The sequence below is a fragment of the Manacus candei genome, unplaced genomic scaffold, assembly GCF_025592945.1.
Source record: "Manacus candei isolate 608988 ecotype Guabito, Panama unplaced genomic scaffold, ASM2559294v1 h1tg000182l, whole genome shotgun sequence".
Lineage (NCBI taxonomy): Eukaryota > Metazoa > Chordata > Aves > Passeriformes > Pipridae > Manacus > Manacus candei.
Window position 1 is genome coordinate 329,868 of NW_026138230.1, and position 67,948 is coordinate 397,815.

General features: G+C 52.9%; 1 protein-coding gene and 2 long non-coding RNA genes across 4 annotated transcripts; all 3 read left to right on the forward strand.

Moving 5' to 3' along the window:
- Window positions 1-11,925: 11,925 nt before the first annotated feature.
- On the forward strand, window positions 11,926-29,172 carry LOC127463941 (basic proline-rich protein-like). 2 transcript variants are annotated; one of them, XM_051773969.1, is made up of 3 exons: window positions 11,926-12,552; window positions 12,630-13,020; window positions 13,534-13,808. In XM_051773969.1, exons 2-3 carry the CDS (start codon window positions 12,665-12,667, stop codon window positions 13,535-13,537), a joined length of 360 nt encoding a protein of 119 aa, XP_051629929.1. In that variant the 5' UTR covers window positions 11,926-12,552; window positions 12,630-12,664; the 3' UTR covers window positions 13,538-13,808. The 2 variants fall into 2 exon arrangements, 1 of the variants encoding a protein (XP_051629929.1); XR_007901096.1 differs by lacking the exons at window positions 11,926-12,552; window positions 12,630-13,020; window positions 13,534-13,808 and adding exons at window positions 27,525-28,153; window positions 28,231-29,172.
- Window positions 15,468-16,484, forward strand: LOC127463946 (uncharacterized). The gene is made up of 2 exons (XR_007901101.1): window positions 15,468-15,864; window positions 16,286-16,484. It is a non-coding gene; the product is annotated as an uncharacterized LOC127463946 (long non-coding RNA).
- A 255-nt stretch (window positions 29,173-29,427) lies between the features above and the next one.
- On the forward strand, window positions 29,428-33,144 carry LOC127463943 (uncharacterized). The gene is made up of 7 exons (XR_007901098.1): window positions 29,428-29,791; window positions 29,896-29,997; window positions 30,455-31,057; window positions 31,515-31,910; window positions 32,015-32,116; window positions 32,441-32,524; window positions 32,946-33,144. It is a non-coding gene; the product is annotated as an uncharacterized LOC127463943 (long non-coding RNA).
- Window positions 33,145-67,948: the final 34,804 nt, after the last annotated feature.

Consider the following 67,948-nt stretch of genomic DNA (forward strand, 5'->3'; position numbering starts at 1 on the left):
AGCGATTTGGTTTGAAGGGGACCTTCAAAGGCCAGCCTGTCTTGCGTGGGCAGGGACACCTTCCACTGTCCCCGGTTGCTGCGAGTCCCGTCCAGCCTGGCCTGGAACACTTGCAGGGATGGGGCAGGCTCAGCTTCCCTGTGCAGTGTGCTCTGATAGCTCTCCACTGGCATCGTGAAAAATGTTGTCAGCGTGTTTTGTTGGACGACGGTAAGCAGGACCTGGGTGAAAAGGACATTCTCTGAGGTGCTGGGAGAAGGAGGACTCGTGCGGGCACCTCCAGAGACAGCGGGAACGGGAGCGTGCTGCGGAGGAGGGAAATTCCAGGGGGTGGGTGCCGAGAAATTTGTCCTTCCCTCGCCCTGTGCTCTGCACTTAGCAGTGGGTCAAGTGCAGAAGTTTCCTGGGGACCCTGGGAAATGATGCCGGGTCTGCCAAGAAAAGTGGGGCCAAAGGAGCAGGACCTGGGTCTGCCAGCGTGGGAGAAACAAGGGACGGGTCATCCTCTGCCTCCAGGAGGGAGGGCAGCAGGAAAGGCCACGGACTAAAGCACTGAAGTGCCGTTCCCCAGGGAGCCCCTGCCCAGACCTGAACTTGCTTCTGCACTTGCTGTCCCTTTCCCAGCGGAGCCGAAGCGTCGGGTGCGGCTGCCGGGGGGATGGAGCTGCCAAGGACAAGCTGGGAGGGTGTTTGCGAGGGAAGGGGGTAGAAGGAGCTCTTGATGTGCTTTGTTTACTTCTTCATCCCACAGAATTGCCACGAGAGGAAATACTTCAGAGGGGCTTCCCTCCAGATAAGGCCTGAAGATGCCAGGAGGTTTCAGCCGGGAGGAAAGGAGCTGTGGAAGAAAAGCAGCCTAAAAACAGCCAGTGGGGATCATCAGGTTTTCCAGCCAAGAAGAACAAGGAGAGAGATGAGGGAATCGGGTTCCAATTCCTAATGCTTTGGTGGGTGCAGGAATGATTTCTGTGTGTTTTCCAGTCCCTTTGGATTCCTGAGATGATTTTAAAATGATGGCTTTAGCAATCAACTAAATCGCAGATGTTGTTTTTGAGAGGAAATGATGCCAAAGAAATGCAGAGTTTTGGGTCAGTTTTGGGGATGATTTGGGTCAGTTTTTGGGGTCAGTTTGGGGTCATTGTTTGGGGTGATTTGGGTCAGCTTTTGGGATGATTGGGGTCAGTTTTGGGTCAGCTTTTGGGATGATTGGGGTCAGTTTTGGGTCAGCTTTTGGGATGATTGGGGTCAGGTTTTGGGGTCAGTTTTGGGTCAGCTTTTGGGGTGATTTGGGTCGGTTTTGGGTCAATTTTTGGGGAGCACTGGGTGTTACTGGGGGTTGTTGAGGAGCACTGGGTGTTACTGGGGTGTACTGGGGAGCACTGGGTGTTACTGAGGGTTGTTGGGGAGCACTGGGTGTTACTGGGGAGCACTGGGAGAGAAAATGAAAAATAAAGAGAATAAAAAATAAACGAAGTAAAGAAGGAAATATAAAAAAGAAAATTTAAAAAAAAAGGCAAAAAAACTAAAAAGGAAATAAAATGAAAATGAAATAAAAGAGAGAAAAAAAAAAAAGAAACCCCTTCTTGGGCACCCCGTTTCCTCTCCTCCCCCCCCCCGAACCGTAAATTGCGGGGTCATCACCCCTAAAATGTGAGAAGGGGACCCCGAAATGTGGGTGAGGGAACCCCAGGGAGCCGGAAAAGTGGAGGGGGAGCCGCAGTAAGAAAGCGAAGCCGGGCGGTCGGGCGGCGGGGTGGGGGGGGTGGGGTGGGGGGGGCGCATGCGCAGTCGTTGGCAAGACGCCGGCGATCACGTGGTAAGTAAAGGGCAGGCAGGAGAGGGACCGGCGACGCATGCGCAGTGGCTCTCGTGCCGGTGCAGCACTCCCTGCTCGAGTTAAGGGCCGGTTCCGGCGGCAGGGCGGGACTCGCGGCCTCCCGTCTGTCCCGGGGTGTGTGTGGGGGGAATAACGTGAATTTCTCCTGATTTTAATTCTCTTGGGCTCTTGTCCTCATTTTAATTTTTTTAAGGCTCTTGTCCTGATTTTAATTTTTTGAAGGCTCTTGTCCTGATTTTAATTTTTTGAAGGCTCTTCTCCTAAATTTAATTTTTTTAAGGCTCTTGTCCTGATTTTAATTCTCTTGGTTCAAACCATTTCCTAATAAGTCAGTTTTAATGAAGTGTTTTCCAGTCCCTTTGGATTCCTGAGATGATTTTAAAATGATGGCTTTAGCAATCAACTAAATCGCAGATGTTGTTTTTGAGAGGAAATGATGCCAAAGAAATGCAGAGAGAGAGCATGGAATCATCCTGGGATCCTGGAGTGGTTTGGGTTGGAAAGGATCTCAGGGATCATCTCCTTCCACCCCCTGCCACAGGCAGGGACACCTTCTAATAGACCTCCAGCCTGGCCTTGGCCACTTGCAGGGATGGGGCAGCCACAACTTCTCTGTGCCAGGCCACCTCCCCACCCTCCCAGGGAAGAATGTCTCCCTTCTGTGCAATCTTTCCCTTTCTTCTCTGCAGGAAGTGGGCTGGGACAAGGGAATTGGCTCCCACGAGGCCGAGGATCAGAGCGGGCTGTGCACAGGGGACAACTTCCACTTCCGAACGGGGAAGGGCCCCTTCGTGCCCACCCCTGGCAAACTGGGACAGAGTAACATCTGCCTGCAGCTGGCTGGAGTTCCCGTTGGCTCTGGGCTTTCAGCCCGCCGGGGCTGCGGCGGGAGCCGCGCGGAGGGAACGGGGGCCGGGGCCGCGCCGAGGGCCGGGGCCGGGCTGAGCGGGCGGGGCGGGGCCGCAGGGCCAGGCGGGCTGGGATTGGGCGGAGGCGCTCGAGTGCTGATTGGGCAGCGCTGCCGGCCCGCGGTATAAAGGGCCGGCGGGGCAGGTGGGGGCGGTTGTGTGTGGGGGCTGAGGGTGCGGCCCCGCTGCTGCCCGGGCTGCGGAGGGGAGAGCGCCTTGGCCGCTGGGTTTGTGCACCGGGGCAGCCGGGGGCGTTTAGGGGCGCCTTGTGCTGGGCGGCGGGGCCCGGGTAAGCCCCTTACCTGCCGGGTGCCCCCGGGGGGAGCCGTGGCATGGCTGTGGGTCCTGTGCTCTCTGGGTGTCTGAGGGTTTGCTTTGGGATCCCAAACCCTTTCCCCGTGCAGGGTTATGAGGCAAAGACTGCTTTAACTTGGTTTTTTGGTGCTGCGTTAATGCTTTTTGCTCGTTCTGTGTCCATTTGCAGCCTCGCTCGTGGTTTCCCCTGGTGTGGAGGCGAGTTGTGCTTCCTGCTGGGAGAGAGAACGGCCTTGGGAAGCTGCTCCATGAGCCACAGCTGTGCCGAGCCCGGCAGTCTGTCCAGGTAAGAGCAGGGCTTCTACTGCCCGTGAGGAGCTGGGTTTGCTGTTGGAAGATAGAATGTGCCTATGCCTTTAAATGCAAGGACAGGCAGAAGCTGGGAGGGACCCTGAGCAGGTTTGGTGGCACGACAGCAGTTTGAAAAGACCTTGACTGTGGGAGAAATGTCCAGGAAAACGATTCCTTTTTTGCAGGGAGGCAGTTTGTGAGGACAGGGGGGTTGCTGTGCTCTCTAGCAAAACTACTGACCTTGGGATGTCTAGGGTGGGAAGATGTTGGCCACGTGTGGGCTGGTGCAAAAGTGTGTGGGTGCCTGTGTGTGACAGCCGTGGGTGTGCAGGAAGGGGGGTTCTGGTGCCATTGGAGCTGCCAGGGAGCCAAAAGGGGCACGGTTGTCTGAAAAAGGCAAAAAGTCTCAGTCTCTGTTGACACGTGTACCAAAGGAGATGCAAATTTTCCCTTTCTCGTTGCAGACTTCGCAAAGCTCCCCAGGAAAGGAAGCTTTATATTCCTCCCCAGCTTTATGCTAAAGGTTTCCTTCCTCCTGTCTCAGCACCCTTTCTGCTGTTGGGAGAGCACGAGGTGGATGGAGAGGATCCCCAGGCATCTGCAGGCACAAGGGACTCATACAACTGCGATTTTCCTCCAGCCCTCGTGAAAGGGACTTCCAGGATACTCTTGGGAATGTACCAGCTCTCCTGCTGGAGCTTTTCTATGGAATATTTGAACACAAAGGGTAAAACTAAAGTCAGGTCTGTTCTGGAGTATGTTACACTTGTGCAAAACTCCGTTCTTCTGTTTATTTTCTGTTCTGGAAAGCACAGTCTGGGGTTCCTGGGCACTTCCTATTGAGTGATTCCATGAAAATAATTTTGTACTGAAAGGGGAAAGGAGCTGTCTGTGGGAGGTCAGGTGTCCATGATAAAAGCTTTATGCTTTTCAGTCAGATAAGCCTTAAAATATCTCACAGTGTATAGGAATGCCTGGCTTCTAAAAGTCACCAGCTGAGTCTTAGAGGCTCCTTTGAAGAGCTGTTTTCAGGCAGGCAAATTGCCCCCCAGGAGGGACTCTGTGCCTGCTCTCCCGTGGCTCCAAGGGATCTCTGGCCCTTCACGCCGGCACCGAGATTTTCTCGGGAAGGGCCTCAGATCCCCGGACCAGTCTGGGACACAGGCAAGATCCCCCTGCATTTTGGGACCAAATTGGCCCCTGGAGGGACAGTGCTGTTGGTGCCCCCCGGGTTGGGGCACCCCGAGGACTCCAGCGCGCACCGAAAGGATTATTCGGGGAGATCCTCGGGGTGCCCGGCCCTGGGGAGCTCAAAGCAAGGTCCCTGCCATGGATTCAGGCATTGCTGAGAGTATCCCAGGGGTCCCTGTCCCTGCTAGACAGGGAGCTCTCTAATGGGCTGTAATTGGGTTCTAAAAGCGGTGCTCCAAGTGCCAAACAAGTGTGGGATTGGGATTAAGAAATGAGCAGTGAGGGTGCAATTGGCTGTTTTCTCTGGAATGTGACTGTGAGAGCTGCAGGAGTGCCAGGTGTGTGTTCCAGTCCCCAGCATTTGGTTTGCACATGTCCTGCTCAGACACAAGTACAATTTCCTCAGTCCTGAACACAGCAGAATGAGAATTATGGACTGGCAGTGTTAAGGTGATTGGTGTGACAGGGGTCAAACTGGGAAAACATTGGGGAATTCCTCAGTTTGTGTTTTTGCCAAACTCACCCAAACCTCTGCTAGGAAGTGATGGGCTGGAAAAGTTGAGGCAGAAATGGAATTGAAAACTGGGGCTCTTGACACTGTAATTGCTGAAACTAAATGTGTCCAAGCAGCAGCTCTTGTTGTGCAGGGAATAACTCCTGTCAGCAGCAAGGCCCTGACTGAAGTGGCAGCTGCAGTTGTTCCTGTGGTGTGGGCCAGTGGAACTGCAGGAGAGTGGAAGAGGGCAGAACCTGTAGGTATTACCCCTGATGTGGGATCTCTATGGGTAAGGCCAACCCAGTATCCTTTAAAATCAGAATGCCAGACTGGATTGGTTGCAGGAACAGCTAAATTGGCTCCTCCTGGTTTGCTTGTAGGACGTGAATGCAAGAACCTGCCAAGAAAACCAGTGGACAAGATGATTGATTAGTGCAGGACCTGAGAGAAGCACCTTGAATGACAACCTGGAGGAGTTTCCAGTATTGGATTTAAAAGATGGCCTTTGCATCTCCTTGAGCAAGGAAAGCCAAGAAAGCTTTGCTTTTGCAGGAGAAAATGGGGCAAGCAGGCAGGAAGAAGAGAAGCCCCGTGACTCCTCCCTGAGCCCCAGACAGCCCATGAACTGCCTTGCTGGGAATGGTGGGACGGGCTGGACTCTGCATTGCTCCCTCGGGATGTGTGGTAAGACTGTTATGGCGACTTTTTGAATAGATGGTGCAAGGGCAACCTTTAAGCAGCTGAAGCATTCCCTGAGGAGAGCTCTGGGTCTGCCAGATGTGTCAGAACTGTTGGAAGCATCTTTGGTGGGGAGGGCAAACAAAGGCCAAGGTGTGCAGTGACCCCCCTGAGAAGGGACTTTCAGTTAATGGCATCCCTGATGGTGAACTTTGTGGGCTGTTCCCCCTGTAGGGCAGGTGATAGTCCCAGCTCCAGTTATGGGAAAAATGGTTAAAAGGGAGCCCCAAAAGCTGGAAGTCCTCCTGGAGGCTCCTGGCAAAGAGAGTTTGCTGCGTTCCCCCTGACAGAAGGACAGTGATAGCTTTTGAGTGCTGGTAGATCCTTTTAATAGATAGCCTTGAGTGTGTCCTTGTTGCACCAGTAGGACTTATCAAAGTCCCCATATTCCAGGAGATAGACACATTAAAGTTTAAAATATTCTTCCTAATCCTTTGTTGGCTTGAGGCTCTCCCCTCAGGAACTGCAGGAACTCCTGGTGCCGCCTGGGCCGATGGATTGGACGCCCCAGCCCCTCTGTTCCTACCCAGCCACTGGGGCCGTGTCCAGTGGTGGCACTGCCAGCCCTGCAGGTGAAGTGGGAAGGGCCTTTGCAGGTCTTGTGGGTCACATTTATAGCAGGTAAAGTTGCAGAAAAAGGACCTGGGGTCTGTTATTCTTGAGTTCAGAAAGCTCCTTTTGATTGGTGAGCAGGACAAAGTGGATCCTTAAGAGTTCCCATCCGTGTTTGTGTCTCAGCCTGTGTTAGGATTCAGGGCTGTAGCTGTTGTTGTCACTGAGGAGTCAAACTGTGCTTTAAATAATGAGACCCTGGCCTGATGGCCCAGTGTTAAGAAAAAAGGGGGAATGCTCTCTGAGTGTTGAGATGTAACAAGGGCTAATCCTTTTTGCAGTGGGATGGAGCCTGGAAAGTGCACAGAGCTGAGCCCAGGGATTGAAAGGGACCAAGCAAGGGAGGTGAAGAAAGAAGGAAGAAGGGAAGTGAGGCAGCAGGCAAGCAGCACCAAGTTGCTGTGTAAGCAGGTGAGTTGTGTTGAGGTTCCTCAGGCAGGCACTGAGGACTTGGAGGGCTCCAGACAGAGCAGACCTGGGAAGGCCCTCGGTGAAGCCCCTTGGAAACCTTCTAAGGGTAGTTGTGTATGGTGATAAGTGTTGGGAAATGTCCTGAATGTGGAACAGGAATGCAGGGAAGGAAAATGAGCCCTCCTGTAATGCTGACCCCTCCCATCAGCTGCAGTGGAGACACCTCCGTGTGCCCTTTGGGAGCGGATTGCCAGGACCCCCGTGGGGCTGGGATCATGGCAGGGTGTTGTAAGCAAGGAATGCCTGGCTTCTAAAAGTCACCAGCTGAGTCTTAGAGGCTCCTTTGAAGAGCTGTTTTCAGGCAGGCAAATTGCCCCCCAGGAGGGACTCTGTGCCTGCTCTCCCGTGGCTCCAAGGGATCTCTGGCCCTTCACGCCGGCACCGAGATTTTCTCGGGAAGGGCCTCAGATCTCCGGACCAGTCTGGGACACAGGCAAGATCCCCCTGCAGTTTAGGACCAAATTGGCCCCCTGGAGGGACAGTGCTGTTGGTGCCCCCCGGGTTGGGGCACCCCGAGGACTCCAGCGCGCACCGAAAGGATTATTCGGGGAGATCCTCGGGGTGCCCGGCCCTGGGGAGCTCAAAGCAAGGTCCCTGCCATGGATTCAGGCATTGCTGAGAGTATCCCAGGGGTCCCTGTCCCTGCTAGACAGGGAGCTCTCTAATGGGCTGTAATTGGGTTCTAAAAGCGGTGCTCCAAGTGCCAAACAAGTGTGGGATTGGGATTAAGAAATGAGCAGTGAGGGTGCAATTGGCTGTTTTCTCTGGAATGTGACTGTGAGAGCTGCAGGAGTGCCAGGTGTGTGTTCCAGTCCCCAGCATTTGGTTTGCACATGTCCTGCTCAGACACAGGTCCAACTTGCTCAGTCCTTAACCCAAGAGAGGGAGAATTATGGACTGGCAGTGTTAAGGTGATTGGTGTGACAGGGGTCAAACTGGGAAAACATTGGGGAATTCCTCAGTTGGTCTGCTTGCCAAACTAACCCAAACCTGTGCTAGGAAGAGATGGACTGGGGTCTCTGATCTCCTGGGCAGTTGTTTTGCATGACCCTGGGAGCCTCTGGGATTAGACTGGCCTGGGCAGACAGGGAGCAGTTTGTCCTGTGGAGCTGGGCTGGGTTTGTTGAGGATGCCTTGGGAGGCAGGGCTGGAGAGGCTCCTCTGTTGGCTGTAGTGGTGGAAGGTTTGTAGCAGCAGGGCTGGAGCCTTCGCCCTCCTGCTCCCCCCGTGAGCCCCGACGGGCCCGTGCCCTTGGCAATGGAGGGCCCCCCATTGCTGAGTCAGCGGTTCCGGGGGCCAGGAGGGATGGGATCAGGATGCCGAGCTCCGCCCAGGGCCAGGGCTGCCAGTGTTCAACCATGGAGGGAACTGAAAGCACAGTGAGATGGAGGCCAAGCTGCAGCACAGGGATGGGTGAGAAAAGACCCTAGTCCTCAGGTGGAGCTTTGAATTCCCTGGAAAAATGGATCCTGTCAGATGGATCAGGCCCTTGTGGGTGCTGGAGCAGAGGCCTCTCTCATTTTTGGTCACCCTGAAAGGTTGCAAGGACAGCAAGTTCTGACTGCAGGATGAGGTGGCAAACAAAGTGAAGTGGTCCAGAGAAAAGCTGAGGCTAAAATTGGCCCTGTGCCAGAGCAGCCTCGTGCAGTGCTTGTTGCTGTCCCTGAGTGTCCCATTGCAGTGGATATTTCCAAGGGTGCCTTGTGCTGGGGAGCACTGGGGCAGTTCCCTTTCCCTGGGCAGGGCAGGCAGGGCACGTTTCCCCCCTCGAGGGTGGCTCCACAGTCCCCCCCTGTGCCCTGGGAGCGTGGCAGAACACCTGGACCCACTGTCCTTGCCAGAGAGGGCACAAGGGATGGTTGGATGGGGGAGGGAATGGCTCAGGGAGTACAAGCACCATTACAATGAGTAGGGCAACACCTGGAAAGGAAGAAGGGGAGTTAATCCAGACAAAATCCAAGCACCTGCCCAACCTGTGATATTTTTAGGAACTCAGTGGTGCTGTGGTCCCCAGGAAGTATTGCCCAGGACTAGGCAGGAGACTTCAGGCTCTGTCACCCCCAGAGCAAGTGTCCAGGGGCAGGCAGTGGGGAGGCAGCTCTGTTGTTGAGGATGGGGTTATTTTCTCTGCTTTATTTTGTCTCCAGAGATGTTCTTCCCGTTAATCCAAACTGACTCCATCTCCTAACTCTCTGAAGAGGTTTTCTGCTTTTTGTGGGAGGGTAAGGTTTGGGTTCTAACTATAGAAGAGCCAACAAAATAAAGGCTTTGTGGCAAACAAATGGTGTCTCCCAAACTCTTTGTACTTCAAATAGATGCCTTTATTCTTAGTTTTTTCTTATTGGTATTCTCAAGGTACTTGATACCCTGTCTACAGTTATTTATTTTGGCTTCTCTTTTTTATTTGTTACAGAGTTGATGTGACTGACTTCTTTTTGAAATGCAGCAGTGCTCTCAAGGATATTTCCCCCCCACTCCTGGGCTTGTGCAGGGCTGTTGAGTCCGTGTGTGCCACTGTTCTTGTCCCAGGGGGACCGAGTGACATTTGGAACCAAACCTGGGGACTTGAACTCTAGGAATGTTTCTGTGTCTTTGAATTTTAAATTGCACATGAAGCAGAAATATGTTTGTGTTTTCCAGGTTATATTGTCATGAAAATAGAAATGCATCATTGGATCTTACTCCTCTGAGGGCAAACCACCAGACTGATCATTTCTTAGTCCATCAGACCCAGTGCCAGGAACTCAGAGGGGTGTTTGTGTGCAAATGTGCTGAGTGGTGGTGGCCCCCGTGAGACTGTGACCAGCTGGAAATGTGTGTGTGTGTGTGTGCAGAGCTGGGCTGGATCCCTTGGGATTTGGCTCCCAGATCCCCCCCAGCCTTCAGGAAAACCAGAGGCCACCGAACCCTGAGGGAAGGGAGTCCCATTTGCAGAAGGGTTTGTAGATTGGGGAAAAGCTCTCCAGCACAAAGCCTGTGTTCCAAACCCCTTCAGGCCAAAGTCAAGGAGCACAAACCCTGGAGTCATCAAGTTATGAAGTTTGGTTCAAACCATTTCCTAATAAGTCAGTTTTAATGAAGTGTTAAAAGGAGAACTTAAATAAGGGTAATTTCTGATGGAGAATAATGGGAAGAAGTGGTTTAAGTTCCCTAAACATGTTTTATATCAGTCCATGGTTATTTAATTGAGCATTGTTTGGAATTTTTCTTTTTGCATTCGTTCCTGGTGTGCTTTTCTCTATCTAAGGGATGTTTGGAGGCCTTTTTGATTGCTTGAAGGTTTTTAATGTCAGTGCTGGATTGGGGTGGACAGTCATTGTAACATGATTTAGAGTTGGATGCATTTTATTCTGTGTGCCCTGTTTGATGTCTCGTGTTCAGCGAGTGACTGGTCAGAGTTTGGCCCAAGCCTTTGTTTTTCAGGTGAAAAACCCGAAGGGGGAATTGTAGTTGCAGCTTTGCCCTTGAGCTGCAGCTGGAGCCTGGCCAAAGAACAAGGCAAAGCTCCCTGGGGAAGGAAGGGGGAGCCAGAGAAGAAAAGCAGCTGCAGCCAGAAAGGTGGGTTTGGACGGGAGAAGAGGGGCTGTGACCCAGCAAGGGGCTCTGGAGGGCTCTGGGGTCCCTGTAATGGCTCTGGGGTCCCTGTAATGGCTCTGGGGTCTCTATAGGGGCTCTGGGGTCTCTATAGGGGCTCTGGAGGGCTCTGGGGTCCCTATAATGGCTCTGGGGTCTCTGTAGGGACTCTGGGGTTTCTATCGTGGCTCTGGGGTCCCTATAATGGCTCTGGGGTCCCTGTAATGGCTCTGGGGTCCCTCTCCTGGTTCTGGGGTCCCTCTCCTGGTTCTGGGGTCCCTCTCCTGGTTCTGGGGTCCCTCTCCTGGCTCGGGGTCCCTCTCCCTGCCGGCACAGGAGCTGCTGCCGCCCCAGCAAGAGGCAGAGGAGTCGCTGCCCAGAAGCAAGAACTCACTGAGAGCTGAACTGGGGCCGTGTGGGCAGGGCCAGAGGGGAGCAAAGGAAGGGATTTGTTGCTAAGAAAAGAAATAAAGTTTGGGTCATTTGTTGGGGAGATTTGTGTCAGTTTCTGATCATTTTTGGGGGTTATTTTTAGTGAGTTTCTGGTCATTTTTGGGGGAGATTTGGGTCAGTTTCTGGTCATTTTTCGGGATGATTTGGGTGAGTTTTGGGTTTATTTTTGTGGTAATTTTGGGTCAGTTTCTGGTCATTTTTTGGGGTGATTGGGCTGACTTTTGGGTCATTTTTTTGGGGAGATTTGGGTGAGTCTTGGTATCAGTGTTTTGGGATTTTGGGGTCAGTTTCTGGTCATATTTGGGGCTGATTTTGTATCATTTTGGGTCAGTTTTGGGGGGGGTTTTTTGCATTTTTAGGTCAGGTTTTGGGCCAATTTGGAGTTAGTTTTTGAGGTGATTTGGGCCAGTTTTGGGTCAGTTCTGGATCAATTTTTGGAGTGAATTGGATCAGTTTTTGTGTCACTTTTTGGGGAGATTTGGGTGAGTTCTGGGTCATTTTTGGGGAGATTTGAATCAGTTTCTGGTAGTTTTTTGGGGAGACTTGGGTGAGTTCTGGGTCTCTCCTGATTGTAATTCCTTCAGGCTCCTCTCCTGATTTTAATTTTTTTAGGCTCTTCTCCTCATTTTAATTTTTTAGACTCCTCTCCTGATTTTAATTTTTTTAGTCCCCTATCCTGATTTTAATTTTTTTAGTCCCCTCTCCTGATTGTTATTGTATTAGTCCCCTGTCCTGATTTTAATTTTTTCAGGCTCCTCTTCTGATTTTAATTTTTTTAGGCTCCTCTCCTGATTTTTATTGTATTAGTCCCGTGTCCTGATTTTAATTTTTTCAGGCTCCTCTCCTGTTTTTAATTTTTTTAGGCTCTTCTCCTGATTGTAATTTTTTTAGGCTCTTCTCTTGATTTTAATTCTCTTAGGTTCTTCTCCTGATTTTAATTCTCTTGGGCTCTCCTCCTGATTTTTATATTTTTAGACTCTTCTCCTGATTTTCATTTTTTTTAGGCTCTTCCCCTGATTTTCATTTTTTTTTTAGGCTCTTCTCCTGATTTTAATTCTCTTAGGAGAAGAGCCTAGAGAATTAAAACCAGGAGAAGAGCCTAATTACACAAGTAAATTTTCAAACCACCAGCAATCACAAGCCAATTATCCGATTTCCCAAAAGAACTACACGAACAAATACGGTTATAAAACAACAAAAAAAATGCCATAAGTAAAAAATCGCATAGCAACAGTGCCCCCTGGTGACAGAGAAAAGGAATTGCACATAAATTTGAGATGAAATACTGCCACCTGCTGACGGAAAACAGGAACTGCATTGAAAAAATTTTGAACAGCGCATGCGCAGTCGTTGGCAAAACGCCGGCGATCACGTGGTAAGTAAGGGCAGGCAGGAGAGGGACCGGCGACGCATGCGCAGTGGCTCTCGTGCCGGTGCAGCGCTCCCTGCTCGAGTTAAGGGCCGGTTTCGGCGGCAGGGCGGGACTCGCGGTCTCCCGTCTGTCCCGGGGTGTGTGTGGGGGGAATAACGTGAAGATTTCTTGGGGTGAAAGCGCAGAAATTAGCGAGGAGGGACGCTAATTTGGGTAAACTCGGTCACCGGAAGTAGTGAGCGACCGGAAGTCCTCCAAGGCCCCGGCCCGGAAGTCCGCCAAGCCCATAGCAAAGGTGGCGCCGCCAGGACCGGAACGACCACACTAAAGATGGCGACCCCTGCCCGGAAGTTCGCCAAGCCCACAGTAAAGATGGCGCCGCCAGGACCGGAACGACCACACTAAAGATGGCGGCGAGAGGCTTCCGCCGCGACCCGGACCCCCACCCCGCGCCCGCAGCGCCGTCTCGCCGCGCTGCTTCCCGCTGCGGGGACAGGGCGGGCGCGGGCGGCAGGTTCGTGGGCGGCGGCAGGCACCGGCGCCGGCAGCCCCCGTCTCGGGGCCGCGGCGCGCGAGGACCGCATGGCGCGCACGTCGCGCCGCCCTCTCGCCCCGCTCCGCTCCCGCCCCTGCCCCCGCTTCTGCCCCCGCTTCTGCCCCGCTCGCTCCCGCCGTGCCCTGGAGATGCTATCGGGGCTGCGCCGCCGCCTTCCCCCCCCGGAAGCGACCCACGGCGGCAGATTCGACGGAGATCGACCCCGGGGTAAGCTGGGCGCGTCCAAAGGCGCCGCGGGTCTCGCCAAGGAGGGGAGGGGGGGGGGGGGAGGCGCGCGGCTGCAGTGCCGCTCCCGGCCGTGTCCGCCAGGCGGCGACTGTGAGGCAGGGCCCGGCGCTCGGCGGCGCTCTTGCAAGCGACGCCCCTGGCAAAGCGGCGCTGCTTGGGCACTGCCGGCCTTCCCCCGGAGTGCCCGGGCTGGCCCAGCACCTGGCCGAACCTCTTAGGGAAGAGGCAAGGAACAACTGCGCTTCTTCTGCCCTTTCTTTAGCCCGGGACTGGAACACAGACAAAATCAAGGGGCTCTTGGACCTGTGCAGGCTCCGAGCAGTTTTCAGCCTTCCTTAGCAGAGCATTCTCACCCTCCGAAAAGCTGAAAGGCTTTAACAGCTGGAGACGCGCCTGCAGCTGTGCAGATTAATGTAGTTTCTTTTAGGAAATGAAGGGGAAGTTTTCCTGTTGGGAGCCTAAATACCGAGTCTACTCTGCTTTTTCAATCAGGTGACGAAGCTTATGGAAGAAAAGAACAAAGGCCTCGAGGTGAGTACATTCTACCGAGTTCTGCTTTTCTGGCATCGGTTTGGGAAAATCACGTGAAATTCTAAAAAGCTTCTCTCCGTGTTTTCTAGTTGTTTTTTCAGCCTTGCTCTAAGTTTCATGTAGAAAAGGGCATAGAATTATTAGAACAGACAAACTAGACTTCCTCGGGAGAGATGGAAGAAAAGTCTGCTGATTCCAGTTCTGCTTTTCTTGTCTTCCCTTCGACTGTCGTTTTCTCTCCCCTACTGTTCAAATAGGCTGCAGTTAATTGCTCTGCTGAAGAGTTTGCTGTCCTAAGTGTCTGTCAAATTGATGCCTTCAACTCAAGACAGCACCTGCTCCTTAGTTACAAAAAGTTCCTCACAGGAAATTTTCAGGCGTGCCCATAAATCTCCTCGCTGTTTGTTTGGGAGAACAGGCTTTTCTCGTCTGTAACAGAACAGTCGTGTCATCTGCTCTGGAATGCTGGTGGCAATCTAGTCAGAAGAGGACCCCGTGCTTCACTAATTTTCCCTTTTTGTTGTTGGGGGTGACTTCTTCCCAGGCATGTTATTCTTGACCCCCCGGGGCAAACGGAGGTGTCAGCGTCAGGAGCCATCCTAACTGAGGCCCTGGGAGGTCAGTGCTTTTTGTGTGACTGGACGGTGAAGCTGTCTGTGGGAATGACCTGGCTATGGCTCAGTGTAGTCCTAATTAAGGTGTCTTTTACTCCGTGTTCCCAGGCTGCCTCTTTCCCTTCGGTCGCCGTGGGTGTGCCGGACGCCTCTGGCAGGACTAACCCTGTGGCTTTTATGTCCAGCGTGCTGTGCTGTGTGTGCCTGCAGGTAAGAAAAGCTGGGAGTGCAGTCCCTCTGCTTTGGTTGCTGTGTCTCTTTGGGAGTGATTTTGGAGGGGAATGCCAGAGCGATTTGGTTTGAAGGGGACCTTCAAAGGCCAGCCTGTCTTCCGTGGGCAGGGACACCTTCCACTGTCCCCGGTTGCTGCGAGTCCCGTCCAGCCTGGCCTGGAACACTTGCAGGGATGGGGCAGGCTCAGCTTCCCTGTGCAGTGTGCTCTGATATCTCTCCACTGGCATCCTGAAAAATTTTGTCAGCACGTTTTGTGTGACAATGGTAAGCGGGACCTGGGTGAAAATTGGGGTTCTCTGAGGTGCAGAGGGAAAGAATTCTCCTTTGAAGTCCAGTGTAATTCAGTTTTGCACGAGTCTTGTCTGACTTATGTTTGAATTGCTTTCTATTCTAGGCAGTTCTTTTAAATTAAACTTTTGTGTCTCCCCCCCAGTATCTTGTACAAGACAAAGCTACCTTTCCTCGTGGGAACGGACTGGCCGGGCTTTGGCAATCTGGCCCCTCGAAAGACTAAGTGACCTCTTCCAACAGGGGAAGACTTTCTGGCAAGCGGTGCCAGGAAGAACTGGAGTTTCTGGAGAATAAAAGCTGGAAGCGTGCCCCTGAAAATCCCCAGCCCTGGGTGGTCAGTGGTCTGACTTGCACGGACCGGTGGCCTTGGCCAGGAGCGGTCCTGCGGGAAGCGCCTTTGCCCAGGCTGTAATTTTAATTTCCCTTGGATGCTTGGCAAAGCCCCTCTGGGTGAGCCCCAGTGCCTGGCAGGAGCAGAGCGGGCTTCCAGGGAGGTATTCACCTGGTCAGCGTCAGGAACCATCCTACCTGAGGCCTCGGTGAGTGCTTTTTGGACGACTGGACGGTGAAGCTGTCTGTGGGAATGACCTGGCTATGGCTCAGGGTAGTCCTAATTAAGGTGTCTTTTACTCCGTGTTCCCAGGCTGCCTCTTTCCCTTCGGTCGCCGTGGGTGTGCCGGACGCCTCTGGCAGGACTAACCCTGTGGCTTTTATGTCCAGCGTGCTGTGCTGTGTGTGCCTGCAGGTAAGAAAAGCTGGGAGTGCAGTCCCTCTGCTTTGGTTGCTGTGTCTCTTTGGGAGTGATTTTGGAGGGGAATGCCAGAGCGATTTGGTTTGAAGGGGACCTTCAAAGGCCAGCCTGTCTTGCGTGGGCAGGGACACCTTCCACTGTCCCCGGTTGCTGCGAGTCCCGTCCAGCCTGGCCTGGAACACTTGCAGGGATGGGGCAGGCTCAGCTTCCCTGTGCAGTGTGCTCTGATAGCTCTCCACTGGCATCGTGAAAAATGTTGTCAGCGTGTTTTGTTGGACGACGGTAAGCAGGACCTGGGTGAAAAGGACATTCTCTGAGGTGCTGGGAGAAGGAGGACTCGTGCGGGCACCTCCAGAGACAGCGGGAACGGGAGCGTGCTGCGGAGGAGGGAAATTCCAGGGGGTGGGTGCCGAGAAATTTGTCCTTCCCTCGCCCTGTGCTCTGCACTTAGCAGTGGGTCAAGTGCAGAAGTTTCCTGGGGACCCTGGGAAATGATGCCGGGTCTGCCAAGAAAAGTGGGGCCAAAGGAGCAGGACCTGGGTCTGCCAGCGTGGGAGAAACAAGGGACGGGTCATCCTCTGCCTCCAGGAGGGAGGGCAGCAGGAAAGGCCACGGACTAAAGCACTGAAGTGCCGTTCCCCAGGGAGCCCCTGCCCAGACCTGAACTTGCTTCTGCACTTGCTGTCCCTTTCCCAGCGGAGCCGAAGCGTCGGGTGCGGCTGCCGGGGGGATGGAGCTGCCAAGGACAAGCTGGGAGGGTGTTTGCGAGGGAAGGGGGTAGAAGGAGCTCTTGATGTGCTTTGTTTACTTCTTCATCCCACAGAATTGCCACGAGAGGAAATACTTCAGAGGGGCTTCCCTCCAGATAAGGCCTGAAGATGCCAGGAGGTTTCAGCCGGGAGGAAAGGAGCTGTGGAAGAAAAGCAGCCTAAAAACAGCCAGTGGGGATCATCAGGTTTTCCAGCCAAGAAGAACAAGGAGAGAGATGAGGGAATCGGGTTCCAATTCCTAATGCTTTGGTGGGTGCAGGAATGATTTCTGTGTGTTTTCCAGTCCCTTTGGATTCCTGAGATGATTTTAAAATGATGGCTTTAGCAATCAACTAAATCGCAGATGTTGTTTTTGAGAGGAAATGATGCCAAAGAAATGCAGAGTTTTGGGTCAGTTTTGGGGATGATTTGGGTCAGTTTTTGGGGTCAGTTTGGGGTCATTGTTTGGGGTGATTTGGGTCAGCTTTTGGGATGATTGGGGTCAGTTTTGGGTCAGCTTTTGGGATGATTGGGGTCAGTTTTGGGTCAGCTTTTGGGATGATTGGGGTCAGTTTTGGGTCAGCTTTTGGGATGATTGGGGTCAGTTTTGGGTCAGCTTTTGGGATGATTGGGGTCAGGTTTTGGGGTCAGTTTTGGGTCAGCTTTTGGGGTGATTTGGGTCGGTTTTGGGTCAATTTTTGGGGAGCACTGGGTGTTACTGGGGGTTGTTGAGGAGCACTGGGTGTTACTGGGGTGTACTGGGGAGCACTGGGTGTTACTGAGGGTTGTTGGGGAGCACTGGGTGTTACTGGGGAGCACTGGGAGAGAAAATGAAAAATAAAGAGAATAAAAAATAAACGAAGTAAAGAAGGAAATATAAAAAAGAAAATTTAAAAAAAAAGGCAAAAAAACTAAAAAGGAAATAAAATGAAAATGAAATAAAAGAGAGAAAAAAAAAAAAGAAACCCCTTCTTGGGCACCCCGTTTCCTCTCCTCCCCCCCCCCGAACCGTAAATTGCGGGGTCATCACCCCTAAAATGTGAGAAGGGGACCCCGAAATGTGGGTGAGGGAACCCCAGGGAGCCGGAAAAGTGGAGGGGGAGCCGCAGTAAGAAAGCGAAGCCGGGCGGTCGGGCGGCGGGGTGGGGGGGGTGGGGTGGGGGGGGCGCATGCGCAGTCGTTGGCAAGACGCCGGCGATCACGTGGTAAGTAAGGGCAGGCAGGAGAGGGACCGGCGACGCATGCGCAGTGGCTCTCGTGCCGGTGCAGCACTCCCTGCTCGAGTTAAGGGCCGGTTCCGGCGGCAGGGCGGGACTCGCGGCCTCCCGTCTGTCCCGGGGTGTGTGTGGGGGGAATAACGTGAATTTCTCCTGATTTTAATTCTCTTGGGCTCTTGTCCTCATTTTAATTTTTTTAAGGCTCTTGTCCTGATTTTAATTTTTTGAAGGCTCTTGTCCTGATTTTAATTTTTTGAAGGCTCTTCTCCTAAATTTAATTTTTTTAAGGCTCTTGTCCTGATTTTAATTCTCTTGGTTCAAACCATTTCCTAATAAGTCAGTTTTAATGAAGTGTTTTCCAGTCCCTTTGGATTCCTGAGATGATTTTAAAATGATGGCTTTAGCAATCAACTAAATCGCAGATGTTGTTTTTGAGAGGAAATGATGCCAAAGAAATGCAGAGAGAGAGCATGGAATCATCCTGGGATCCTGGAGTGGTTTGGGTTGGAAAGGATCTCAGGGATCATCTCCTTCCACCCCCTGCCACAGGCAGGGACACCTTCTAATAGACCTCCAGCCTGGCCTTGGCCACTTGCAGGGATGGGGCAGCCACAACTTCTCTGTGCCAGGCCACCTCCCCACCCTCCCAGGGAAGAATGTCTCCCTTCTGTGCAATCTTTCCCTTTCTTCTCTGCAGGAAGTGGGCTGGGACAAGGGAATTGGCTCCCACGAGGCCGAGGATCAGAGCGGGCTGTGCACAGGGGACAACTTCCACTTCCGAACGGGGAAGGGCCCCTTCGTGCCCACCCCTGGCAAACTGGGACAGAGTAACATCTGCCTGCAGCTGGCTGGAGTTCCCGTTGGCTCTGGGCTTTCAGCCCGCCGGGGCTGCGGCGGGAGCCGCGCGGAGGGAACGGGGGGCGGGGCCGCGCCGAGGGCCGGGGCCGGGCTGAGCGGGCGGGGCGGGGCCGCAGGGCCAGGCGGGCTGGGATTGGGCGGAGGCGCTCGAGTGCTGATTGGGCAGCGCTGCCGGCCCGCGGTATAAAGGGCCGGCGGGGCAGGTGGGGGCGGTTGTGTGTGGGGGCTGAGGGTGCGGCCCCGCTGCTGCCCGGGCTGCGGAGGGGAGAGCGCCTTGGCCGCTGGGTTTGTGCACCGGGGCAGCCGGGGGCGTTTAGGGGCGCCTTGTGCTGGGCGGCGGGGCCCGGGTAAGCCCCTTACCTGCCGGGTGCCCCCGGGGGGAGCCGTGGCATGGCTGTGGGTCCTGTGCTCTCTGGGTGTCTGAGGGTTTGCTTTGGGATCCCAAACCCTTTCCCCGTGCAGGGTTATGAGGCAAAGACTGCTTTAACTTGGTTTTTTGGTGCTGCGTTAATGCTTTTTGCTCGTTCTGTGTCCATTTGCAGCCTCGCTCGTGGTTTCCCCTGGTGTGGAGGCGAGTTGTGCTTCCTGCTGGGAGAGAGAACGGCCTTGGGAAGCTGCTCCATGAGCCACAGCTGTGCCGAGCCCGGCAGTCTGTCCAGGTAAGAGCAGGGCTTCTACTGCCCGTGAGGAGCTGGGTTTGCTGTTGGAAGATAGAATGTGCCTATGCCTTTAAATGCAAGGACAGGCAGAAGCTGGGAGGGACCCTGAGCAGGTTTGGTGGCACGACAGCAGTTTGAAAAGACCTTGACTGTGGGAGAAATGTCCAGGAAAACGATTCCTTTTTTGCAGGGAGGCAGTTTGTGAGGACAGGGGGGTTGCTGTGCTCTCTAGCAAAACTACTGACCTTGGGATGTCTAGGGTGGGAAGATGTTGGCCACGTGTGGGCTGGTGCAAAAGTGTGTGGGTGCCTGTGTGTGACAGCCGTGGGTGTGCAGGAAGGGGGGTTCTGGTGCCATTGGAGCTGCCAGGGAGCCAAAAGGGGCACGGTTGTCTGAAAAAGGCAAAAAGTCTCAGTCTCTGTTGACACCTGTACCAAAGGAGATGCAAATTTTCCCTTTCTCGTTGCAGACTTCGCAAAGCTCCCCAGGAAAGGAAGCTTTATATTCCTCCCCAGCTTTATGCTAAAGGTTTCCTTCCTCCTGTCTCAGCACCCTTTCTGCTGTTGGGAGAGCACGAGGTGGATGGAGAGGATCCCCAGGCATCTGCAGGCACAAGGGACTCATACAACTGCGATTTTCCTCCAGCCCTCGTGAAAGGGACTTCCAGGATACTCTTGGGAATGTACCAGCTCTCCTGCTGGAGCTTTTCTATGGAATATTTGAACACAAAGGGTAAAACTAAAGTCAGGTCTGTTCTGGAGTATGTTACACTTGTGCAAAACTCCGTTCTTCTGTTTATTTTCTGTTCTGGAAAGCACAGTCTGGGGTTCCTGGGCACTTCCTATTGAGTGATTCCATGAAAATAATTTTGTACTGAAAGGGGAAAGGAGCTGTCTGTGGGAGGTCAGGTGTCCATGATAAAAGCTTTATGCTTTTCAGTCAGATAAGCCTTAAAATATCTCACAGTGTATAGGAATGCCTGGCTTCTAAAAGTCACCAGCTGAGTCTTAGAGGCTCCTTTGAAGAGCTGTTTTCAGGCAGGCAAATTGCCCCCCAGGAGGGACTCTGTGCCTGCTCTCCCGTGGCTCCAAGGGATCTCTGGCCCTTCACGCCGGCACCGAGATTTTCTCGGGAAGGGCCTCAGATCCCCGGACCAGTCTGGGACACAGGCAAGATCCCCCTGCATTTTGGGACCAAATTGGCCCCCTGGAGGGACAGTGCTGTTGGTGCCCCCCGGGTTGGGGCACCCCGAGGACTCCAGCGCGCACCGAAAGGATTATTCGGGGAGATCCTCGGGGTGCCCGGCCCTGGGGAGCTCAAAGCAAGGTCCCTGCCATGGATTCAGGCATTGCTGAGAGTATCCCAGGGGTCCCTGTCCCTGCTAGACAGGGAGCTCTCTAATGGGCTGTAATTGGGTTCTAAAAGCGGTGCTCCAAGTGCCAAACAAGTGTGGGATTGGGATTAAGAAATGAGCAGTGAGGGTGCAATTGGCTGTTTTCTCTGGAATGTGACTGTGAGAGCTGCAGGAGTGCCAGGTGTGTGTTCCAGTCCCCAGCATTTGGTTTGCACATGTCCTGGTCAGACACAAGTACAATTTCCTCAGTCCTGAACACAGCAGAATGAGAATTATGGACTGGCAGTGTTAAGGTGATTGGTGTGACAGGGGTCAAACTGGGAAAACATTGGGGAATTCCTCAGTTTGTGTTTTTGCCAAACTCACCCAAACCTCTGCTAGGAAGTGATGGGCTGGAAAAGTTGAGGCAGAAATGGAATTGAAAACTGGGGCTCTTGACACTGTAATTGCTGAAACTAAATGTGTCCAAGCAGCAGCTCTTGTTGTGCAGGGAATAACTCCTGTCAGCAGCAAGGCCCTGACTGAAGTGGCAGCTGCAGTTGTTCCTGTGGTGTGGGCCAGTGGAACTGCAGGAGAGTGGAAGAGGGCAGAACCTGTAGGTATTACCCCTGATGTGGGATCTCTATGGGTAAGGCCAACCCAGTATCCTTTAAAATCAGAATGCCAGACTGGATTGGTTGCAGGAACAGCTAAATTGGCTCCTCCTGGTTTGCTTGTAGGACGTGAATGCAAGAACCTGCCAAGAAAACCAGTGGACAAGATGATTGATTAGTGCAGGACCTGAGAGAAGCACCTTGAATGACAACCTGGAGGAGTTTCCAGTATTGGATTTAAAAGATGGCCTTTGCATCTCCTTGAGCAAGGAAAGCCAAGAAAGCTTTGCTTTTGCAGGAGAAAATGGGGCAAGCAGGCAGGAAGAAGAGAAGCCCCGTGACTCCTCCCTGAGCCCCAGACAGCCCATGAACTGCCTTGCTGGGAATGGTGGGACGGGCTGGACTCTGCATTGCTCCCTCGGGATGTGTGGTAAGACTGTTATGGCGACTTTTTGAATAGATGGTGCAAGGGCAACCTTTAAGCAGCTGAAGCATTCCCTGAGGAGAGCTCTGGGTCTGCCAGATGTGTCAGAACTGTTGGAAGCATCTTTGGTGGGGAGGGCAAACAAAGGCCAAGGTGTGCAGTGACCCCCCTGAGAAGGGACTTTCAGTTAATGGCATCCCTGATGGTGAACTTTGTGGGCTGTTCCCCCTGTAGGGCAGGTGATAGTCCCAGCTCCAGTTATGGGAAAAATGGTTAAAAGGGAGCCCCAAAAGCTGGAAGTCCTCCTGGAGGCTCCTGGCAAAGAGAGTTTGCTGCGTTCCCCCTGACAGAAGGACAGTGATAGCTTTTGAGTGCTGGTAGATCCTTTTAATAGATAGCCTTGAGTGTGTCCTTGTTGCACCAGTAGGACTTATCAAAGTCCCCATATTCCAGGAGATAGACACATTAAAGTTTAAAATATTCTTCCTAATCCTTTGTTGGCTTGAGGCTCTCCCCTCAGGAACTGCAGGAACTCCTGGTGCCGCCTGGGCCGATGGATTGGACACCCCAGCCCCTCTGTTCCTACCCAGCCACTGGGGCCGTGTCCAGTGGTGGCACTGCCAGCCCTGCAGGTGAAGTGGGAAGGGCCTTTGCAGGTCTTGTGGGTCACATTTATAGCAGGTAAAGTTGCAGAAAAAGGACCTGGGGTCTGTTATTCTTGAGTTCAGAAAGCTCCTTTTGATTGGTGAGCAGGACAAAGTGGATCCTTAAGAGTTCCCATCCGTGTTTGTGTCTCAGCCTGTGTTAGGATTCAGGGCTGTAGCTGTTGTTGTCACTGAGGAGTCAAACTGTGCTTTAAATAATGAGACCCTGGCCTGATGGCCCAGTGTTAAGAAAAAAGGGGGAATGCTCTCTGAGTGTTGAGATGTAACAAGGGCTAATCCTTTTTGCAGTGGGATGGAGCCTGGAAAGTGCACAGAGCTGAGCCCAGGGATTGAAAGGGACCAAGCAAGGGAGGTGAAGAAAGAAGGAAGAAGGGAAGTGAGGCAGCAGGCAAGCAGCACCAAGTTGCTGTGTAAGCAGGTGAGTTGTGTTGAGGTTCCTCAGGCAGGCACTGAGGACTTGGAGGGCTCCAGACAGAGCAGACCTGGGAAGGCCCTCGGTGAAGCCCCTTGGAAACCTTCTAAGGGTAGTTGTGTATGGTGATAAGTGTTGGGAAATGTCCTGAATGTGGAACAGGAATGCAGGGAAGGAAAATGAGCCCTCCTGTAATGCTGACCCCTCCCATCAGCTGCAGTGGAGACCCCTCCGTGTGCCCTTTGGGAGCGGATTGCCAGGACCCCCGTGGGGCTGGGATCATGGCAGGGTGTTGTAAGCAAGGAATGCCTGGCTTCTAAAAGTCACCAGCTGAGTCTTAGAGGCTCCTTTGAAGAGCTGTTTTCAGGCAGGCAAATTGCCCCCCAGGAGGGACTCTGTGCCTGCTCTCCCGTGGCTCCAAGGGATCTCTGGCCCTTCACGCCGGCACCGAGATTTTCTCGGGAAGGGCCTCAGATCTCCGGACCAGTCTGGGACACAGGCAAGATCCCCCTGCAGTTTAGGACCAAATTGGCCCCCTGGAGGGACAGTGCTGTTGGTGCCCCCCGGGTTGGGGCACCCCGAGGACTCCAGCGCGCACCGAAAGGATTATTCGGGGAGATCCTCGGGGTGCCCGGCCCTGGGGAGCTCAAAGCAAGGTCCCTGCCATGGATTCAGGCATTGCTGAGAGTATCCCAGGGGTCCCTGTCCCTGCTAGACAGGGAGCTCTCTAATGGGCTGTAATTGGGTTCTAAAAGCGGTGCTCCAAGTGCCAAACAAGTGTGGGATTGGGATTAAGAAATGAGCAGTGAGGGTGCAATTGGCTGTTTTCTCTGGAATGTGACTGTGAGAGCTGCAGGAGTGCCAGGTGTGTGTTCCAGTCCCCAGCATTTGGTTTGCACATGTCCTGCTCAGACACAGGTCCAACTTGCTCAGTCCTTAACCCAAGAGAGGGAGAATTATGGACTGGCAGTGTTAAGGTGATTGGTGTGACAGGGGTCAAACTGGGAAAACATTGGGGAATTCCTCAGTTGGTCTGTTTGCCAAACTAACCCAAACCTGTGCTAGGAAGAGATGGACTGGGGTCTCTGATCTCCTGGGCAGTTGTTTTGCATGACCCTGGGAGCCTCTGGGATTAGACTGGCCTGGGCAGACAGGGAGCAGTTTGTCCTGTGGAGCTGGGCTGGGTTTGTTGAGGATGCCTTGGGAGGCAGGGCTGGAGAGGCTCCTCTGTTGGCTGTAGTGGTGGAAGGTTTGTAGCAGCAGGGCTGGAGCCTTCGCCCTCCTGCTCCCCCCGTGAGCCCCGACGGGCCCGTGCCCTTGGCAATGGAGGGCCCCCCATTGCTGAGTCAGCGGTTCCGGGGGCCAGGAGGGATGGGATCAGGATGCCGAGCTCCGCCCAGGGCCAGGGCTGCCAGTGTTCAACCATGGAGGGAACTGAAAGCACAGTGAGATGGAGGCCAAGCTGCAGCACAGGGATGGGTGAGAAAAGACCCTAGTCCTCAGGTGGAGCTTTGAATTCCCTGGAAAAATGGATCCTGTCAGATGGATCAGGCCCTTGTGGGTGCTGGAGCAGAGGCCTCTCTCATTTTTGGTCACCCTGAAAGGTTGCAAGGACAGCAAGTTCTGACTGCAGGATGAGGTGGCAAACAAAGTGAAGTGGTCCAGAGAAAAGCTGAGGCTAAAATTGGCCCTGTGCCAGAGCAGCCTCGTGCAGTGCTTGTTGCTGTCCCTGAGTGTCCCATTGCAGTGGATATTTCCAAGGGTGCCTTGTGCTGGGGAGCACTGGGGCAGTTCCCTTTCCCTGGGCAGGGCAGGCAGGGCACGTTTCCCCCCTCGAGGGTGGCTCCACAGTCCCCCCCCTGTGCCCTGGGAGCGTGGCAGAACACCTGGACCCACTGTCCTTGCCAGAGAGGGCACAAGGGATGGTTGGATGGGGGAGGGAATGGCTCAGGGAGTACAAGCACCATTACAATGAGTAGGGCAGCACCTGGAAAGGAAGAAGGGGAGTTAATCCAGACAAAATCCAAGCACCTGCCCAACCTGTGATATTTTTAGGAACTCAGTGGTGCTGTGGTCCCCAGGAAGTATTGCCCAGGACTAGGCAGGAGACTTCAGGCTCTGTCACCCCCAGAGCAAGTGTCCAGGGGCAGGCAGTGGGGAGGCAGCTCTGTTGTTGAGGATGGGGTTATTTTCTCTGCTTTATTTTGTCTCCAGAGATGTTCTTCCCGTTAATCCAAACTGACTCCATCTCCTAACTCTCTGAAGAGGTTTTCTGCTTTTTGTAGGAGGGTAAGGTTTGGGTTCTAACTATAGAAGAGCCAACAAAATAAAGGCTTTGTGGCAAACAAATGGTGTCTCCCAAACTCTTTGTACTTCAAATAGATGCCTTTATTCTTAGTTTTTTCTTATTGGTATTCTCAAGGTACTTGATACCCTGTCTACAGTTATTTATTTTGGCTTCTCTTTTTTATTTGTTACAGAGTTGATGTGACTGACTTCTTTTTGAAATGCAGCAGTGCTCTCAAGGATATTTCCCCCCCACTCCTGGGCTTGTGCAGGGCTGTTGAGTCCGTGTGTGCCACTGTTCTTGTCCCAGGGGGACCGAGTGACATTTGGAACCAAACCTGGGGACTTGAACTCTAGGAATGTTTCTGTGTCTTTGAATTTTAAATTGCACATGAAGCAGAAATATGTTTGTGTTTTCCAGGTTATATTGTCATGAAAATAGAAATGCATCATTGGATCTTACTCCTCTGAGGGCAAACCACCAGACTGATCATTTCTTAGTCCATCAGACCCAGTGCCAGGAACTCAGAGGGGTGTTTGTGTGCAAATGTGCTGAGTGGTGGTGGCCCCCGTGAGACTGTGACCAGCTGGAAATGTGTGTGTGTGTGTGTGCAGAGCTGGGCTGGATCCCTTGGGATTTGGCTCCCAGATCCCCCCCAGCCTTCAGGAAAACCAGAGGCCACCGAACCCTGAGGGAAGGGAGTCCCATTTGCAGAAGGGTTTGTAGATTGGGGAAAAGCTCTCCAGCACAAAGCCTGTGTTCCAAACCCCTTCAGGCCAAAGTCAAGGAGCACAAACCCTGGAGTCATCAAGTTATGAAGTTTGGTTCAAACCATTTCCTAATAAGTCAGTTTTAATGAAGTGTTAAAAGGAGAACTTAAATAAGGGTAATTTCTGATGGAGAATAATGGGAAGAAGTGGTTTAAGTTCCCTAAACATGTTTTATATCAGTCCATGGTTATTTAATTGAGCATTGTTTGGAATTTTTCTTTTTGCATTCGTTCCTGGTGTGCTTTTCTCTATCTAAGGGATGTTTGGAGGCCTTTTTGATTGCTTGAAGGTTTTTAATGTCAGTGCTGGATTGGGGTGGACAGTCATTGTAACATGATTTAGAGTTGGATGCATTTTATTCTGTGTGCCCTGTTTGATGTCTCGTGTTCAGCGAGTGACTGGTCAGAGTTTGGCCCAAGCCTTTGTTTTTCAGGTGAAAAACCCGAAGGGGGAATTGTAGTTGCAGCTTTGCCCTTGAGCTGCAGCTGGAGCCTGGCCAAAGAACAAGGCAAAGCTCCCTGGGGAAGGAAGGGGGAGCCAGAGAAGAAAAGCAGCTGCAGCCAGAAAGGTGGGTTTGGACGGGAGAAGAGGGGCTGTGACCCAGCAAGGGGCTCTGGAGGGCTCTGGGGTCCCTGTAATGGCTCTGGGGTCCCTGTAATGGCTCTGGGGTCTCTATAGGGGCTCTGGGGTCTCTATAGGGGCTCTGGAGGGCTCTGGGGTCCCTATAATGGCTCTGGGGTCTCTGTAGGGACTCTGGGGTTTCTATCGTGGCTCTGGGGTCCCTATAATGGCTCTGGGGTCCCTGTAATGGCTCTGGGGTCCCTGTAATGGCTCTGGGGTCCCTCTCCTGGTTCTGGGGTCCCTCTCCTGGTTCTGGGGTCCCTCTCCTGGCTCGGGGTCCCTCTCCCTGCCGGCACAGGAGCTGCTGCCGCCCCAGCAAGAGGCAGAGGAGTCGCTGCCCAGAAGCAAGAACTCACTGAGAGCTGAACTGGGGCCGTGTGGGCAGGGCCAGAGGGGAGCAAAGGAAGGGATTTGTTGCTAAGAAAAGAAATAAAGTTTGGGTCATTTGTTGGGGAGATTTGTGTCAGTTTCTGATCATTTTTGGGGGTTATTTTTAGTGAGTTTCTGGTCATTTTTGGGGGAGATTTGGGTCAGTTTCTGGTCATTTTTCGGGATGATTTGGGTGAGTTTTGGGTTTATTTTTGTGGTAATTTTGGGTCAGTTTCTGGTCATTTTTTGGGGTGATTGGGCTGACTTTTGGGTCATTTTTTTGGGGAGATTTGGGTGAGTCTTGGTATCAGTGTTTTGGGATTTTGGGGTCAGTTTCTGGTCATATTTGGGGCTGATTTTGTATCATTTTGGGTCAGTTTTGGGGGGGGTTTTTTGCATTTTTAGGTCAGGTTTTGGGCCAATTTGGAGTTAGTTTTTGAGGTGATTTGGGCCAGTTTTGGGTCAGTTCTGGATCAATTTTTGGAGTGAATTGGATCAGTTTTTGTGTCACTTTTTGGGGAGATTTGGGTGAGTTCTGGGTCATTTTTGGGGAGATTTGAATCAGTTTCTGGTAGTTTTTTGGGGAGACTTGGGTGAGTTCTGGGTCTCTCCTGATTGTAATTCCTTCAGGCTCCTCTCCTGATTTTAATTTTTTTAGGCTCTTCTCCTCATTTTAATTTTTTAGACTCCTCTCCTGATTTTAATTTTTTTAGTCCCCTATCCTGATTTTAATTTTTTTAGTCCCCTCTCCTGATTGTTATTGTATTAGTCCCCTGTCCTGATTTTAATTTTTTCAGGCTCCTCTTCTGATTTTAATTTTTTTAGGCTCCTCTCCTGATTTTTATTGTATTAGTCCCGTGTCCTGATTTTAATTTTTTCAGGCTCCTCTCCTGTTTTTAATTTTTTTAGGCTCTTCTCCTGATTGTAATTTTTTTAGGCTCTTCTCTTGATTTTAATTCTCTTAGGTTCTTCTCCTGATTTTAATTCTCTTGGGCTCTCCTCCTGATTTTTATATTTTTAGACTCTTCTCCTGATTTTCATTTTTTTTAGGCTCTTCCCCTGATTTTCATTTTTTTTTTAGGCTCTTCTCCTGATTTTAATTCTCTTAGGAGAAGAGCCTAGAGAATTAAAACCAGGAGAAGAGCCTAATTACACAAGTAAATTTTCAAACCACCAGCAATCACAAGCCAATTATCCGATTTCCCAAAAGAACTACACGAACAAATACGGTTATAAAACAACAAAAAAAATGCCATAAGTAAAAAATCGCATAGCAACAGTGCCCCCTGGTGACAGAGAAAAGGAATTGCACATAAATTTGAGATGAAATACTGCCACCTGCTGACGGAAAACAGGAACTGCATTGAAAAAATTTTGAACAGCGCATGCGCAGTCGTTGGCAAAACGCCGGCGATCACGTGGTAAGTAAGGGCAGGCAGGAGAGGGACCGGCGACGCATGCGCAGTGGCTCTCGTGCCGGTGCAGCGCTCCCTGCTCGAGTTAAGGGCCGGTTTCGGCGGCAGGGCGGGACTCGCGGTCTCCCGTCTGTCCCGGGGTGTGTGTGGGGGGAATAACGTGAAGATTTCTTGGGGTGAAAGCGCAGAAATTAGCGAGGAGGGACGCTAATTTGGGTAAACTCGGTCACCGGAAGTAGTGAGCGACCGGAAGTCCTCCAAGGCCCCGGCCCGGAAGTCCGCCAAGCCCATAGCAAAGGTGGCGCCGCCAGGACCGGAACGACCACACTAAAGATGGCGACCCCTGCCCGGAAGTTCGCCAAGCCCACAGTAAAGATGGCGCCGCCAGGACCGGAACGACCACACTAAAGATGGCGGCGAGAGGCTTCCGCCGCGACCCGGACCCCCACCCCGCGCCCGCAGCGCCGTCTCGCCGCGCTGCTTCCCGCTGCGGGGACAGGGCGGGCGCGGGCGGCAGGTTCGTGGGCGGCGGCAGGCACCGGCGCCGGCAGCCCCCGTCTCGGGGCCGCGGCGCGCGAGGACCGCATGGCGCGCACGTCGCGCCGCCCTCTCGCCCCGCTCCGCTCCCGCCCCTGCCCCCGCTTCTGCCCCCGCTTCTGCCCCGCTCGCTCCCGCCGTGCCCTGGAGATGCTATCGGGGCTGCGCCGCCGCCTTCCCCCCCCGGAAGCGACCCACGGCGGCAGATTCGACGGAGATCGACCCCGGGGTAAGCTGGGCGCGTCCAAAGGCGCCGCGGGTCTCGCCAAGGAGGGGAGGGGGGGGGGGGGAGGCGCGCGGCTGCAGTGCCGCTCCCGGCCGTGTCCGCCAGGCGGCGACTGTGAGGCAGGGCCCGGCGCTCGGCGGCGCTCTTGCAAGCGACGCCCCTGGCAAAGCGGCGCTGCTTGGGCACTGCCGGCCTTCCCCCGGAGTGCCCGGGCTGGCCCAGCACCTGGCCGAACCTCTTAGGGAAGAGGCAAGGAACAACTGCGCTTCTTCTGCCCTTTCTTTAGCCCGGGACTGGAACACAGACAAAATCAAGGGGCTCTTGGACCTGTGCAGGCTCCGAGCAGTTTTCAGCCTTCCTTAGCAGAGCATTCTCACCCTCCGAAAAGCTGAAAGGCTTTAACAGCTGGAGACGCGCCTGCAGCTGTGCAGATTAATGTAGTTTCTTTTAGGAAATGAAGGGGAAGTTTTCCTGTTGGGAGCCTAAATACCGAGTCTACTCTGCTTTTTCAATCAGGTGACGAAGCTTATGGAAGAAAAGAACAAAGGCCTCGAGGTGAGTACATTCTACCGAGTTCTGCTTTTCTGGCATCGGTTTGGGAAAATCACGTGAAATTCTAAAAAGCTTCTCTCCGTGTTTTCTAGTTGTTTTTTCAGCCTTGCTCTAAGTTTCATGTAGAAAAGGGCATAGAATTATTAGAACAGACAAACTAGACTTCCTCGGGAGAGATGGAAGAAAAGTCTGCTGATTCCAGTTCTGCTTTTCTTGTCTTCCCTTCGACTGTCGTTTTCTCTCCCCTACTGTTCAAATAGGCTGCAGTTAATTGCTCTGCTGAAGAGTTTGCTGTCCTAAGTGTCTGTCAAATTGATGCCTTCAACTCAAGACAGCACCTGCTCCTTAGTTACAAAAAGTTCCTCACAGGAAATTTTCAGGCGTGCCCATAAATCTCCTCGCTGTTTGTTTGGGAGAACAGGCTTTTCTCGTCTGTAACAGAACAGTCGTGTCATCTGCTCTGGAATGCTGGTGGCAATCTAGTCAGAAGAGGACCCCGTGCTTCACTAATTTTCCCTTTTTGTTGTTGGGGGTGACTTCTTCCCAGGCATGTTATTCTTGACCCCCCGGGGCAAACGGAGGTGTCAGCGTCAGGAGCCATCCTAACTGAGGCCCTGGGAGGTCAGTGCTTTTTGTGTGACTGGACGGTGAAGCTGTCTGTGGGAATGACCTGGCTATGGCTCAGTGTAGTCCTAATTAAGGTGTCTTTTACTCCGTGTTCCCAGGCTGCCTCTTTCCCTTCGGTCGCCGTGGGTGTGCCGGACGCCTCTGGCAGGACTAACCCTGTGGCTTTTATGTCCAGCGTGCTGTGCTGTGTGTGCCTGCAGGTAAGAAAAGCTGGGAGTGCAGTCCCTCTGCTTTGGTTGCTGTGTCTCTTTGGGAGTGATTTTGGAGGGGAATGCCAGAGCGATTTGGTTTGAAGGGGACCTTCAAAGGCCAGCCTGTCTTCCGTGGGCAGGGACACCTTCCACTGTCCCCGGTTGCTGCGAGTCCCGTCCAGCCTGGCCTGGAACACTTGCAGGGATGGGGCAGGCTCAGCTTCCCTGTGCAGTGTGCTCTGATATCTCTCCACTGGCATCCTGAAAAATTTTGTCAGCACGTTTTGTGTGACAATGGTAAGCGGGACCTGGGTGAAAATTGGGGTTCTCTGAGGTGCAGAGGGAAAGAATTCTCCTTTGAAGTCCAGTGTAATTCAGTTTTGCACGAGTCTTGTCTGACTTATGTTTGAATTGCTTTCTATTCTAGGCAGTTCTTTTAAATTAAACTTTTGTGTCTTCCCCCCAGTATCTTGTACAAGACAAAGCTACCTTTCCTCGTGGGAACGGACTGGCCGGGCTTTGGCAATCTGGCCCCTCGAAAGACTAAGTGACCTCTTCCAACAGGGGAAGACTTTCTGGCAAGCGGTGCCAGGAAGAACTGGAGTTTCTGGAGAATAAAAGCTGGAAGCGTGCCCCTGAAAATCCCCAGCCCTGGGTGGTCAGTGGTCTGACTTGCACGGACCGGTGGCCTTGGCCAGGAGCGGTCCTGCGGGAAGCGCCTTTGCCCAGGCTGTAATTTTAATTTCCCTTGGATGCTTGGCAAAGCCCCTCTGGGTGAGCCCCAGTGCCTGGCAGGAGCAGAGCGGGCTTCCAGGGAGGTATTCACCTGGTCAGCGTCAGGAACCATCCTACCTGAGGCCTCGGTGAGTGCTTTTTGGACGACTGGACGGTGAAGCTGTCTGTGGGAATGACCTGGCTATGGCTCAGGGTAGTCCTAATTAAGGTGTCTTTTACTCCGTGTTCCCAGGCTGCCTCTTTCCCTTCGGTCGCCGTGGGTGTGCCGGACGCCTCTGGCAGGACTAACCCTGTGGCTTTTATGTCCAGCGTGCTGTGCTGTGTGTGCCTGCAGGTAAGAAAAGCTGGGAGTGCAGTCCCTCTGCTTTGGTTGCTGTGTCTCTTTGGGAGTGATTTTGGAGGGGAATGCCAGAGCGATTTGGTTTGAAGGGGACCTTCAAAGGCCAGCCTGTCTTCCGTGGGCAGGGACACCTTCCACTGTCCCCGGTTGCTGCGAGTCCCGTCCAGCCTGGCCTGGAACACTTGCAGGGATGGGGCAGGCTCAGCTTCCCTGTGCAGTGTGCTCTGATATCTCTCCACTGGCATCCTGAAAAATTTTGTCAGCACGTTTTGTGTGACAATGGTAAGCGGGACCTGGGTGAAAATTGGGGTTCTCTGAGGTGCAGAGGGAAAGAATTCTCCTTTGAAGTCCAATGTAATTCAGTTTTGCACGAGTCTTGTCTGACTTATGTTTGAATTGCTTTCTATTCTAGGCAGTTCTTTTAAATTAAACTTTTGTGTCTCCCCCCCAGTATCTTGTACAAGACAAAGCTACCTTTCCTCGTGGGAACGGACTGGCCGGGCTTTGGCAATCTGGCCCCTCGAAAGACTAAGTGACCTCTTCCAACAGGGGAAGACTTTCTGGCAAGCGGTGCCAGGAAGAACTGGAGTTTCTGGAGAATAAAAGCTGGAAGCGTGCCCCTGAAAATCCCCAGCCCTGGGTGGTCAGTGGTCTGACTTGCACGGACCGGTGGCCTTGGCCAGGAGCGGTCCTGGGGAAGCGCCTTTGCCCAGGCTGTAATTTTAATTTCCCTTGGATGCTTGGCAAAGCCCCTCTGGGTGAGCCCCAGTGCCTGGCAGGAGCAGAGCGGGCTTCCAGGGAGGTATTCACCTGGTCAGCGTCAGGAACCATCCTACCTGAGGCCTCGGTGAGTGCTTTTTGGACGACTGGACGGTGAAGCTGTCTGTGGGAATGACCTGGCTATGGCTCAGTGTAGTCCTAATTAAGGTGTCTTTTACTCCGTGTTCCCAGGCTGCCTCTTTCCCTTCGGTCGCCGTGGGTGTGCCGGACGCCTCTGGCAGGACTAACCCTGTGGCTTTTATGTCCAGCGTGCTGTGCTGTGTGTGCCTGCAGGTAAGAAAAGCTGGGAGTGCAGTCCCTCTGCTTTGGTTGCTGTGTCTCTTTGGGAGTGATTTTGGAGGGGAATGCCAGAGCGATTTGGTTTGAAGGGGACCTTCAAAGGCCAGCCTGTCTTGCGTGGGCAGGGACACCTTCCACTGTCCCCGGTTGCTGCGAGTCCCGTCCAGCCTGGCCTGGAACACTTGCAGGGATGGGGCAGGCTCAGCTTCCCTGTGCAGTGTGCTCTGATAGCTCTCCACTGGCATCGTGAAAAATGTTGTCAGCGTGTTTTGTTGGACGACGGTAAGCAGGACCTGGGTGAAAAGGACATTCTCTGAGGTGCTGGGAGAAGGAGGACTCGTGCGGGCACCTCCAGAGACAGCGGGAACGGGAGCGTGCTGCGGAGGAGGGAAATTCCAGGGGGTGGGTGCCGAGAAATTTGTCCTTCCCTCGCCCTGTGCTCTGCACTTAGCAGTGGGTCAAGTGCAGAAGTTTCCTGGGGACCCTGGGAAATGATGCCGGGTCTGCCAAGAAAAGTGGGGCCAAAGGAGCAGGACCTGGGTCTGCCAGCGTGGGAGAAACAAGGGACGGGTCATCCTCTGCCTCCAGGAGGGAGGGCAGCAGGAAAGGCCACGGACTAAAGCACTGAAGTGCCGTTCCCCAGGGAGCCCCTGCCCAGACCTGAACTTGCTTCTGCACTTGCTGTCCCTTTCCCAGCGGAGCCGAAGCGTCGGGTGCGGCTGCCGGGGGGATGGAGCTGCCAAGGACAAGCTGGGAGGGTGTTTGCGAGGGAAGGGGGTAGAAGGAGCTCTTGATGTGCTTTGTTTACTTCTTCATCCCACAGAATTGCCACGAGAGGAAATACTTCAGAGGGGCTTCCCTCCAGATAAGGCCTGAAGATGCCAGGAGGTTTCAGCCGGGAGGAAAGGAGCTGTGGAAGAAAAGCAGCCTAAAAACAGCCAGTGGGGATCATCAGGTTTTCCAGCCAAGAAGAACAAGGAGAGAGATGAGGGAATCGGGTTCCAATTCCTAATGCTTTGGTGGGTGCAGGAATGATTTCTGTGTGTTTTCCAGTCCCTTTGGATTCCTGAGATGATTTTAAAATGATGGCTTTAGCAATCAACTAAATCGCAGATGTTGTTTTTGAGAGGAAATGATGCCAAAGAAATGCAGAGTTTTGGGTCAGTTTTGGGGATGATTTGGGTCAGTTTTTGGGGTCAGTTTGGGGTCATTGTTTGGGGTGATTTGGGTCAGCTTTTGGGATGATTGGGGTCAGTTTTGGGTCAGCTTTTGGGATGATTGGGGTCAGTTTTGGGTCAGCTTTTGGGATGATTGGGGTCAGTTTTGGGTCAGCTTTTGGGATGATTGGGGTCAGTTTTGGGTCAGCTTTTGGGATGATTGGGGTCAGGTTTTGGGGTCAGTTTTGGGTCAGCTTTTGGGGTGATTTGGGTCGGTTTTGGGTCAATTTTTGGGGAGCACTGGGTGTTACTGGGGGTTGTTGAGGAGCACTGGGTGTTACTGGGGTGTACTGGGGAGCACTGGGTGTTACTGAGGGTTGTTGGGGAGCACTGGGTGTTACTGGGGAGCACTGGGAGAGAAAATGAAAAATAAAGAGAATAAAAAATAAACGAAGTAAAGAAGGAAATATAAAAAAGAAAATTTAAAAAAAAAGGCAAAAAAACTAAAAAGGAAATAAAATGAAAATGAAATAAAAGAGAGAAAAAAAAAAAAGAAACCCCTTCTTGGGCACCCCGTTTCCTCTCCTCCCCCCCCCCGAACCGTAAATTGCGGGGTCATCACCCCTAAAATGTGAGAAGGGGACCCCGAAATGTGGGTGAGGGAACCCCAGGGAGCCGGAAAAGTGGAGGGGGAGCCGCAGTAAGAAAGCGAAGCCGGGCGGTCGGGCGGCGGGGTGGGGGGGGTGGGGTGGGGGGGGGCGCATGCGCAGTCGTTGGCAAGACGCCGGCGATCACGTGGTAAGTAAGGGCAGGCAGGAGAGGGACCGGCGACGCATGCGCAGTGGCTCTCGTGCCGGTGCAGCACTCCCTGCTCGAGTTAAGGGCCGGTTCCGGCGGCAGGGCGGGACTCGCGGCCTCCCGTCTGTCCCGGGGTGTGTGTGGGGGGAATAACGTGAATTTCTCCTGATTTTAATTCTCTTGGGCTCTTGTCCTCATTTTAATTTTTTTAAGGCTCTTGTCCTGATTTTAATTTTTTGAAGGCTCTTGTCCTGATTTTAATTTTTTGAAGGCTCTTCTCCTAAATTTAATTTTTTTAAGGCTCTTGTCCTGATTTTAATTCTCTTGGTTCAAACCATTTCCTAATAAGTCAGTTTTAATGAAGTGTTTTCCAGTCCCTTTGGATTCCTGAGATGATTTTAAAATGATGGCTTTAGCAATCAACTAAATCGCAGATGTTGTTTTTGAGAGGAAATGATGCCAAAGAAATGCAGAGAGAGAGCATGGAATCATCCTGGGATCCTGGAGTGGTTTGGGTTGGAAAGGATCTCAGGGATCATCTCCTTCCACCCCCTGCCACAGGCAGGGACACCTTCTAATAGACCTCCAGCCTGGCCTTGGCCACTTGCAGGGATGGGGCAGCCACAACTTCTCTGTGCCAGGCCACCTCCCCACCCTCCCAGGGAAGAATGTCTCCCTTCTGTGCAATCTTTCCCTTTCTTCTCTGCAGGAAGTGGGCTGGGACAAGGGAATTGGCTCCCACGAGGCCGAGGATCAGAGCGGGCTGTGCACAGGGGACAACTTCCACTTCCGAACGGGGAAGGGCCCCTTCGTGCCCACCCCTGGCAAACTGGGACAGAGTAACATCTGCCTGCAGCTGGCTGGAGTTCCCGTTGGCTCTGGGCTTTCAGCCCGCCGGGGCTGCGGCGGGAGCCGCGCGGAGGGAACGGGGGGCGGGGCCGCGCCGAGGGCCGGGGCCGGGCTGAGCGGGCGGGGCGGGGCCGCAGGGCCAGGCGGGCTGGGATTGGGCGGAGGCGCTCGAGTGCTGATTGGGCAGCGCTGCCGGCCCGCGGTATAAAGGGCCGGCGGGGCAGGTGGGGGCGGTTGTGTGTGGGGGCTGAGGGTGCGGCCCCGCTGCTGCCCGGGCTGCGGAGGGGAGAGCGCCTTGGCCGCTGGGTTTGTGCACCGGGGCAGCCGGGGGCGTTTAGGGGCGCCTTGTGCTGGGCGGCGGGGCCCGGGTAAGCCCCTTACCTGCCGGGTGCCCCCGGGGGGAGCCGTGGCATGGCTGTGGGTCCTGTGCTCTCTGGGTGTCTGAGGGTTTGCTTTGGGATCCCAAACCCTTTCCCCGTGCAGGGTTATGAGGCAAAGACTGCTTTAACTTGGTTTTTTGGTGCTGCGTTAATGCTTTTTGCTCGTTCTGTGTCCATTTGCAGCCTCGCTCGTGGTTTCCCCTGGTGTGGAGGCGAGTTGTGCTTCCTGCTGGGAGAGAGAACGGCCTTGGGAAGCTGCTCCATGAGCCACAGCTGTGCCGAGCCCGGCAGTCTGTCCAGGTAAGAGCAGGGCTTCTACTGCCCGTGAGGAGCTGGGTTTGCTGTTGGAAGATAGAATGTGCCTATGCCTTTAAATGCAAGGACAGGCAGAAGCTGGGAGGGACCCTGAGCAGGTTTGGTGGCACGACAGCAGTTTGAAAAGACCTTGACTGTGGGAGAAATGTCCAGGAAAACGATTCCTTTTTTGCAGGGAGGCAGTTTGTGAGGACAGGGGGGTTGCTGTGCTCTCTAGCAAAACTACTGACCTTGGGATGTCTAGGGTGGGAAGATGTTGGCCACGTGTGGGCTGGTGCAAAAGTGTGTGGGTGCCTGTGTGTGACAGCCGTGGGTGTGCAGGAAGGGGGGTTCTGGTGCCATTGGAGCTGCCAGGGAGCCAAAAGGGGCACGGTTGTCTGAAAAAGGCAAAAAGTCTCAGTCTCTGTTGACACGTGTACCAAAGGAGATGCAAATTTTCCCTTTCTCGTTGCAGACTTCGCAAAGCTCCCCAGGAAAGGAAGCTTTATATTCCTCCCCAGCTTTATGCTAAAGGTTTCCTTCCTCCTGTCTCAGCACCCTTTCTGCTGTTGGGAGAGCACGAGGTGGATGGAGAGGATCCCCAGGCATCTGCAGGCACAAGGGACTCATACAACTGCGATTTTCCTCCAGCCCTCGTGAAAGGGACTTCCAGGATACTCTTGGGAATGTACCAGCTCTCCTGCTGGAGCTTTTCTATGGAATATTTGAACACAAAGGGTAAAACTAAAGTCAGGTCTGTTCTGGAGTATGTTACACTTGTGCAAAACTCCGTTCTTCTGTTTATTTTCTGTTCTGGAAAGCACAGTCTGGGGTTCCTGGGCACTTCCTATTGAGTGATTCCATGAAAATAATTTTGTACTGAAAGGGGAAAGGAGCTGTCTGTGGGAGGTCAGGTGTCCATGATAAAAGCTTTATGCTTTTCAGTCAGATAAGCCTTAAAATATCTCACAGTGTATAGGAATGCCTGGCTTCTAAAAGTCACCAGCTGAGTCTTAGAGGCTCCTTTGAAGAGCTGTTTTCAGGCAGGCAAATTGCCCCCCAGGAGGGACTCTGTGCCTGCTCTCCCGTGGCTCCAAGGGATCTCTGGCCCTTCACGCCGGCACCGAGATTTTCTCGGGAAGGGCCTCAGATCCCCGGACCAGTCTGGGACACAGGCAAGATCCCCCTGCATTTTGGGACCAAATTGGCCCCCTGGAGGGACAGTGCTGTTGGTGCCCCCCGGGTTGGGGCACCCCGAGGACTCCAGCGCGCACCGAAAGGATTATTCGGGGAGATCCTCGGGGTGCCCGGCCCTGGGGAGCTCAAAGCAAGGTCCCTGCCATGGATTCAGGCATTGCTGAGAGTATCCCAGGGGTCCCTGTCCCTGCTAGACAGGGAGCTCTCTAATGGGCTGTAATTGGGTTCTAAAAGCGGTGCTCCAAGTGCCAAACAAGTGTGGGATTGGGATTAAGAAATGAGCAGTGAGGGTGCAATTGGCTGTTTTCTCTGGAATGTGACTGTGAGAGCTGCAGGAGTGCCAGGTGTGTGTTCCAGTCCCCAGCATTTGGTTTGCACATGTCCTGGTCAGACACAAGTACAATTTCCTCAGTCCTGAACACAGCAGAATGAGAATTATGGACTGGCAGTGTTAAGGTGATTGGTGTGACAGGGGTCAAACTGGGAAAACATTGGGGAATTCCTCAGTTTGTGTTTTTGCCAAACTCACCCAAACCTCTGCTAGGAAGTGATGGGCTGGAAAAGTTGAGGCAGAAATGGAATTGAAAACTGGGGCTCTTGACACTGTAATTGCTGAAACTAAATGTGTCCAAGCAGCAGCTCTTGTTGTGCAGGGAATAACTCCTGTCAGCAGCAAGGCCCTGACTGAAGTGGCAGCTGCAGTTGTTCCTGTGGTGTGGGCCAGTGGAACTGCAGGAGAGTGGAAGAGGGCAGAACCTGTAGGTATTACCCCTGATGTGGGATCTCTATGGGTAAGGCCAACCCAGTATCCTTTAAAATCAGAATGCCAGACTGGATTGGTTGCAGGAACAGCTAAATTGGCTCCTCCTGGTTTGCTTGTAGGACGTGAATGCAAGAACCTGCCAAGAAAACCAGTGGACAAGATGATTGATTAGTGCAGGACCTGAGAGAAGCACCTTGAATGACAACCTGGAGGAGTTTCCAGTATTGGATTTAAAAGATGGCCTTTGCATCTCCTTGAGCAAGGAAAGCCAAGAAAGCTTTGCTTTTGCAGGAGAAAATGGGGCAAGCAGGCAGGAAGAAGAGAAGCCCCGTGACTCCTCCCTGAGCCCCAGACAGCCCATGAACTGCCTTGCTGGGAATGGTGGGACGGGCTGGACTCTGCATTGCTCCCTCGGGATGTGTGGTAAGACTGTTATGGCGACTTTTTGAATAGATGGTGCAAGGGCAACCTTTAAGCAGCTGAAGCATTCCCTGAGGAGAGCTCTGGGTCTGCCAGATGTGTCAGAACTGTTGGAAGCATCTTTGGTGGGGAGGGCAAACAAAGGCCAAGGTGTGCAGTGACCCCCCTGAGAAGGGACTTTCAGTTAATGGCATCCCTGATGGTGAACTTTGTGGGCTGTTCCCCCTGTAGGGCAGGTGATAGTCCCAGCTCCAGTTATGGGAAAAATGGTTAAAAGGGAGCCCCAAAAGCTGGAAGTCCTCCTGGAGGCTCCTGGCAAAGAGAGTTTGCTGCGTTCCCCCTGACAGAAGGACAGTGATAGCTTTTGAGTGCTGGTAGATCCTTTTAATAGATAGCCTTGAGTGTGTCCTTGTTGCACCAGTAGGACTTATCAAAGTCCCCATATTCCAGGAGATAGACACATTAAAGTTTAAAATATTCTTCCTAATCCTTTGTTGGCTTGAGGCTCTCCCCTCAGGAACTGCAGGAACTCCTGGTGCCGCCTGGGCCGATGGATTGGACACCCCAGCCCCTCTGTTCCTACCCAGCCACTGGGGCCGTGTCCAGTGGTGGCACTGCCAGCCCTGCAGGTGAAGTGGGAAGGGCCTTTGCAGGTCTTGTGGGTCACATTTATAGCAGGTAAAGTTGCAGAAAAAGGACCTGGGGTCTGTTATTCTTGAGTTCAGAAAGCTCCTTTTGATTGGTGAGCAGGACAAAGTGGATCCTTAAGAGTTCCCATCCGTGTTTGTGTCTCAGCCTGTGTTAGGATTCAGGGCTGTAGCTGTTGTTGTCACTGAGGAGTCAAACTGTGCTTTAAATAATGAGACCCTGGCCTGATGGCCCAGTGTTAAGAAAAAAGGGGGAATGCTCTCTGAGTGTTGAGATGTAACAAGGGCTAATCCTTTTTGCAGTGGGATGGAGCCTGGAAAGTGCACAGAGCTGAGCCCAGGGATTGAAAGGGACCAAGCAAGGGAGGTGAAGAAAGAAGGAAGAAGGGAAGTGAGGCAGCAGGCAAGCAGCACCAAGTTGCTGTGTAAGCAGGTGAGTTGTGTTGAGGTTCCTCAGGCAGGCACTGAGGACTTGGAGGGCTCCAGACAGAGCAGACCTGGGAAGGCCCTCGGTGAAGCCCCTTGGAAACCTTCTAAGGGTAGTTGTGTATGGTGATAAGTGTTGGGAAATGTCCTGAATGTGGAACAGGAATGCAGGGAAGGAAAATGAGCCCTCCTGTAATGCTGACCCCTCCCATCAGCTGCAGTGGAGACCCCTCCGTGTGCCCTTTGGGAGCGGATTGCCAGGACCCCCGTGGGGCTGGGATCATGGCAGGGTGTTGTAAGCAAGGAATGCCTGGCTTCTAAAAGTCACCAGCTGAGTCTTAGAGGCTCCTTTGAAGAGCTGTTTTCAGGCAGGCAAATTGCCCCCCAGGAGGGACTCTGTGCCTGCTCTCCCGTGGCTCCAAGGGATCTCTGGCCCTTCACGCCGGCACCGAGATTTTCTCGGGAAGGGCCTCAGATCCCCGGACCAGTCTGGGACACAGGCAAGATCCCCCTGCATTTTGGGACCAAATTGGCCCCCTGGAGGGACAGTGCTGTTGGTGCCCCCCGGGTTGGGGCACCCCGAGGACTCCAGCGCGCACCGAAAGGATTATTCGGGGAGATCCTCGGGGTGCCCGGCCCTGGGGAGCTCAAAGCAAGGTCCCTGCCATGGATTCAGGCATTGCTGAGAGTATCCCAGGGGTCCCTGTCCCTGCTAGACAGGGAGCTCTCTAATGGGCTGTAATTGGGTTCTAAAAGCGGTGCTCCAAGTGCCAAACAAGTGTGGGATTGGGATTAAGAAATGAGCAGTGAGGGTGCAATTGGCTGTTTTCTCTGGAATGTGACTGTGAGAGCTGCAGGAGTGCCAGGTGTGTGTTCCAGTCCCCAGCATTTGGTTTGCACATGTCCTGGTCAGACACAAGTACAATTTCCTCAGTCCTGAACACAGCAGAATGAGAATTATGGACTGGCAGTGTTAAGGTGATTGGTGTGACAGGGGTCAAACTGGGAAAACATTGGGGAATTCCTCAGTTTGTGTTTTTGCCAAACTCACCCAAACCTCTGCTAGGAAGTGATGGGCTGGAAAAGTTGAGGCAGAAATGGAATTGAAAACTGGGGCTCTTGACACTGTAATTGCTGAAACTAAATGTGTCCAAGCAGCAGCTCTTGTTGTGCAGGGAATAACTCCTGTCAGCAGCAAGGCCCTGACTGAAGTGGCAGCTGCAGTTGTTCCTGTGGTGTGGGCCAGTGGAACTGCAGGAGAGTGGAAGAGGGCAGAACCTGTAGGTATTACCCCTGATGTGGGATCTCTATGGGTAAGGCCAACCCAGTATCCTTTAAAATCAGAATGCCAGACTGGATTGGTTGCAGGAACAGCTAAATTGGCTCCTCCTGGTTTGCTTGTAGGACGTGAATGCAAGAACCTGCCAAGAAAACCAGTGGACAAGATGATTGATTAGTGCAGGACCTGAGAGAAGCACCTTGAATGACAACCTGGAGGAGTTTCCAGTATTGGATTTAAAAGATGGCCTTTGCATCTCCTTGAGCAAGGAAAGCCAAGAAAGCTTTGCTTTTGCAGGAGAAAATGGGGCAAGCAGGCAGGAAGAAGAGAAGCCCCGTGACTCCTCCCTGAGCCCCAGACAGCCCATGAACTGCCTTGCTGGGAATGGTGGGACGGGCTGGACTCTGCATTGCTCCCTCGGGATGTGTGGTAAGACTGTTATGGCGACTTTTTGAATAGATGGTGCAAGGGCAACCTTTAAGCAGCTGAAGCATTCCCTGAGGAGAGCTCTGGGTCTGCCAGATGTGTCAGAACTGTTGGAAGCATCTTTGGTGGGGAGGGCAAACAAAGGCCAAGGTGTGCAGTGACCCCCCTGAGAAGGGACTTTCAGTTAATGGCATCCCTGATGGTGAACTTTGTGGGCTGTTCCCCCTGTAGGGCAGGTGATAGTCCCAGCTCCAGTTATGGGAAAAATGGTTAAAAGGGAGCCCCAAAAGCTGGAAGTCCTCCTGGAGGCTCCTGGCAAAGAGAGTTTGCTGCGTTCCCCCTGACAGAAGGACAGTGATAGCTTTTGAGTGCTGGTAGATCCTTTTAATAGATAGCCTTGAGTGTGTCCTTGTTGCACCAGTAGGACTTATCAAAGTCCCCATATTCCAGGAGATAGACACATTAAAGTTTAAAATATTCTTCCTAATCCTTTGTTGGCTTGAGGCTCTCCCCTCAGGAACTGCAGGAACTCCTGGTGCCGCCTGGGCCGATGGATTGGACACCCCAGCCCCTCTGTTCCTACCCAGCCACTGGGGCCGTGTCCAGTGGTGGCACTGCCAGCCCTGCAGGTGAAGTGGGAAGGGCCTTTGCAGGTCTTGTGGGTCACATTTATAGCAGGTAAAGTTGCAGAAAAAGGACCTGGGGTCTGTTATTCTTGAGTTCAGAAAGCTCCTTTTGATTGGTGAGCAGGACAAAGTGGATCCTTAAGAGTTCCCATCCGTGTTTGTGTCTCAGCCTGTGTTAGGATTCAGGGCTGTAGCTGTTGTTGTCACTGAGGAGTCAAACTGTGCTTTAAATAATGAGACCCTGGCCTGATGGCCCAGTGTTAAGAAAAAAGGGGGAATGCTCTCTGAGTGTTGAGATGTAACAAGGGCTAATCCTTTTTGCAGTGGGATGGAGCCTGGAAAGTGCACAGAGCTGAGCCCAGGGATTGAAAGGGACCAAGCAAGGGAGGTGAAGAAAGAAGGAAGAAGGGAAGTGAGGCAGCAGGCAAGCAGCACCAAGTTGCTGTGTAAGCAGGTGAGTTGTGTTGAGGTTCCTCAGGCAGGCACTGAGGACTTGGAGGGCTCCAGACAGAGCAGACCTGGGAAGGCCCTCGGTGAAGCCCCTTGGAAACCTTCTAAGGGTAGTTGTGTATGGTGATAAGTGTTGGGAAATGTCCTGAATGTGGAACAGGAATGCAGGGAAGGAAAATGAGCCCTCCTGTAATGCTGACCCCTCCCATCAGCTGCAGTGGAGACCCCTCCGTGTGCCCTTTGGGAGCGGATTGCCAGGACCCCCGTGGGGCTGGGATCATGGCAGGGTGTTGTAAGCAAGGAATGCCTGGCTTCTAAAAGTCACCAGCTGAGTCTTAGAGGCTCCTTTGAAGAGCTGTTTTCAGGCAGGCAAATTGCCCCCCAGGAGGGACTCTGTGCCTGCTCTCCCGTGGCTCCAAGGGATCTCTGGCCCTTCACGCCGGCACCGAGATTTTCTCGGGAAGGGCCTCAGATCTCCGGACCAGTCTGGGACACAGGCAAGATCCCCCTGCAGTTTAGGACCAAATTGGCCCCCTGGAGGGACAGTGCTGTTGGTGCCCCCCGGGTTGGGGCACCCCGAGGACTCCAGCGCGCACCGAAAGGATTATTCGGGGAGATCCTCGGGGTGCCCGGCCCTGGGGAGCTCAAAGCAAGGTCCCTGCCATGGATTCAGGCATTGCTGAGAGTATCCCAGGGGTCCCTGTCCCTGCTAGACAGGGAGCTCTCTAATGGGCTGTAATTGGGTTCTAAAAGCGGTGCTCCAAGTGCCAAACAAGTGTGGGATTGGGATTAAGAAATGAGCAGTGAGGGTGCAATTGGCTGTTTTCTCTGGAATGTGACTGTGAGAGCTGCAGGAGTGCCAGGTGTGTGTTCCAGTCCCCAGCATTTGGTTTGCACATGTCCTGCTCAGACACAGGTCCAACTTGCTCAGTCCTTAACCCAAGAGAGGGAGAATTATGGACTGGCAGTGTTAAGGTGATTGGTGTGACAGGGGTCAAACTGGGAAAACATTGGGGAATTCCTCAGTTGGTCTGTTTGCCAAACTAACCCAAACCTGTGCTAGGAAGAGATGGACTGGGGTCTCTGATCTCCTGGGCAGTTGTTTTGCATGACCCTGGGAGCCTCTGGGATTAGACTGGCCTGGGCAGACAGGGAGCAGTTTGTCCTGTGGAGCTGGGCTGGGTTTGTTGAGGATGCCTTGGGAGGCAGGGCTGGAGAGGCTCCTCTGTTGGCTGTAGTGGTGGAAGGTTTGTAGCAGCAGGGCTGGAGCCTTCGCCCTCCTGCTCCCCCCGTGAGCCCCGACGGGCCCGTGCCCTTGGCAATGGAGGGCCCCCCATTGCTGAGTCAGCGGTTCCGGGGGCCAGGAGGGATGGGATCAGGATGCCGAGCTCCGCCCAGGGCCAGGGCTGCCAGTGTTCAACCATGGAGGGAACTGAAAGCACAGTGAGATGGAGGCCAAGCTGCAGCACAGGGATGGGTGAGAAAAGACCCTAGTCCTCAGGTGGAGCTTTGAATTCCCTGGAAAAATGGATCCTGTCAGATGGATCAGGCCCTTGTGGGTGCTGGAGCAGAGGCCTCTCTCATTTTTGGTCACCCTGAAAGGTTGCAAGGACAGCAAGTTCTGACTGCAGGATGAGGTGGCAAACAAAGTGAAGTGGTCCAGAGAAAAGCTGAGGCTAAAATTGGCCCTGTGCCAGAGCAGCCTCGTGCAGTGCTTGTTGCTGTCCCTGAGTGTCCCATTGCAGTGGATATTTCCAAGGGTGCCTTGTGCTGGGGAGCACTGGGGCAGTTCCCTTTCCCTGGGCAGGGCAGGCAGGGCACGTTTCCCCCCTCGAGGGTGGCTCCACAGTCCCCCCCCTGTGCCCTGGGAGCGTGGCAGAACACCTGGACCCACTGTCCTTGCCAGAGAGGGCACAAGGGATGGTTGGATGGGGGAGGGAATGGCTCAGGGAGTACAAGCACCATTACAATGAGTAGGGCAGCACCTGGAAAGGAAGAAGGGGAGTTAATCCAGACAAAATCCAAGCACCTGCCCAACCTGTGATATTTTTAGGAACTCAGTGGTGCTGTGGTCCCCAGGAAGTATTGCCCAGGACTAGGCAGGAGACTTCAGGCTCTGTCACCCCCAGAGCAAGTGTCCAGGGGCAGGCAGTGGGGAGGCAGCTCTGTTGTTGAGGATGGGGTTATTTTCTCTGCTTTATTTTGTCTCCAGAGATGTTCTTCCCGTTAATCCAAACTGACTCCATCTCCTAACTCTCTGAAGAGGTTTTCTGCTTTTTGTAGGAGGGTAAGGTTTGGGTTCTAACTATAGAAGAGCCAACAAAATAAAGGCTTTGTGGCAAACAAATGGTGTCTCCCAAACTCTTTGTACTTCAAATAGATGCCTTTATTCTTAGTTTTTTCTTATTGGTATTCTCAAGGTACTTGATACCCTGTCTACAGTTATTTATTTTGGCTTCTCTTTTTTATTTGTTACAGAGTTGATGTGACTGACTTCTTTTTGAAATGCAGCAGTGCTCTCAAGGATATTTCCCCCCCACTCCTGGGCTTGTGCAGGGCTGTTGAGTCCGTGTGTGCCACTGTTCTTGTCCCAGGGGGACCGAGTGACATTTGGAACCAAACCTGGGGACTTGAACTCTAGGAATGTTTCTGTGTCTTTGAATTTTAAATTGCACATGAAGCAGAAATATGTTTGTGTTTTCCAGGTTATATTGTCATGAAAATAGAAATGCATCATTGGATCTTACTCCTCTGAGGGCAAACCACCAGACTGATCATTTCTTAGTCCATCAGACCCAGTGCCAGGAACTCAGAGGGGTGTTTGTGTGCAAATGTGCTGAGTGGTGGTGGCCCCCGTGAGACTGTGACCAGCTGGAAATGTGTGTGTGTGTGTGTGCAGAGCTGGGCTGGATCCCTTGGGATTTGGCTCCCAGATCCCCCCCAGCCTTCAGGAAAACCAGAGGCCACCGAACCCTGAGGGAAGGGAGTCCCATTTGCAGAAGGGTTTGTAGATTGGGGAAAAGCTCTCCAGCACAAAGCCTGTGTTCCAAACCCCTTCAGGCCAAAGTCAAGGAGCACAAACCCTGGAGTCATCAAGTTATGAAGTTTGGTTCAAACCATTTCCTAATAAGTCAGTTTTAATGAAGTGTTAAAAGGAGAACTTAAATAAGGGTAATTTCTGATGGAGAATAATGGGAAGAAGTGGTTTAAGTTCCCTAAACATGTTTTATATCAGTCCATGGTTATTTAATTGAGCATTGTTTGGAATTTTTCTTTTTGCATTCGTTCCTGGTGTGCTTTTCTCTATCTAAGGGATGTTTGGAGGCCTTTTTGATTGCTTGAAGGTTTTTAATGTCAGTGCTGGATTGGGGTGGACAGTCATTGTAACATGATTTAGAGTTGGATGCATTTTATTCTGTGTGCCCTGTTTGATGTCTCGTGTTCAGCGAGTGACTGGTCAGAGTTTGGCCCAAGCCTTTGTTTTTCAGGTGAAAAACCCGAAGGGGGAATTGTAGTTGCAGCTTTGCCCTTGAGCTGCAGCTGGAGCCTGGCCAAAGAACAAGGCAAAGCTCCCTGGGGAAGGAAGGGGGAGCCAGAGAAGAAAAGCAGCTGCAGCCAGAAAGGTGGGTTTGGACGGGAGAAGAGGGGCTGTGACCCAGCAAGGGGCTCTGGAGGGCTCTGGGGTCCCTGTAATGGCTCTGGGGTCCCTGTAATGGCTCTGGGGTCTCTATAGGGGCTCTGGGGTCTCTATAGGGGCTCTGGAGGGCTCTGGGGTCCCTATAATGGCTCTGGGGTCTCTGTAGGGACTCTGGGGTTTCTATCGTGGCTCTGGGGTCCCTATAATGGCTCTGGGGTCCCTGTAATGGCTCTGGGGTCCCTGTAATGGCTCTGGGGTCCCTCTCCTGGTTCTGGGGTCCCTCTCCTGGTTCTGGGGTCCCTCTCCTGGCTCGGGGTCCCTCTCCCTGCCGGCACAGGAGCTGCTGCCGCCCCAGCAAGAGGCAGAGGAGTCGCTGCCCAGAAGCAAGAACTCACTGAGAGCTGAACTGGGGCCGTGTGGGCAGGGCCAGAGGGGAGCAAAGGAAGGGATTTGTTGCTAAGAAAAGAAATAAAGTTTGGGTCATTTGTTGGGGAGATTTGTGTCAGTTTCTGATCATTTTTGGGGGTTATTTTTAGTGAGTTTCTGGTCATTTTTGGGGGAGATTTGGGTCAGTTTCTGGTCATTTTTCGGGATGATTTGGGTGAGTTTTGGGTTTATTTTTGTGGTAATTTTGGGTCAGTTTCTGGTCATTTTTTGGGGTGATTGGGCTGACTTTTGGGTCATTTTTTTGGGGAGATTTGGGTGAGTCTTGGTATCAGTGTTTTGGGATTTTGGGGTCAGTTTCTGGTCATATTTGGGGCTGATTTTGTATCATTTTGGGTCAGTTTTGGGGGGGGTTTTTTGCATTTTTAGGTCAGGTTTTGGGCCAATTTGGAGTTAGTTTTTGAGGTGATTTGGGCCAGTTTTGGGTCAGTTCTGGATCAATTTTTGGAGTGAATTGGATCAGTTTTTGTGTCACTTTTTGGGGAGATTTGGGTGAGTTCTGGGTCATTTTTGGGGAGATTTGAATCAGTTTCTGGTAGTTTTTTGGGGAGACTTGGGTGAGTTCTGGGTCTCTCCTGATTGTAATTCCTTCAGGCTCCTCTCCTGATTTTAATTTTTTTAGGCTCTTCTCCTCATTTTAATTTTTTAGACTCCTCTCCTGATTTTAATTTTTTTAGTCCCCTATCCTGATTTTAATTTTTTTAGTCCCCTCTCCTGATTGTTATTGTATTAGTCCCCTGTCCTGATTTTAATTTTTTCAGGCTCCTCTTCTGATTTTAATTTTTTTAGGCTCCTCTCCTGATTTTTATTGTATTAGTCCCGTGTCCTGATTTTAATTTTTTCAGGCTCCTCTCCTGTTTTTAATTTTTTTAGGCTCTTCTCCTGATTGTAATTTTTTTAGGCTCTTCTCTTGATTTTAATTCTCTTAGGTTCTTCTCCTGATTTTAATTCTCTTGGGCTCTCCTCCTGATTTTTATATTTTTAGACTCTTCTCCTGATTTTCATTTTTTTTAGGCTCTTCCCCTGATTTTCATTTTTTTTTTAGGCTCTTCTCCTGATTTTAATTCTCTTAGGAGAAGAGCCTAGAGAATTAAAACCAGGAGAAGAGCCTAATTACACAAGTAAATTTTCAAACCACCAGCAATCACAAGCCAATTATCCGATTTCCCAAAAGAACTACACGAACAAATACGGTTATAAAACAACAAAAAAAATGCCATAAGTAAAAAATCGCATAGCAACAGTGCCCCCTGGTGACAGAGAAAAGGAATTGCACATAAATTTGAGATGAAATACTGCCACCTGCTGACGGAAAACAGGAACTGCATTGAAAAAATTTTGAACAGCGCATGCGCAGTCGTTGGCAAAACGCCGGCGATCACGTGGTAAGTAAGGGCAGGCAGGAGAGGGACCGGCGACGCATGCGCAGTGGCTCTCGTGCCGGTGCAGCGCTCCCTGCTCGAGTTAAGGGCCGGTTTCGGCGGCAGGGCGGGACTCGCGGTCTCCCGTCTGTCCCGGGGTGTGTGTGGGGGGAATAACGTGAAGATTTCTTGGGGTGAAAGCGCAGAAATTAGCGAGGAGGGACGCTAATTTGGGTAAACTCGGTCACCGGAAGTAGTGAGCGACCGGAAGTCCTCCAAGGCCCCGGCCCGGAAGTCCGCCAAGCCCATAGCAAAGGTGGCGCCGCCAGGACCGGAACGACCACACTAAAGATGGCGACCCCTGCCCGGAAGTTCGCCAAGCCCACAGTAAAGATGGCGCCGCCAGGACCGGAACGACCACACTAAAGATGGCGGCGAGAGGCTTCCGCCGCGACCCGGACCCCCACCCCGCGCCCGCAGCGCCGTCTCGCCGCGCTGCTTCCCGCTGCGGGGACAGGGCGGGCGCGGGCGGCAGGTTCGTGGGCGGCGGCAGGCACCGGCGCCGGCAGCCCCCGTCTCGGGGCCGCGGCGCGCGAGGACCGCATGGCGCGCACGTCGCGCCGCCCTCTCGCCCCGCTCCGCTCCCGCCCCTGCCCCCGCTTCTGCCCCCGCTTCTGCCCCGCTCGCTCCCGCCGTGCCCTGGAGATGCTATCGGGGCTGCGCCGCCGCCTTCCCCCCCCGGAAGCGACCCACGGCGGCAGATTCGACGGAGATCGACCCCGGGGTAAGCTGGGCGCGTCCAAAGGCGCCGCGGGTCTCGCCAAGGAGGGGAGGGGGGGGGGGGAGGCGCGCGGCTGCAGTGCCGCTCCCGGCCGTGTCCGCCAGGCGGCGACTGTGAGGCAGGGCCCGGCGCTCGGCGGCGCTCTTGCAAGCGACGCCCCTGGCAAAGCGGCGCTGCTTGGGCACTGCCGGCCTTCCCCCGGAGTGCCCGGGCTGGCCCAGCACCTGGCCGAACCTCTTAGGGAAGAGGCAAGGAACAACTGCGCTTCTTCTGCCCTTTCTTTAGCCCGGGACTGGAACACAGACAAAATCAAGGGGCTCTTGGACCTGTGCAGGCTCCGAGCAGTTTTCAGCCTTCCTTAGCAGAGCATTCTCACCCTCCGAAAAGCTGAAAGGCTTTAACAGCTGGAGACGCGCCTGCAGCTGTGCAGATTAATGTAGTTTCTTTTAGGAAATGAAGGGGAAGTTTTCCTGTTGGGAGCCTAAATACCGAGTCTACTCTGCTTTTTCAATCAGGTGACGAAGCTTATGGAAGAAAAGAACAAAGGCCTCGAGGTGAGTACATTCTACCGAGTTCTGCTTTTCTGGCATCGGTTTGGGAAAATCACGTGAAATTCTAAAAAGCTTCTCTCCGTGTTTTCTAGTTGTTTTTTCAGCCTTGCTCTAAGTTTCATGTAGAAAAGGGCATAGAATTATTAGAACAGACAAACTAGACTTCCTCGGGAGAGATGGAAGAAAAGTCTGCTGATTCCAGTTCTGCTTTTCTTGTCTTCCCTTCGACTGTCGTTTTCTCTCCCCTGCTGTTCAAATAGGCTGCAGTTAATTGCTCTGCTGAAGAGTTTGCTGTCCTAAGTGTCTGTCAAATTGATGCCTTCAACTCAAGACAGCACCTGCTCCTTAGTTACAAAAAGTTCCTCACAGGAAATTTTCAGGCGTGCCCATAAATCTCCTCGCTGTTTGTTTGGGAGAACAGGCTTTTCTCGTCTGTAACAGAACAGTCGTGTCATCTGCTCTGGAATGCTGGTGGCAATCTAGTCAGAAGAGGACCCCGTGCTTCACTAATTTTCCCTTTTTGTTGTTGGGGGTGACTTCTTCCCAGGCATGTTATTCTTGACCCCCCGGGGCAAACGGAGGTGTCAGCGTCAGGAGCCATCCTAACTGAGGCCCTGGGAGGTCAGTGCTTTTTGTGTGACTGGACGGTGAAGCTGTCTGTGGGAATGACCTGGCTATGGCTCAGTGTAGTCCTAATTAAGGTGTCTTTTACTCCGTGTTCCCAGGCTGCCTCTTTCCCTTCGGTCGCCGTGGGTGTGCCGGACGCCTCTGGCAGGACTAACCCTGTGGCTTTTCTGTCCAACGTGCTGTGCTGTGTGTGCCTGCAGGTAAGAAAAGCTGGGAGTGCAGTCCCTCTGCTTTGGTTGCTGTGTCTCTTTGGGAGTGATTTTGGAGGGGAATGCCAGAGCGATTTGGTTTGAAGGGGACCTTCAAAGGCCAGCCTGTCTTCCGTGGGCAGGGACACCTTCCACTGTCCCCGGTTGCTGCGAGTCCCGTCCAGCCTGGCCTGGAACACTTGCAGGGATGGGGCAGGCTCAGCTTCCCTGTGCAGTGTGCTCTGATATCTCTCCACTGGCATCCTGAAAAATTTTGTCAGCACGTTTTGTGTGACAATGGTAAGCGGGACCTGGGTGAAAATTGGGGTTCTCTGAGGTGCAGAGGGAAAGAATTCTCCTTTGAAGTCCAATGTAATTCAGTTTTGCACGAGTCTTGTCTGACTTATGTTTGAATTGCTTTCTATTCTAGGCAGTTCTTTTAAATTAAACTTTTGTGTCTCCCCCCCAGTATCTTGTACAAGACAAAGCTACCTTTCCTCGTGGGAACGGACTGGCCGGGCTTTGGCAATCTGGCCCCTCGAAAGACTAAGTGACCTCTTCCAACAGGGGAAGACTTTCTGGCAAGCGGTGCCAGGAAGAACTGGAGTTTCTGGAGAATAAAAGCTGGAAGCGTGCCCCTGAAAATCCCCAGCCCTGGGTGGTCAGTGGTCTGACTTGCACGGACCGGTGGCCTTGGCCAGGAGCGGTCCTGCGGGAAGCGCCTTTGCCCAGGCTGTAATTTTAATTTCCCTTGGATGCTTGGCAAAGCCCCTCTGGGTGAGCCCCAGTGCCTGGCAGGAGCAGAGCGGGCTTCCAGGGAGGTATTCACCTGGTCAGCGTCAGGAACCATCCTACCTGAGGCCTCGGTGAGTGCTTTTTGGACGACTGGACGGTGAAGCTGTCTGTGGGAATGACCTGGCTATGGCTCAGTGTAGTCCTAATTAAGGTGTCTTTTACTCCGTGTTCCCAGGCTGCCTCTTTCCCTTCGGTCGCCGTGGGTGTGCCGGACGCCTCTGGCAGGACTAACCCTGTGGCTTTTCTGTCCAGCGTGCTGTGCTGTGTGTGCCTGCAGGTAAGAAAAGCTGGGAGTGCAGTCCCTCTGCTTTGGTTGCTGTGTCTCTTTGGGAGTGATTTTGGAGGGGAATCCCAGAGCGATTTGGTTTGAAGGGGACCTTCAAAGGCCAGCCTGTTTTGCGTGGGCAGGGACACCTTCCACTGTCCCCGGTTGCTGCGAGTCCCGTCCAGCCTGGCCTGGAACACTTGCAGGGATGGGGCAGGCTCAGCTTCCCTGTGCAGTGTGCTCTGATAGCTCTCCACTGGCATCGTGAAAAATGTTGTCAGCGTGTTTTGTTGGACGACGGTAAGCAGGACCTGGGTGAAAAGGACATTCTCTGAGGTGCTGGGAGAAGGAGGACTCGTGCGGGCACCTCCAGAGACAGCGGGAACGGGAGCGTGCTGCGGAGGAGGGAAATTCCAGGGGGTGGGTGCCGAGAAATTTGTCCTTCCCTCGCCCTGTGCTCTGCACTTAGCAGTGGGTCAAGTGCAGAAGTTTCCTGGGGACCCTGGGAAATGATGCCGGGTCTGCCAAGAAAAGTGGGGCCAAAGGAGCAGGACCTGGGTCTGCCAGCGTGGGAGAAACAAGGGACGGGTCATCCTCTGCCTCCAGGAGGGAGGGCAGCAGGAAAGGCCACGGACTAAAGCACTGAAGTGCCGTTCCCCAGGGAGCCCCTGCCCAGACCTGAACTTGCTTCTGCACTTGCTGTCCCTTTCCCAGCGGAGCCGAAGCGTCGGGTGCGGCTGCCGGGGGGATGGAGCTGCCAAGGACAAGCTGGGAGGGTGTTTGCGAGGGAAGGGGGTAGAAGGAGCTCTTGATGTGCTTTGTTTACTTCTTCATCCCACAGAATTGCCACGAGAGGAAATACTTCAGAGGGGCTTCCCTCCAGATAAGGCCTGAAGATGCCAGGAGGTTTCAGCCGGGAGGAAAGGAGCTGTGGAAGAAAAGCAGCCTAAAAACAGCCAGTGGGGATCATCAGGTTTTCCAGCCAAGAAGAACAAGGAGAGAGATGAGGGAATCGGGTTCCAATTCCTAATGCTTTGGTGGGTGCAGGAATGATTTCTGTGTGTTTTCCAGTCCCTTTGGATTCCTGAGATGATTTTAAAATGATGGCTTTAGCAATCAACTAAATCGCAGATGTTGTTTTTGAGAGGAAATGATGCCAAAGAAATGCAGAGTTTTGGGTCAGTTTTGGGGATGATTTGGGTCAGTTTTTGGGGTCAGTTTGGGGTCATTGTTTGGGGTGATTTGGGTCAGCTTTTGGGATGATTGGGGTCAGTTTTGGGTCAGCTTTTGGGATGATTGGGGTCAGTTTTGGGTCAGCTTTTGGGATGATTGGGGTCAGGTTTTGGGGTCAGTTTTGGGTCAGCTTTTGGGGTGATTTGGGTCGGTTTTGGGTCAATTTTTGGGGAGCACTGGGTGTTACTGGGGGTTGTTGAGGAGCACTGGGTGTTACTGGGGTGTACTGGGGAGCACTGGGTGTTACTGAGGGTTGTTGGGGAGCACTGGGTGTTACTGGGGAGCACTGGGAGAGAAAATGAAAAATAAAGAGAATAAAAAATAAACGAAGTAAAGAAGGAAATATAAAAAAGAAAATTTAAAAAAAAAGGCAAAAAAACTAAAAAGGAAATAAAATGAAAATGAAATAAAAGAGAGAAAAAAAAAAAGAAACCCCTTCTTGGGCACCCCGTTTCCTCTCCTCCCCCCCCCGAACCGTAAATTGCGGGGTCATCACCCCTAAAATGTGAGAAGGGGACCCCGAAATGTGGGTGAGGGAACCCCAGGGAGCCGGAAAAGTGGAGGGGGAGCCGCAGTAAGAAAGCGAAGCCGGGCGGTCGGGCGGCGGGGTGGGGGGGTGGGGTGGGGGGGGCGCATGCGCAGTCGTTGGCAAGACGCCGGCGATCACGTGGTAAGTAAGGGCAGGCAGGAGAGGGACCGGCGACGCATGCGCAGTGGCTCTCGTGCCGGTGCAGCACTCCCTGCTCGAGTTAAGGGCCGGTTCCGGCGGCAGGGCGGGACTCGCGGCCTCCCGTCTGTCCCGGGGTGTGTGTGGGGGGAATAACGTGAATTTCTCCTGATTTTAATTCTCTTGGGCTCTTGTCCTCATTTTAATTTTTTTAAGGCTCTTGTCCTGATTTTAATTTTTTGAAGGCTCTTGTCCTGATTTTAATTTTTTGAAGGCTCTTCTCCTAAATTTAATTTTTTTAAGGCTCTTGTCCTGATTTTAATTCTCTTGGTTCAAACCATTTCCTAATAAGTCAGTTTTAATGAAGTGTTTTCCAGTCCCTTTGGATTCCTGAGATGATTTTAAAATGATGGCTTTAGCAATCAACTAAATCGCAGATGTTGTTTTTGAGAGGAAATGATGCCAAAGAAATGCAGAGAGAGAGCATGGAATCATCCTGGGATCCTGGAGTGGTTTGGGTTGGAAAGGATCTCAGGGATCATCTCCTTCCACCCCCTGCCACAGGCAGGGACACCTTCTAATAGACCTCCAGCCTGGCCTTGGCCACTTGCAGGGATGGGGCAGCCACAACTTCTCTGTGCCAGGCCACCTCCCCACCCTCCCAGGGAAGAATGTCTCCCTTCTGTGCAATCTTTCCCTTTCTTCTCTGCAGGAAGTGGGCTGGGACAAGGGAATTGGCTCCCACGAGGCCGAGGATCAGAGCGGGCTGTGCACAGGGGACAACTTCCACTTCCGAACGGGGAAGGGCCCCTTCGTGCCCACCCCTGGCAAACTGGGACAGAGTAACATCTGCCTGCAGCTGGCTGGAGTTCCCGTTGGCTCTGGGCTTTCAGCCCGCCGGGGCTGCGGCGGGAGCCGCGCGGAGGGAACGGGGGGCGGGGCCGCGCCGAGGGCCGGGGCCGGGCTGAGCGGGCGGGGCGGGGCCGCAGGGCCAGGCGGGCTGGGATTGGGCGGAGGCGCTCGAGTGCTGATTGGGCAGCGCTGCCGGCCCGCGGTATAAAGGGCCGGCGGGGCAGGTGGGGGCGGTTGTGTGTGGGGGCTGAGGGTGCGGCCCCGCTGCTGCCCGGGCTGCGGAGGGGAGAGCGCCTTGGCCGCTGGGTTTGTGCACCGGGGCAGCCGGGGGCGTTTAGGGGCGCCTTGTGCTGGGCGGCGGGGCCCGGGTAAGCCCCTTACCTGCCGGGTGCCCCCGGGGGGAGCCGTGGCATGGCTGTGGGTCCTGTGCTCTCTGGGTGTCTGAGGGTTTGCTTTGGGATCCCAAACCCTTTCCCCGTGCAGGGTTATGAGGCAAAGACTGCTTTAACTTGGTTTTTTGGTGCTGCGTTAATGCTTTTTGCTCGTTCTGTGTCCATTTGCAGCCTCGCTCGTGGTTTCCCCTGGTGTGGAGGCGAGTTGTGCTTCCTGCTGGGAGAGAGAACGGCCTTGGGAAGCTGCTCCATGAGCCACAGCTGTGCCGAGCCCGGCAGTCTGTCCAGGTAAGAGCAGGGCTTCTACTGCCCGTGAGGAGCTGGGTTTGCTGTTGGAAGATAGAATGTGCCTATGCCTTTAAATGCAAGGACAGGCAGAAGCTGGGAGGGACCCTGAGCAGGTTTGGTGGCACGACAGCAGTTTGAAAAGACCTTGACTGTGGGAGAAATGTCCAGGAAAACGATTCCTTTTTTGCAGGGAGGCAGTTTGTGAGGACAGGGGGGTTGCTGTGCTCTCTAGCAAAACTACTGACCTTGGGATGTCTAGGGTGGGAAGATGTTGGCCACGTGTGGGCTGGTGCAAAAGTGTGTGGGTGCCTGTGTGTGACAGCCGTGGGTGTGCAGGAAGGGGGGTTCTGGTGCCATTGGAGCTGCCAGGGAGCCAAAAGGGGCACGGTTGTCTGAAAAAGGCAAAAAGTCTCAGTCTCTGTTGACACGTGTACCAAAGGAGATGCAAATTTTCCCTTTCTCGTTGCAGACTTCGCAAAGCTCCCCAGGAAAGGAAGCTTTATATTCCTCCCCAGCTTTATGCTAAAGGTTTCCTTCCTCCTGTCTCAGCACCCTTTCTGCTGTTGGGAGAGCACGAGGTGGATGGAGAGGATCCCCAGGCATCTGCAGGCACAAGGGACTCATACAACTGCGATTTTCCTCCAGCCCTCGTGAAAGGGACTTCCAGGATACTCTTGGGAATGTACCAGCTCTCCTGCTGGAGCTTTTCTATGGAATATTTGAACACAAAGGGTAAAACTAAAGTCAGGTCTGTTCTGGAGTATGTTACACTTGTGCAAAACTCCGTTCTTCTGTTTATTTTCTGTTCTGGAAAGCACAGTCTGGGGTTCCTGGGCACTTCCTATTGAGTGATTCCATGAAAATAATTTTGTACTGAAAGGGGAAAGGAGCTGTCTGTGGGAGGTCAGGTGTCCATGATAAAAGCTTTATGCTTTTCAGTCAGATAAGCCTTAAAATATCTCACAGTGTATAGGAATGCCTGGCTTCTAAAAGTCACCAGCTGAGTCTTAGAGGCTCCTTTGAAGAGCTGTTTTCAGGCAGGCAAATTGCCCCCCAGGAGGGACTCTGTGCCTGCTCTCCCGTGGCTCCAAGGGATCTCTGGCCCTTCACGCCGGCACCGAGATTTTCTCGGGAAGGGCCTCAGATCCCCGGACCAGTCTGGGACACAGGCAAGATCCCCCTGCATTTTGGGACCAAATTGGCCCCCTGGAGGGACAGTGCTGTTGGTGCCCCCCGGGTTGGGGCACCCCGAGGACTCCAGCGCGCACCGAAAGGATTATTCGGGGAGATCCTCGGGGTGCCCGGCCCTGGGGAGCTCAAAGCAAGGTCCCTGCCATGGATTCAGGCATTGCTGAGAGTATCCCAGGGGTCCCTGTCCCTGCTAGACAGGGAGCTCTCTAATGGGCTGTAATTGGGTTCTAAAAGCGGTGCTCCAAGTGCCAAACAAGTGTGGGATTGGGATTAAGAAATGAGCAGTGAGGGTGCAATTGGCTGTTTTCTCTGGAATGTGACTGTGAGAGCTGCAGGAGTGCCAGGTGTGTGTTCCAGTCCCCAGCATTTGGTTTGCACATGTCCTGGTCAGACACAAGTACAATTTCCTCAGTCCTGAACACAGCAGAATGAGAATTATGGACTGGCAGTGTTAAGGTGATTGGTGTGACAGGGGTCAAACTGGGAAAACATTGGGGAATTCCTCAGTTTGTGTTTTTGCCAAACTCACCCAAACCTCTGCTAGGAAGTGATGGGCTGGAAAAGTTGAGGCAGAAATGGAATTGAAAACTGGGGCTCTTGACACTGTAATTGCTGAAACTAAATGTGTCCAAGCAGCAGCTCTTGTTGTGCAGGGAATAACTCCTGTCAGCAGCAAGGCCCTGACTGAAGTGGCAGCTGCAGTTGTTCCTGTGGTGTGGGCCAGTGGAGCTGCAGGAGAGTGGAAGAGGGCAGAACCTGTAGGTATTACCCCTGATGTGGGATCTCTATGGGTAAGGCCAACCCAGTATCCTTTAAAATCAGAATGCCAGACTGGATTGGTTGCAGGAACAGCTAAATTGGCTCCTCCTGGTTTGCTTGTAGGACGTGAACGCAAGAACCTGCCAAGAAAACCAGTGGACAAGATGATTGATTAGTGCAGGACCTGAGAGAAGCACCTTGAATGACAACCTGGAGGAGTTTCCAGTATTGGATTTAAAAGATGGCCTTTGCATCTCCTTGAGCAAGGAAAGCCAAGAAAGCTTTGCTTTTGCAGGAGAAAATGGGGCAAGCAGGCAGGAAGAAGAGAAGCCCCGTGACTCCTCCCTGAGCCCCAGACAGCCCATGAACTGCCTTGCTGGGAATGGTGGGACGGGCTGGACTCTGCATTGCTCCCTCGGGATGTGTGGTAAGACTGTTATGGCGACTTTTTGAATAGATGGTGCAAGGGCAGCCTTTAAGCAGCTGAAGCATTCCCTGAGGAGAGCTCTGGGTCTGCCAGATGTGTCAGAACTGTTGGAAGCATCTTTGGTGGGGAGGGCAAACAAAGGCCAAGGTGTGCAGTGACCCCCCTGAGAAGGGACTTTCAGTTAATGGCATCCCTGATGGTGAACTTTGTGGGCTGTTCCCCCTGTAGGGCAGGTGATAGTCCCAGCTCCAGTTATGGGAAAAATGGTTAAAAGGGAGCCCCAAAAGCTGGAAGTCCTCCTGGAGGCTCCTGGCAAAGAGAGTTTGCTGCGTTCCCCCTGACAGAAGGACAGTGATAGCTTTTGAGTGCTGGTAGATCCTTTTAATAGATAGCCTTGAGTGTGTCCTTGTTGCACCAGTAGGACTTATCAAAGTCCCCATATTCCAGGAGATAGACACATTAAAGTTTAAAATATTCTTCCTAATCCTTTGTTGGCTTGAGGCTCTCCCCTCAGGAACTGCAGGAACTCCTGGTGCCGCCTGGGCCGATGGATTGGACACCCCAGCCCCTCTGTTCCTACCCAGCCACTGGGGCCGTGTCCAGTGGTGGCACTGCCAGCCCTGCAGGTGAAGTGGGAAGGGCCTTTGCAGGTCTTGTGGGTCACATTTATAGCAGGTAAAGTTGCAGAAAAAGGACCTGGGGTCTGTTATTCTTGAGTTCAGAAAGCTCCTTTTGATTGGTGAGCAGGACAAAGTGGATCCTTAAGAGTTCCCATCCGTGTTTGTGTCTCAGCCTGTGTTAGGATTCAGGGCTGTAGCTGTTGTTGTCACTGAGGAGTCAAACTGTGCTTTAAATAATGAGACCCTGGCCTGATGGCCCAGTGTTAAGAAAAAAGGGGGAATGCTCTCTGAGTGTTGAGATGTAACAAGGGCTAATCCTTTTTGCAGTGGGATGGAGCCTGGAAAGTGCACAGAGCTGAGCCCAGGGATTGAAAGGGACCAAGCAAGGGAGGTGAAGAAAGAAGGAAGAAGGGAAGTGAGGCAGCAGGCAAGCAGCACCAAGTTGCTGTGTAAGCAGGTGAGTTGTGTTGAGGTTCCTCAGGCAGGCACTGAGGACTTGGAGGGCTCCAGACAGAGCAGACCTGGGAAGGCCCTCGGTGAAGCCCCTTGGAAACCTTCTAAGGGTAGTTGTGTATGGTGATAAGTGTTGGGAAATGTCCTGAATGTGGAACAGGAATGCAGGGAAGGAAAATGAGCCCTCCTGTAATGCTGACCCCTCCCATCAGCTGCAGTGGAGACCCCTCCGTGTGCCCTTTGGGAGCGGATTGCCAGGACCCCCGTGGGGCTGGGATCATGGCAGGGTGTTGTAAGCAAGGAATGCCTGGCTTCTAAAAGTCACCAGCTGAGTCTTAGAGGCTCCTTTGAAGAGCTGTTTTCAGGCAGGCAAATTGCCCCCCAGGAGGGACTCTGTGCCTGCTCTCCCGTGGCTCCAAGGGATCTCTGGCCCTTCACGCCGGCACCGAGATTTTCTCGGGAAGGGCCTCAGATCTCCGGACCAGTCTGGGACACAGGCAAGATCCCCCTGCAGTTTAGGACCAAATTGGCCCCCTGGAGGGACAGTGCTGTTGGTGCCCCCCGGGTTGGGGCACCCCGAGGACTCCAGCGCGCACCGAAAGGATTATTCGGGGAGATCCTCGGGGTGCCCGGCCCTGGGGAGCTCAAAGCAAGGTCCCTGCCATGGATTCAGGCATTGCTGAGAGTATCCCAGGGGTCCCTGTCCCTGCTAGACAGGGAGCTCTCTAATGGGCTGTAATTGGGTTCTAAAAGCGGTGCTCCAAGTGCCAAACAAGTGTGGGATTGGGATTAAGAAATGAGCAGTGAGGGTGCAATTGGCTGTTTTCTCTGGAATGTGACTGTGAGAGCTGCAGGAGTGCCAGGTGTGTGTTCCAGTCCCCAGCATTTGGTTTGCACATGTCCTGCTCAGACACAGGTCCAACTTGCTCAGTCCTTAACCCAAGAGAGGGAGAATTATGGACTGGCAGTGTTAAGGTGATTGGTGTGACAGGGGTCAAACTGGGAAAACATTGGGGAATTCCTCAGTTGGTCTGTTTGCCAAACTAACCCAAACCTGTGCTAGGAAGAGATGGACTGGGGTCTCTGATCTCCTGGGCAGTTGTTTTGCATGACCCTGGGAGCCTCTGGGATTAGACTGGCCTGGGCAGACAGGGAGCAGTTTGTCCTGTGGAGCTGGGCTGGGTTTGTTGAGGATGCCTTGGGAGGCAGGGCTGGAGAGGCTCCTCTGTTGGCTGTAGTGGTGGAAGGTTTGTAGCAGCAGGGCTGGAGCCTTCGCCCTCCTGCTCCCCCCGTGAGCCCCGACGGGCCCGTGCCCTTGGCAATGGAGGGCCCCCCATTGCTGAGTCAGCGGTTCCGGGGGCCAGGAGGGATGGGATCAGGATGCCGAGCTCCGCCCAGGGCCAGGGCTGCCAGTGTTCAACCATGGAGGGAACTGAAAGCACAGTGAGATGGAGGCCAAGCTGCAGCACAGGGATGGGTGAGAAAAGACCCTAGTCCTCAGGTGGAGCTTTGAATTCCCTGGAAAAATGGATCCTGTCAGATGGATCAGGCCCTTGTGGGTGCTGGAGCAGAGGCCTCTCTCATTTTTGGTCACCCTGAAAGGTTGCAAGGACAGCAAGTTCTGACTGCAGGATGAGGTGGCAAACAAAGTGAAGTGGTCCAGAGAAAAGCTGAGGCTAAAATTGGCCCTGTGCCAGAGCAGCCTCGTGCAGTGCTTGTTGCTGTCCCTGAGTGTCCCATTGCAGTGGATATTTCCAAGGGTGCCTTGTGCTGGGGAGCACTGGGGCAGTTCCCTTTCCCTGGGCAGGGCAGGCAGGGCACGTTTCCCCCCTCGAGGGTGGCTCCACAGTCCCCCCCCTGTGCCCTGGGAGCGTGGCAGAACACCTGGACCCACTGTCCTTGCCAGAGAGGGCACAAGGGATGGTTGGATGGGGGAGGGAATGGCTCAGGGAGTACAAGCACCATTACAATGAGTAGGGCAGCACCTGGAAAGGAAGAAGGGGAGTTAATCCAGACAAAATCCAAGCACCTGCCCAACCTGTGATATTTTTAGGAACTCAGTGGTGCTGTGGTCCCCAGGAAGTATTGCCCAGGACTAGGCAGGAGACTTCAGGCTCTGTCACCCCCAGAGCAAGTGTCCAGGGGCAGGCAGTGGGGAGGCAGCTCTGTTGTTGAGGATGGGGTTATTTTCTCTGCTTTATTTTGTCTCCAGAGATGTTCTTCCCGTTAATCCAAACTGACTCCATCTCCTAACTCTCTGAAGAGGTTTTCTGCTTTTTGTAGGAGGGTAAGGTTTGGGTTCTAACTATAGAAGAGCCAACAAAATAAAGGCTTTGTGGCAAACAAATGGTGTCTCCCAAACTCTTTGTACTTCAAATAGATGCCTTTATTCTTAGTTTTTTCTTATTGGTATTCTCAAGGTACTTGATACCCTGTCTACAGTTATTTATTTTGGCTTCTCTTTTTTATTTGTTACAGAGTTGATGTGACTGACTTCTTTTTGAAATGCAGCAGTGCTCTCAAGGATATTTCCCCCCCACTCCTGGGCTTGTGCAGGGCTGTTGAGTCCGTGTGTGCCACTGTTCTTGTCCCAGGGGGACCGAGTGACATTTGGAACCAAACCTGGGGACTTGAACTCTAGGAATGTTTCTGTGTCTTTGAATTTTAAATTGCACATGAAGCAGAAATATGTTTGTGTTTTCCAGGTTATATTGTCATGAAAATAGAAATGCATCATTGGATCTTACTCCTCTGAGGGCAAACCACCAGACTGATCATTTCTTAGTCCATCAGACCCAGTGCCAGGAACTCAGAGGGGTGTTTGTGTGCAAATGTGCTGAGTGGTGGTGGCCCCCGTGAGACTGTGACCAGCTGGAAATGTGTGTGTGTGTGTGTGCAGAGCTGGGCTGGATCCCTTGGGATTTGGCTCCCAGATCCCCCCCAGCCTTCAGGAAAACCAGAGGCCACCGAACCCTGAGGGAAGGGAGTCCCATTTGCAGAAGGGTTTGTAGATTGGGGAAAAGCTCTCCAGCACAAAGCCTGTGTTCCAAACCCCTTCAGGCCAAAGTCAAGGAGCACAAACCCTGGAGTCATCAAGTTATGAAGTTTGGTTCAAACCATTTCCTAATAAGTCAGTTTTAATGAAGTGTTAAAAGGAGAACTTAAATAAGGGTAATTTCTGATGGAGAATAATGGGAAGAAGTGGTTTAAGTTCCCTAAACATGTTTTATATCAGTCCATGGTTATTTAATTGAGCATTGTTTGGAATTTTTCTTTTTGCATTCGTTCCTGGTGTGCTTTTCTCTATCTAAGGGATGTTTGGAGGCCTTTTTGATTGCTTGAAGGTTTTTAATGTCAGTGCTGGATTGGGGTGGACAGTCATTGTAACATGATTTAGAGTTGGATGCATTTTATTCTGTGTGCCCTGTTTGATGTCTCGTGTTCAGCGAGTGACTGGTCAGAGTTTGGCCCAAGCCTTTGTTTTTCAGGTGAAAAACCCGAAGGGGGAATTGTAGTTGCAGCTTTGCCCTTGAGCTGCAGCTGGAGCCTGGCCAAAGAACAAGGCAAAGCTCCCTGGGGAAGGAAGGGGGAGCCAGAGAAGAAAAGCAGCTGCAGCCAGAAAGGTGGGTTTGGACGGGAGAAGAGGGGCTGTGACCCAGCAAGGGGCTCTGGAGGGCTCTGGGGTCCCTGTAATGGCTCTGGGGTCCCTGTAATGGCTCTGGGGTCTCTATAGGGGCTCTGGGGTCTCTATAGGGGCTCTGGAGGGCTCTGGGGTCCCTATAATGGCTCTGGGGTCTCTGTAGGGACTCTGGGGTTTCTATCGTGGCTCTGGGGTCCCTATAATGGCTCTGGGGTCCCTGTAATGGCTCTGGGGTCCCTGTAATGGCTCTGGGGTCCCTCTCCTGGTTCTGGGGTCCCTCTCCTGGTTCTGGGGTCCCTCTCCTGGCTCGGGGTCCCTCTCCCTGCCGGCACAGGAGCTGCTGCCGCCCCAGCAAGAGGCAGAGGAGTCGCTGCCCAGAAGCAAGAACTCACTGAGAGCTGAACTGGGGCCGTGTGGGCAGGGCCAGAGGGGAGCAAAGGAAGGGATTTGTTGCTAAGAAAAGAAATAAAGTTTGGGTCATTTGTTGGGGAGATTTGTGTCAGTTTCTGATCATTTTTGGGGGTTATTTTTAGTGAGTTTCTGGTCATTTTTGGGGGAGATTTGGGTCAGTTTCTGGTCATTTTTCGGGATGATTTGGGTGAGTTTTGGGTTTATTTTTGTGGTAATTTTGGGTCAGTTTCTGGTCATTTTTTGGGGTGATTGGGCTGACTTTTGGGTCATTTTTTTGGGGAGATTTGGGTGAGTCTTGGTATCAGTGTTTTGGGATTTTGGGGTCAGTTTCTGGTCATATTTGGGGCTGATTTTGTATCATTTTGGGTCAGTTTTGGGGGGGGTTTTTTGCATTTTTAGGTCAGGTTTTGGGCCAATTTGGAGTTAGTTTTTGAGGTGATTTGGGCCAGTTTTGGGTCAGTTCTGGATCAATTTTTGGAGTGAATTGGATCAGTTTTTGTGTCACTTTTTGGGGAGATTTGGGTGAGTTCTGGGTCATTTTTGGGGAGATTTGAATCAGTTTCTGGTAGTTTTTTGGGGAGACTTGGGTGAGTTCTGGGTCTCTCCTGATTGTAATTCCTTCAGGCTCCTCTCCTGATTTTAATTTTTTTAGGCTCTTCTCCTCATTTTAATTTTTTAGACTCCTCTCCTGATTTTAATTTTTTTAGTCCCCTATCCTGATTTTAATTTTTTTAGTCCCCTCTCCTGATTGTTATTGTATTAGTCCCCTGTCCTGATTTTAATTTTTTCAGGCTCCTCTTCTGATTTTAATTTTTTTAGGCTCCTCTCCTGATTTTTATTGTATTAGTCCCGTGTCCTGATTTTAATTTTTTCAGGCTCCTCTCCTGTTTTTAATTTTTTTAGGCTCTTCTCCTGATTGTAATTTTTTTAGGCTCTTCTCTTGATTTTAATTCTCTTAGGTTCTTCTCCTGATTTTAATTCTCTTGGGCTCTCCTCCTGATTTTTATATTTTTAGACTCTTCTCCTGATTTTCATTTTTTTTAGGCTCTTCCCCTGATTTTCATTTTTTTTTTAGGCTCTTCTCCTGATTTTAATTCTCTTAGGAGAAGAGCCTAGAGAATTAAAACCAGGAGAAGAGCCTAATTACACAAGTAAATTTTCAAACCACCAGCAATCACAAGCCAATTATCCGATTTCCCAAAAGAACTACACGAACAAATACGGTTATAAAACAACAAAAAAAATGCCATAAGTAAAAAATCGCATAGCAACAGTGCCCCCTGGTGACAGAGAAAAGGAATTGCACATAAATTTGAGATGAAATACTGCCACCTGCTGACGGAAAACAGGAACTGCATTGAAAAAATTTTGAACAGCGCATGCGCAGTCGTTGGCAAAACGCCGGCGATCACGTGGTAAGTAAGGGCAGGCAGGAGAGGGACCGGCGACGCATGCGCAGTGGCTCTCGTGCCGGTGCAGCGCTCCCTGCTCGAGTTAAGGGCCGGTTTCGGCGGCAGGGCGGGACTCGCGGTCTCCCGTCTGTCCCGGGGTGTGTGTGGGGGGAATAACGTGAAGATTTCTTGGGGTGAAAGCGCAGAAATTAGCGAGGAGGGACGCTAATTTGGGTAAACTCGGTCACCGGAAGTAGTGAGCGACCGGAAGTCCTCCAAGGCCCCGGCCCGGAAGTCCGCCAAGCCCATAGCAAAGGTGGCGCCGCCAGGACCGGAACGACCACACTAAAGATGGCGACCCCTGCCCGGAAGTTCGCCAAGCCCACAGTAAAGATGGCGCCGCCAGGACCGGAACGACCACACTAAAGATGGCGGCGAGAGGCTTCCGCCGCGACCCGGACCCCCACCCCGCGCCCGCAGCGCCGTCTCGCCGCGCTGCTTCCCGCTGCGGGGACAGGGCGGGCGCGGGCGGCAGGTTCGTGGGCGGCGGCAGGCACCGGCGCCGGCAGCCCCCGTCTCGGGGCCGCGGCGCGCGAGGACCGCATGGCGCGCACGTCGCGCCGCCCTCTCGCCCCGCTCCGCTCCCGCCCCTGCCCCCGCTTCTGCCCCCGCTTCTGCCCCGCTCGCTCCCGCCGTGCCCTGGAGATGCTATCGGGGCTGCGCCGCCGCCTTCCCCCCCCGGAAGCGACCCACGGCGGCAGATTCGACGGAGATCGACCCCGGGGTAAGCTGGGCGCGTCCAAAGGCGCCGCGGGTCTCGCCAAGGAGGGGAGGGGGGGGGGGGAGGCGCGCGGCTGCAGTGCCGCTCCCGGCCGTGTCCGCCAGGCGGCGACTGTGAGGCAGGGCCCGGCGCTCGGCGGCGCTCTTGCAAGCGACGCCCCTGGCAAAGCGGCGCTGCTTGGGCACTGCCGGCCTTCCCCCGGAGTGCCCGGGCTGGCCCAGCACCTGGCCGAACCTCTTAGGGAAGAGGCAAGGAACAACTGCGCTTCTTCTGCCCTTTCTTTAGCCCGGGACTGGAACACAGACAAAATCAAGGGGCTCTTGGACCTGTGCAGGCTCCGAGCAGTTTTCAGCCTTCCTTAGCAGAGCATTCTCACCCTCCGAAAAGCTGAAAGGCTTTAACAGCTGGAGACGCGCCTGCAGCTGTGCAGATTAATGTAGTTTCTTTTAGGAAATGAAGGGGAAGTTTTCCTGTTGGGAGCCTAAATACCGAGTCTACTCTGCTTTTTCAATCAGGTGACGAAGCTTATGGAAGAAAAGAACAAAGGCCTCGAGGTGAGTACATTCTACCGAGTTCTGCTTTTCTGGCATCGGTTTGGGAAAATCACGTGAAATTCTAAAAAGCTTCTCTCCGTGTTTTCTAGTTGTTTTTTCAGCCTTGCTCTAAGTTTCATGTAGAAAAGGGCATAGAATTATTAGAACAGACAAACTAGACTTCCTCGGGAGAGATGGAAGAAAAGTCTGCTGATTCCAGTTCTGCTTTTCTTGTCTTCCCTTCGACTGTCGTTTTCTCTCCCCTGCTGTTCAAATAGGCTGCAGTTAATTGCTCTGCTGAAGAGTTTGCTGTCCTAAGTGTCTGTCAAATTGATGCCTTCAACTCAAGACAGCACCTGCTCCTTAGTTACAAAAAGTTCCTCACAGGAAATTTTCAGGCGTGCCCATAAATCTCCTCGCTGTTTGTTTGGGAGAACAGGCTTTTCTCGTCTGTAACAGAACAGTCGTGTCATCTGCTCTGGAATGCTGGTGGCAATCTAGTCAGAAGAGGACCCCGTGCTTCACTAATTTTCCCTTTTTGTTGTTGGGGGTGACTTCTTCCCAGGCATGTTATTCTTGACCCCCCGGGGCAAACGGAGGTGTCAGCGTCAGGAGCCATCCTAACTGAGGCCCTGGGAGGTCAGTGCTTTTTGTGTGACTGGACGGTGAAGCTGTCTGTGGGAATGACCTGGCTATGGCTCAGTGTAGTCCTAATTAAGGTGTCTTTTACTCCGTGTTCCCAGGCTGCCTCTTTCCCTTCGGTCGCCGTGGGTGTGCCGGACGCCTCTGGCAGGACTAACCCTGTGGCTTTTCTGTCCAACGTGCTGTGCTGTGTGTGCCTGCAGGTAAGAAAAGCTGGGAGTGCAGTCCCTCTGCTTTGGTTGCTGTGTCTCTTTGGGAGTGATTTTGGAGGGGAATCCCAGAGCGATTTGGTTTGAAGGGGACCTTCAAAGGCCAGCCTGTCTTCCGTGGGCAGGGACACCTTCCACTGTCCCCGGTTGCTGCGAGTCCCGTCCAGCCTGGCCTGGAACACTTGCAGGGATGGGGCAGGCTCAGCTTCCCTGTGCAGTGTGCTCTGATATCTCTCCACTGGCATCCTGAAAAATTTTGTCAGCACGTTTTGTGTGACAATGGTAAGCGGGACCTGGGTGAAAATTGGGGTTCTCTGAGGTGCAGAGGGAAAGAATTCTCCTTTGAAGTCCAATGTAATTCAGTTTTGCACGAGTCTTGTCTGACTTATGTTTGAATTGCTTTCTATTCTAGGCAGTTCTTTTAAATTAAACTTTTGTGTCTCCCCCCCAGTATCTTGTACAAGACAAAGCTACCTTTCCTCGTGGGAACGGACTGGCCGGGCTTTGGCAATCTGGCCCCTCGAAAGACTAAGTGACCTCTTCCAACAGGGGAAGACTTTCTGGCAAGCGGTGCCAGGAAGAACTGGAGTTTCTGGAGAATAAAAGCTGGAAGCGTGCCCCTGAAAATCCCCAGCCCTGGGTGGTCAGTGGTCTGACTTGCACGGACCGGTGGCCTTGGCCAGGAGCGGTCCTGCGGGAAGCGCCTTTGCCCAGGCTGTAATTTTAATTTCCCTTGGATGCTTGGCAAAGCCCCTCTGGGTGAGCCCCAGTGCCTGGCAGGAGCAGAGCGGGCTTCCAGGGAGGTATTCACCTGGTCAGCGTCAGGAACCATCCTACCTGAGGCCTCGGTGAGTGCTTTTTGGACGACTGGACGGTGAAGCTGTCTGTGGGAATGACCTGGCTATGGCTCAGTGTAGTCCTAATTAAGGTGTCTTTTACTCCGTGTTCCCAGGCTGCCTCTTTCCCTTCGGTCGCCGTGGGTGTGCCGGACGCCTCTGGCAGGACTAACCCTGTGGCTTTTCTGTCCAGCGTGCTGTGCTGTGTGTGCCTGCAGGTAAGAAAAGCTGGGAGTGCAGTCCCTCTGCTTTGGTTGCTGTGTCTCTTTGGGAGTGATTTTGGAGGGGAATCCCAGAGCGATTTGGTTTGAAGGGGACCTTCAAAGGCCAGCCTGTTTTGCGTGGGCAGGGACACCTTCCACTGTCCCCGGTTGCTGCGAGTCCCGTCCAGCCTGGCCTGGAACACTTGCAGGGATGGGGCAGGCTCAGCTTCCCTGTGCAGTGTGCTCTGATAGCTCTCCACTGGCATCGTGAAAAATGTTGTCAGCGTGTTTTGTTGGACGACGGTAAGCAGGACCTGGGTGAAAAGGACATTCTCTGAGGTGCTGGGAGAAGGAGGACTCGTGCGGGCACCTCCAGAGACAGCGGGAACGGGAGCGTGCTGCGGAGGAGGGAAATTCCAGGGGGTGGGTGCCGAGAAATTTGTCCTTCCCTCGCCCTGTGCTCTGCACTTAGCAGTGGGTCAAGTGCAGAAGTTTCCTGGGGACCCTGGGAAATGATGCCGGGTCTGCCAAGAAAAGTGGGGCCAAAGGAGCAGGACCTGGGTCTGCCAGCGTGGGAGAAACAAGGGACGGGTCATCCTCTGCCTCCAGGAGGGAGGGCAGCAGGAAAGGCCACGGACTAAAGCACTGAAGTGCCGTTCCCCAGGGAGCCCCTGCCCAGACCTGAACTTGCTTCTGCACTTGCTGTCCCTTTCCCAGCGGAGCCGAAGCGTCGGGTGCGGCTGCCGGGGGGATGGAGCTGCCAAGGACAAGCTGGGAGGGTGTTTGCGAGGGAAGGGGGTAGAAGGAGCTCTTGATGTGCTTTGTTTACTTCTTCATCCCACAGAATTGCCACGAGAGGAAATACTTCAGAGGGGCTTCCCTCCAGATAAGGCCTGAAGATGCCAGGAGGTTTCAGCCGGGAGGAAAGGAGCTGTGGAAGAAAAGCAGCCTAAAAACAGCCAGTGGGGATCATCAGGTTTTCCAGCCAAGAAGAACAAGGAGAGAGATGAGGGAATCGGGTTCCAATTCCTAATGCTTTGGTGGGTGCAGGAATGATTTCTGTGTGTTTTCCAGTCCCTTTGGATTCCTGAGATGATTTTAAAATGATGGCTTTAGCAATCAACTAAATCGCAGATGTTGTTTTTGAGAGGAAATGATGCCAAAGAAATGCAGAGTTTTGGGTCAGTTTTGGGGATGATTTGGGTCAGTTTTTGGGGTCAGTTTGGGGTCATTGTTTGGGGTGATTTGGGTCAGCTTTTGGGATGATTGGGGTCAGTTTTGGGTCAGCTTTTGGGATGATTGGGGTCAGTTTTGGGTCAGCTTTTGGGATGATTGGGGTCAGGTTTTGGGGTCAGTTTTGGGTCAGCTTTTGGGGTGATTTGGGTCGGTTTTGGGTCAATTTTTGGGGAGCACTGGGTGTTACTGGGGGTTGTTGAGGAGCACTGGGTGTTACTGGGGTGTACTGGGGAGCACTGGGTGTTACTGAGGGTTGTTGGGGAGCACTGGGTGTTACTGGGGAGCACTGGGAGAGAAAATGAAAAATAAAGAGAATAAAAAATAAACGAAGTAAAGAAGGAAATATAAAAAAGAAAATTTAAAAAAAAAGGCAAAAAAACTAAAAAGGAAATAAAATGAAAATGAAATAAAAGAGAGAAAAAAAAAAAAGAAACCCCTTCTTGGGCACCCCGTTTCCTCTCCTCCCCCCCCCCGAACCGTAAATTGCGGGGTCATCACCCCTAAAATGTGAGAAGGGGACCCCGAAATGTGGGTGAGGGAACCCCAGGGAGCCGGAAAAGTGGAGGGGGAGCCGCAGTAAGAAAGCGAAGCCGGGCGGTCGGGCGGCGGGGTGGGGGGGTGGGGTGGGGGGGGCGCATGCGCAGTCGTTGGCAAGACGCCGGCGATCACGTGGTAAGTAAGGGCAGGCAGGAGAGGGACCG

Bases quoted from the DNA above. Each gene is read 5' to 3' on its own strand.
- LOC127463941 (XM_051773969.1), top strand. From the start codon at position 12,665: ATGGCGGCGAGAGGCTTCCGCCGCGACCCGGACCCCCACCCCGCGCCC.